Consider the following 72089-nt stretch of genomic DNA (forward strand, 5'->3'; position numbering starts at 1 on the left):
GGGTAACATAGCCTGGCTTTACAGCAAACGGTGCGGTCAGAGACAGGCTTGTCAAACGTAAACCCAGCTACCCAGCTACCGTTTTGGACCACGTTACTGGGTTATCTAGCAAATTATTTTTATATTTAAATTATTATTAGAGTCTTGCCATTTCTTCTTTCTTCCTTCATCATCCCAGGAATTGCGTTACTGTTGTAGGCTAGGCTATATGGCAGTAGAGGCTAATGCTAGAATCATAGAGCAAGTATACATTGGTTTGACGATCAGATGCAATTACAAACATTTGAACTCTTGTTTATAAAACATTCGAATTTGCTTATTAATTGTGTATAGCCTACGCCAACACAGAAAGTCCCACAGCTGTCCACCCCAATGTGTGTTTGACTTTTTCACGCTTGCTCACAACACTGAATAGGTAAATCTATTTTATTTAATCCAAAATTGATCTTTCCTTAATAATATTAAATACACAACAAACACTTATGTAAACAGCATCAATTCTGCCATTGTAACAATCATAAGAAATATTCAAATGTAGATATGTAAAAAGTAGGCTATAGACTGCCAAATAATTGTTAGGTGTTAGGCTAACTAATGTTCACAGCATAGTTTCCTGTTAACTGTCAGAAACATTGTTTTAATGAGTAGGGCTAATTACCCAGGCTATGTGCTTGTGTTTTAAAGTAGGCTAGTTAAAGTTTTAGAAAACTAGTAGCCTAATTGCAACGTTTATACATTTCTGCCCACAACGAAGAGACACACCTATTCCACAAGTTCTACATTTACATGTAAATGCCCATGCCTGGCGCACCAGCCGACCAATGAAACAGATGCACGGCGCTGAATAAAACCCCAATAATACTACAGTTACCTTCATATCGCTTTAATTGTCTGTTCATTCACTTGAAACTCTAGACTTTCTCTTGCGCGACTCAAACATTTTCCATTTCCAAAACTTTGAAAATGTCTTCTCGTCCATCTACTTCGGTAAGTTCGAACTAAACTATTTACTAGCCTATATCTTTGGCTAACATTTGAACTATTTAAAGACTTAAATATAAACTTGAGTGCACTACACGCCACCACAGGCTATTTTACTCAAACTAGTGTACTGAATTGATTATAACTGGGTAAGCTAACCTTTTTAGGCCTAAGCCATATGTGTAGCTATGATTCAATTCATTTAACCGCTAAATGCAAACATTGACCACCACATAATTTAGCCTAGAATCGTCTTTAGGACCTACCCTATACGTTCATCGTAACACGCACCATTATTCAAATTGAGACTGTTAAACTGCGATTTTCATGTTAAGGCCAGTTAACTTAGACCGACATGAGATTCCATATCGTCACCTTCCTAACTTGCCTTGTGTAGATGTTTGCTTAGGATGTAGCCTACCTAGATCCATCAATTCTAATAGCCTTTTAAACACTTCTTATAGCCTATGTGAGGTATAGCCTAGTTTTGTATTCAGCTGAACGTACACAATGTAATTACGATAACAATCTGTTTGGGCAACCTTTTTGTGTTATGCTACGGTAATGACCAAGCCCAAACTAAATCTCTGCGGACTCTTTCACATTTTCTGCGGTTATTCAGACTGAAAATATACCGTTCTGTTGTTATGATGACCGCAGATGTTTTACAACAGTTTGACGCAGAATATGTTCACTGAATGTTTAAAAAAAGTATTGATCCACCCTATTAAAGATCGCCTAAAAAGTCCCTGTCTATTGATGTAATTTTGGTTGTACGTATTTCCGTGTCCATTCTTCAGGCAGGCCTGAATCTCTGTATCTTTAGCAAACGTTTTAATATTTCCTACAGCGAAAGTGAATGTTACTTATCAGTTTCAGGGTTGACAAACTTCCTTCGATTGCTATCACAGACCTACACTGATAGCAACGGGCTCTGTTTACAGGTTAAATATTTTGCAAGAATAGACACGTAATATCAGTTGACATGTTTATTTAAAATTGGCCTCATACCAAAGCATTCTATTTTAAATTCCGCGGGTCTTCGTCAGAATTCTGTGCTGGCTAATTACGTTTCTGCTGTAATAGCGCCAAGCCTAGGCTACGACAGATCGTCTTCACAATCTTATCAAATTGGTGTTGTTATGCATGCTGTCATCTTGTTGCCTAAATTATTCTAACCTTTCCAATATTTGTGTCTGTTTTTATCTTCCCTGTCTACTTCAGATGCAGACACCCACCAAGAAATCCAAAACCGAAGTCACAGGCTTCATTCATAATGTTTCACCGATCAAGATGAGCCAGAAGCAAAAACCTTACTTCACGGCAACGATCCAAGAAGAGACGACATACAGGGACATCGTTGTGTTCAATAAGCAACAGCACTCTGCTTTTAATGATATTGCAACTAGCAAGTATGTTAATCCTTTCTCCATCCATTAATAGACATAGCACCAGCTTTTGACATACATTATTAACTATGTAGTTACCTACAAATTTCCATACCATATTCTGAATGCTGATCCATCCAATTTGTATTTTTATTTCAGAAGCCCAGTTGTGCTCACCAATCCAACCCTCCGCCCTGCGTTGCACAACCCCAAAGAGCTCTCTGTGTTGGTTGGAAGCAGTACATCAGTGGACATCATACCAACTCTACACTTCATTCACCAACAACCAAGCACCAGAATGGAAAACAAAACCATAACCATAGCTGAAATATTAGCTAAACCAAGAAATCGTCAACAGGTAAATGTTTACTCCAACTTTCCAATACAAAATCACACCTTTAATTGTATAGTCCTATACAACACATTCTCATAATTCAACCCCACATAGCCACTGTGTGAACATATCTAATCAATGCACATTTCAGCCACACACACATTTACATTTCTTTGATTAACTTTTGAAACAACACACAATAATATATTGCAGTTACCTACCATCTACCATAGCCTACATCTGTTCTCACAGTTTCTAAAATTATGCTCTCCTCTTGTATCAGGTTAATATCAAAGTCAAAATTCAAGACATCCGAGACAACACCACCCGTTGGCTTCAACACGAATGCCGGGAGATACAGATGTCTACCTACTCCGTCGCCGACAGCACTGCCAGTATCCTGCTAACTACGTGGAACAACATGGACCTCAGTATAAACAGCTGGTACACCCTCTCACCTGTCACTGTTAAGGACTATAACAACACCATCACTGTCAGCACATCACCATCCACCACAGCAGAGACCATCAATCGACCCCCCAGACATGGTGTAGCTGCACCAGTAATAGACAACTCAGAAGAAGTCACTGGACTCATCATTGGAGCCATGACTACATCAACCATCACCTGTCCCAAAAGGCACCCTCTTCCCAACTGTCCTCCTGGTGCACCTTTCCACATGTGCCCTACATGTAACCAACATTATATTACACCAAAGCTCCGGCACCAATGGAATGTTACCCTCACATTGGCGCTAAATGACACCACTACAAGAGAATTGAAGATGGATCATACAGTCGTCCTAAACACGGCACCGAAGCACATCTACCTGGACACAGACCCAATCACAGTCACTGCACATTTCCTGTCCATAGGCTTAGTAACTGTGCATGTCAAAGATGATGCTGTTTCAACACTACACCCCTGCACAGCTTCTGCATCTGTTCAAGAAGATACAGACATCGCTGATGAGACCCTCTTGACTTTTTTGGATGAAACGCCTTCTACCAGTGACGTGTAAATCAACACAACACACCACATAGTTCTGACAACTTATTGCATTACACTCACCAAAACATACATCTTCACATACAATACTTGTCATAAACATACCCTTAACATTTGATAATCCTATTGTTTCACAGTTGTTATCTTAATAATCTTCATAATTGTTATACTTGTAAATGTTTTTATTTGATTTTTGCCTTGTACATGTTTCTAACAGCACCCCTCCATTGCACAACCCCTACACAGTAAATCACATGATGTACATATTTTGCCTTCTTACTATTGTCAAACACATTTATTTTACTCTCGCTTTAAATGTGTTTTCGATTTAAAACTTGCAATGTGTAAAAACACTTATTCTTCAACATACGTTCTTTTACTTATCTTCATTTTACTTATCTTCGTTTTACTTATACATTTGTCTTTAACTTGTATTTTTGTTCATTTCTAGTAAATTCTTTGCTTATTGTAAAAAATTACAAAAGGTTAAAAACCACCTATTTTTAAACATACGTTCTTATTTTACTCATGTTCATTTTACACTTACATTTGTCTTAACTTATATTTTGTTCATTGCTAATAAAGTATTTGTTTATTCTAAAACTGCTGTCTATCTTAGCACCTCACAGAATATTTACCTTGCTTACATCTCACACAGATTATACAGTAACAAATAGTCAACCACCCAGCATTCACATACATTTCCAACACAACAATGACATGGACATATCACCACATGTTATTACACTGACTCCAATTGATTTAAAATTCAGTACGTATGTTTATGTAAAGCACATATGTATTTATTCTACTTTGACACCACAATAGCTATGAAAATAAGACTGAATGCAATTAGGAAGCAACTTTGTACATATACAATTTTTCTTGATGTTTGTTTATAATTGGAATATAATAGTATGCAAAACAATTTGTTTCAATCAAGTAGGTTTAATTTTATTGGACAAGAAGAATTCCATGAGTGGTGACATTTGACAACTTCAGACAGTCTGCCACTGGGCCAAATGAAAAGGCTCGTCTTCATTTGCAATGCACCTAGACCATAAGGGGCAAGCTGGGGCCACCTTTGATTAAATGCTGCAGCGTTTATTACACAATGATCATTTGTGGTGCAGTGTTTATTCGAGGGTGGCGTTCATTCAAGGGCAACGTTTAATTGATAAGAGAGATTCAGTGAATTGTAGCTGCAGTGCAGCCATAGACAAACACAGAATAGACAAGGAAGTCAAACAAAAGCCCAGTGTAAAATGTATGCCGCGCGTGTCTCTACTTTGTGTACAAATCTGACGCAGCATGCCGTAACATTCTTACACTTTAGCTTTCAAACAGAAACCTGTGCAGAAAGCACTCACCACCAGCAACAGATCTATAGCACGCAAACTTGGTGTTGATGAAAAGCACATTCAGGAATGGTTAAGTCAGCTACCTCGCCATATTGTATACAATATGTATAACTATCTATAGGCCTGAATGCAATTGTCGCAATTGCATTATAATAATGTATAATTTTTTTTCAAGCAATGTCTTAATTTAGAATTATATAATTGTATTCAGAATTATTACGTTACTTTATTTTGAAGGCCTTTTGGGACGCTCATGAGTGAGAGAGTCGACAACCTAACAGCAAGCGAAGCACAGACAATTTAAAGCTCTGATAAAAGTTTCAAGTTCAAGTTTATTATCATATACTCATAAACAGCATTTATAAGTAATGAAATTCTTTGTGCTCAATGTCCGTTCAACTTGCAGAATAAAAAAATTCAATACTAAAGGATGGAGAAAAAGGGTAGAAAAAATAAGAAAAATTGTAGTGCAAAAAGATATTTCAAGGACAGTTCAGCATCCTTATGGCATGTGTGAGAAAACTATCCCTGTATCTGATGGTACAGGACCTTATACTCTTGTATCGCCTTCCAGAAGGCAGGAGGGAGAAAAGACTGTGGCAGGGATGACTAGGGTCAGAAATGATCCACTTGGCCTTTCTCCTGCACCGCTGGCTGTAAAGGTCCTGAATGGATGGTAATGCAGTCCTTGTAATACGCTGTGCAGATTTGACCACTCTTTGTAGTGTCTTCCTGTCCTGGGCAGTGCTGTTGCCAAACCATGTTGTAATGCCACCAGTCAGTATGCTCACAATGGTGCACCGGTAAAAATTGGTCAGTATAGTGCAGTCCATGCCAAATTTCCACAGTCGCCGCTGAAAAAAGAGCCTCTGTTTCGCTGTCCTTGTAACCACACCAATATGGTGGTCCAGCTCAGATCCTCACTGATGTTGATACCAAAAAATCTGAAACTTTTGACTCTCCACAGCTGTGCCCGCGATGTGAATGGGTGCATGTTCTCCCTGCAGCCGCCTGTAGTCCACTATCAACTCCTTGGTTTTTGCTACATTAAGCAACAGGCTGTTATGCTGACACCAGGATGTCATTGTTGCCACCTCTGCTCTGTAGGCAGACTCATCACCATTCTTGATGCAGCCGATAATGGTGGTGTCATCAGCAAACATAATGATAGTGTTGGAGCTGTTTGTGGCTGCACAACCATAGGTGAACAGAGAGTACAACAGTGGGCTTAACACACAACTCTGTGGGGCACCAGTGCTGAGTGTTAGACTGGTGGGGTGATGTTACCTAGCCGTACTGCCTGTGTCCTATCCAGCTGCACATGGAAGGACTGATGTTCCGGTCCTGTAGTTTCATGATGAGCCTGGATGGTACTATGGTGTTGAAAACGGAGCTGAAGTCGATGAAGAGCATCCGCACGTATATGTTGTTCTGATCCAAGTGAAAGAGAGCAGTGTTCAAGGCCAAAGCTACAACATCATCTGTAGACCTGTTCGGCCTATATGCAAACTGGAGTGGGTCTAATGCAGGTGACAGGCAGAATGTAATGTGGTCTTTGACTAACGTCTCAAAGCATTTCATCACAACAGGGCAACAGGGCGGTAATCATTGAGACAGCTCACTGATGGTTTCTTAGAGACTGGGATGATGGTGGCTCCCTTGAACCTATTGGGGACGACAGACTGCGACAGGGAGAGGTTAAAGATGTCAGTGAACACCTCTGCCAGTTCAGGAGCACAGGCCTTGAGAACACAGCCAGGGATGTTGTCAGGTCCTGGAGCTTTATGCACATTCACTCTAAGTGATAAGTTTAAGGTTGTTATAGAGGTTGTTAGCAATCTAAGGAAACCTCTATTCCCTTGTGTAGGCTACAGCATGCAGCCAACAAAGTATGTTGTTTTGTGTCTGTATTTGACTTTGGTGAATGTTATTTACATGCTGCGCATGTCATTGCATGTTCATATTAAGCTAAAGTGGTCTTTATTTTCTCATTACAGCGTGAGTTTAGTTTTAACGGTGGATTTGGAGAAAAAGCTTCAAATAAATCTGTAGCAAGAAAGACACTTGTGCCTGCCAGTGTTTCATGGGATAATAGTATGCTACACTTGTAAATTACTTGTGTAATAAATACTGTGTTTTAATTTAACCAATTAAATAACCGTTTTCTGATTTTTGTGGGGAGGCGTTTAATCGAAGGTGCCATTTATTACACAATGTTCATTTTTGGTGCAGCGTTTATTCAAGGTCAACGTTTAATCAAAGAAAAACTGTAGTTTTCTTCCCAGCATGGGAAGGCCAAAGGATGTTTACAATTGTAGTAGGCCATTGATATGTTTTAAAAGTTCAGGGATGTAATTTGTTGGATAAGAAGCCCCCATCCCCCACTCCAGAGACAATTGATGACAGAGAGGTGCTGACATTAAGTTAAACATAGTCATGCGTTAAAGAGTAGAGTAAAAAATAGAGACAAAATGTGTACATGGATGTTGAAACTCAGTGCTCTGAGTTTGTGCATGTCAGTTTAGACAAACGTAGCCTTTTAAACCTCTAGGTTTAATTCTCTCTTTTATACATTTAAAGTTGGATTTGACATTTAACAGACATTTAATCATTTAGCAAGTTGTTTGACTCAAAAACCATAACGAAGTACATATGGTGTAAAAAATCTGCAGTCAAATTTGGCGAAATTGCTAGCTTGGATGTTATCTTTACATATAGATGGGTTGGTGGTTACAAACAATGAGGATGCGCATGCAGCTTCAAGGCAGAACAATGCCTACCATTTCACCTCTAGTTTATATGTTCCCACCCCCCCCCCCCTTCTGAATAAAGTTAGATAGATCTGATTTGTTGATATCTGTTGCTATGAAAACCATTTTAGCCAAGCTAACTAACATTGTTTTTAGCTAGCTGACATTACCATTCAATCACTAACAAAACACGAATAGAAATACTTTGCTAACAGTCCTCACGTGTAATCAAAAGCTTGTAGTGAGATCACATGCATGACCCCCCGAGACAAGCTTTCATGTTTTCATCGCTAGCATCTCGTCATATTACACAGCCGGAAGACAGCTAGATAATAAATATTGTAGCGTCACCGCCCTTGGGTACCCAGCATGCAGTGCACACCAAAAACGCAAATAGCTGTGGAAAATAGTTTGGTTACAACAGCTGTGCAAGGGATTTCAGTTGTTGTGTTCGTTCACTTAAATGTGTGTAATGTTATTGTTTTTTACTTAAGTTAATACTGTTGGTCACCCTGATTGTGCATGTTGTGTAGTTTAATGGGATCAGAGAGTCTGACCATGACAAAGTATTGTTAAGCTGCTGTACCATCACAAGGTACACTTGCTAACAGCTGGACATTAGCTATACCTTGGTCCAGTTCCCTACATGACTCTTGACAGTTGTTCGACTGAGACTCTAGAGAGAGCTCAATTCAGGTAGAGTTCTAATAGCCATGGTCTTGTAACCAGTTTCAGTTTTGAAAACAGTGTGACTGTGTATGGTATGTTTTTTGGGCTACTTCTAATACTCATACGGCTGCCGCATTTATGCCTTGGCATGACCTGCGCTGGGATAGAGGGAAACCGCATGGATGGGGAAAGTGTGTGGGCAGAGCAAGCAGTAGTAGTACATAACCTACACACTTCCTTTAGTGAAGTGTATCCTCACTTTCATAAAGTTATTTTTGTAATCAAAGCTTTTAAAGAATGGATCTCTGCATGATGGGCCTGACCAGAGCACAGGTGGCCTGACACAACACGCTTCAAAGTTGTCACTTTCAAAAGGGTGGCATTTTAACCCTGTCAGTCCAACATGTCTAAAAGTTGGTACGCATGCCTTATTGCCAATGGGGAACAAATAAGTCTCAAGAACCCATAATGTCGGCAGCATGGATATTTCTCTACAGTGACAATTTGTGAAGAATTTCAAAAAATGACTTCAAATCAGCCATTGATCCAATTGTCTTGAAATGTTGTGTACATGTATGAAATACATGTCTGTGTCATGTCAATTTTGTAATGGTTTGCAATGCTGAGGAGGAACCCGCCATTGCTGCCTGCAGCTATATTTATTATTATTATTCTAGTTCCATGGGAGTCAATGGCAGCCCCTAGAACCCTTGGATAACTTTTTGTTAAACTTGGCACACTCATTAAGGACAGTTCCGTCATTACCTACACCAAGTTTCATGTATCCCATTAGACCACTCTAGCGCCACCAACTGGTCAAAGTTGGACTTGTGTTTACACACGTAACTTTTGAACCGTATGACCGATTTTCAGAAATGAGGTACCGTTGGATTCCCTGGATCAAGACGAGTTCAACGCACCCTATGACGTCAATTTCCGGTTATATAGACTTTTCGCCATTTCCGGTTTTATCAAAAACCTTTGAAAGCCTACTCCTCCTACAATTTTTGTCATATCTTCTTCAAAATGACCAGAGATGATCTTCAGACCAAGCCTCACAAAAGTTATCCCATGGCGTTTTGATTTTCTAAACCGTTTGTCCGGCATAGCCAATCAAAATCAGCAAAAAAGCAACCAAACAGGAAGTTGGGTCAAATCTCAGCAAATCTTTGAGATATCAACACCAAACTTGGTATGATGACTCGGAACCCTCTTCTGAGGATGTCTACACAATTTGGTGTCATGTGATCACTGGGCGTGGCCGCAGGAAGCAAAAATGTGTTTTGGCCAATAACTATTGATTTGTTTGCCTTTATTAAGTGATTCCTTTGTCTCATGATATCTTGGGACATCCCGTGTGTGACACATGATAACTTGTGATAAAAGCCGAATTGATGCGGCCGCCATTTTGAATTAATTGAAAAACGTTTTTTCTCTACTCCTCCTACAATTTTTGTCATATCTTCTTCAAAATTACCAGAGATGATCTTCAGACCAAGCCTCACAAAACTTATCCCATGGCGTTTTGACTTTCTAAACCGTTTGGCCGGTACAGCCCATCAAAATCAGCAACAAAGCAACCAAACAGGAAGTTGGGTCAAATCTCAGCAAATCTTTGAGATATCAACACCAAACTTGGTATGTCACAAGGAATACACTACATGATGTTACCATGTGCAAAGGCAACTTCATATCTCAAAAAATGGTTGATATAAAGCAAATCGAATTTATCGCTAACGCTAAAATAATACTTTACAAATCCGCCAGTCAAAAACTGATACTCTGATTCAATCACAAGTTCATATGAAGACTCTTGAGAATGTTTAGTACACAAATCTGAGAAAAAAGTTGACTGTGAGATGAAAAGTCGATTTGTGGTGAATATTTGAAACATGCATGCTTGGCTAATTGCTAATGAAATTTCCAATGTAATGTCTCCCTCTGCTCCTCAGCGCGCGCGCGCTCCACATTCTCACACACTCAGCCTTTCCCTTGACACACGCAGAAGCTTGGCGAGACGCATACACAACATTTCAGGCAATTGTGGGCTGACTAAGCCCCCACTCATTCCTTGGCTTGAAGTGAAGGCCCTTGTGGATCTTGATGGTATTGCATTTCCGATTTTGTGTGCAATGGTAAAAAGTTCTCAAAATCCTGAAACATTGATAGTATAGGCCAAGAGTAACTACCACACCACAAATGACCCACCATTACCCATAGGAGGCGCTACGGCCACGCCCCAATTGTCAATTTTCAAAGTGATGGCATTTCCACCCCATCATTCTAAAATGCCAGAAACTATACATGCCTTATTTATCATGGGAAACTATACAGTGGTGACCCATACAGTCCACCATGTACGGTGAACATTTTGAAAATGCTTGTTTGAGACCACAATAGCTATGGGAATAAGAGTGAGTGCAATAAGGAGGATGTGAAACTCAATGCTCTGAGTTGGTGCATGTCAGTCTAGTCAGAGGAAGCCTTTTAAACCTCTACAGCCACGCCCCAATTTGCCCATTTTCAAAGTGATGCCAGTTGCATCCCATTTGTCCCAAAATTCTGAAATTCATTAGATATGCCTTATTTCTCATGAGGAACAAACCACAAGCCTCAAGAACCTATAACGGCCGCCATATTGGATTTTTCTGTATAATTAAGATTAAGAAAACACGTTTTTTTGCTACTCCTCATTCAATTCTGGTCCAAACTTCCCCATAATTGGCCCACATCATCGTCAGAGCAACCCTCACTCATGTATTCAACAGATTTTGGATTTCCACAACCGTTTGTCTGGTACAGCTCCTCAGCGCGCGCGCTCCACATTCTCACACACTCAGCCTTTCCCTTGACACACGCGCAAGCTTGGCGAGACGCAAACACAACATTTCAGGAGAGTGTGGGCTGACCAAGCCCCCACTCATTGCTTGGTCTTTAGCAAAGGCCCATGTGGATCTTGATGGTATTGCATTTCCGATTTTTTATGCAATGGTAAAAATTTCTCAAAACCCTAAAACATTGATAGTATAGGCCAAGAGTAATTACCACACCACAAATGGCCCGATATGACCCATAGTTGACGCTACAGGCCACGCCCTGATGCACAAAGATACAAGGCTTTCTGGAATGGGTAGGCTCACCATAGACCCCGAAACCGACGCCAAGTGCCGCCAAGCGGTGCCATTTGAGTTTCAGCCAAAGCCAGCTAATATTTTGTAAGCCAAATTGAGCCACCATCTGATATTTTTTGGCTGAGCCAGCTGAAATTATTTGCATCAGACAATAATTATATCTATCACATAGAGACATACACACACGAAAAATAAATGATAAACTAAATCAATTTTGCACACCGGATTCGCCACAGTCTCGTGCTCGTTGCTATGATACACAGGACTCACAGTGAATTGATGACCAATTAAAACTGCGCGTTTTCCGATAGTGATGATCATAGACATAGACACTAAAAGAAGCAATGCATTTTTCTCTCACGCTGAAGGCCGATATATGCTTCTGCGTTTTTCAAAAAACAGACACATGGGAACGCCCTCGTCTCCGTGGAACGCCCTCTACGAGCTCTCCGTCAGCCCTCGGACAGCCTCGGACACCTTGACGTGCACCTCCTGATTTTTCTAACTGTCCGTTGTAATTTCGGAGAGCTACGGAGACCCCCTTGGCTGTGATTGGTCAGTATTAACCCTTTGAGGAGTACGATCACACCTGTGTGATCAGTTCTGGGTGGGCCCTGGGGAGTACGATCACACAGGTGTGATTAGAACGCGTCCTTAGAATGTCCAGTTTGGCTTATTACGTAACAATAAAGCCTTCAGCAGTAGCCTACGTGTATATTATAAACATAAGTCTCAATGTACTGTATATTTTGCAAAAGTATACCTTTATTATCCATATGTAAACGTTCAGACATTTTAGTTAGCTAATGTTAGCTAACAGTTAACCAAAAAAAACTCACGCTTTACTCACGTCACCTAGTAAACCATAATATTATACGTTTTCTTTGACTTGGCTATCTCTTTCAACACATTTTACCTATTGTATAACCAACCAGAGATCTAAATAATAGATATACATTCACAAATATGCGTCTAAAACATCCGACAATCGTCTTGTCTTTCGTCTCGTTTACATGCGGCCATCTTGGATTTGTTTGTGTTCCGGCAACAAAGATGAACTTTGATGTCCCACTTGACCCCGTACGCCTCAGTATTTTCTCGTGAGAAGAGTAGGTTATCTCGTTGACCCTTTGACACCCACAATGCATTGAGTACTGATCAAAACAAAAAACATGGCAGCCTACATTATCGGTATTAGCCAAGTTAGCTTCTCGACAGCTACACTACGATAACATAACATATCCATTCACTGGGGATTCACTTGTGTGAATATTTGAAAATCGGAACAGTAATTACAGTACTATGTTATTTTAATAAATATTTTAATAAGTTAAAAAACCCACACCAACACGTCTCAATTTTGACCACAGTATCCTTTTACTCATTTCATGTACATGTCCAGGAAAGGGTACAATCTTGTCATTGTCACGTTACATATCAAGGAATATCATTAGCACACAGCTATAAAAAATATCACATCAAAATTATTTAAAACCTTGATGCTGTGTAGGGGTAGGCAAAGCTTCCGTCAACATATCAATAAAAAGGTACAGCATGTTTGAGTTGTGTGATGTACTGGCTATATTTAGGACATGATCCTTTACACAGGATCCACCATGGACATCCAGGATCATGAAGGGCTTGGGATTTCTGGATCTGTTGTCATGACAAGTCAACTGGCATTTATTGTCTTCAGATACTTACAGTACACAATGAAAAGAAACAACGTTCTTCCAGGACCTAGACATAACCTAGACAACTACAACAACTGCGTGGAATTAGGTCAATAAATATGGTCCAATGAGACAAGATGAAATTGGTGACAAATGCCTTAAGACACCAAGAAGTGGGGATACTGTGAATGTAAACAAGTAGGCTAGTGCAAGGGAAACTGAATGTAAACATAACATACTAATACCATAATATGTGGACATCAGTTATTGAGGTAGCAGCCATATGCAAAAATACTGAGTGGAGTCTGATGATGTACAGGAGCGTGTGGGGTGCATGGGTTTGTCCACAATGCGTGTGGCTTTGCGGAGGCAGCGTTAGGTATAGATGTTTGTGAGGGATGGAAGAGAGACCCCGACTATCTTCTCGGCTGTCCTCACTATCCTCTGCAGAGTTGCGGTTCGAAGCGGTGCAGTTTCCAAACCAGGCCGTGATGCAGCTCTTCGGGATGCTCTCTATAGTCCCTCTATGCAATGTGGTGAGGATGTGGGATGGGCTTTCAGCCGCTGCTGGTACACCAAGGAATTAAGTGCTCGACGGTCTGATGTTCAGCAGGGAACAGTCGCTTTGTGCTGACCTTACTTGCTCAACACCTGAGAGAAGGCCATGTACTATACATGGACAATTTGTACAGCAGTGCAACCATATTTCAACATTTTCTGTCTCTTGCTCTCCTGTGCGGGCCAACATTCACATTCACCTGTAAAATTAGAAAGGGAGATGTTTAATATATTGAAAACGGTCAACAGCAGGCAGTCAAGTGGTATGACGAGGTGTGTTCAATACCCTATGAAACATTACAGTCATACATTACTGTCTTGTCATTTCAATAGGTTGTTATATGGAATAAGCATAACGTCTGGTTTATTCTACATGTCGTCCATCAAGTAGCCCCTAGATTTTCCAAACAAATTACACTTGCCTCTCATTTTTGCAGTACTTGAACTGTGGCCTGACAATAAATGAGGAATAATAAATGTTCTATCAACACGGAAATGAATGGCAGTAGATGGTAGCAAGAGATCACAAAACCTAGCCATCAATTTAGAATGGATGTCTGCATTATTGTGTTTGCTCTAATTAGACTAAACATAGCAAGTTACGAGCTAGCTAGCAAAAACATCAGATCGTGGAAAACAACAAGTAATGCTTTCATCTCAATATCATGCCACAGGTATGTGTATAATTTGTGGTTATAAATAATCTACTCACCAGAAAGGTTTTCCCAGAAAAGTAGAAGCCAACCAAAAAGGTTTGAAGGTATCCAAGCTGCATGAGCTTGCTTGATCGCCTTTGTCAAGGGGTCTTGGAGTCATTCTCCAGTCTCGCCTATGGCTCACATGGTTGACAATCAGCAGTTGTTGCTAATTTACTAGGCTATGTTACGTTGTTTGTGTGGTCGGATTATAATGAGTACAAAATAATGCAGGTGCATCCAGTCAGACTAATGTGCTAGGATTGTAATGCATCGTTTAATTTTTGTTTTGCTGGTTTCCAGTAACTTATTTTGAGAACACGGTCTGGTTGCCAACTCCGTAGGTTTACGAGATGGAAGAGAGAACACAACGATGTATAGCAATCAAGTTAGACTGACTGGGTGTATCTGAATTATTTTGTATTCGTTATAATCCGACCACACAAACAACGTAACAGTAAATTAGCAACAGCTAACTTGTTGATTGACACTTTACTACACTACGAGCTAGCTAGTTTGGCAAAAACATCACCTTGTGAAATACAACAGTTGCTTTCATCTCAGTATTGCGCAAAATATATGAGTGGTATAATTAGAACTAGAGAGAGTACAATTTCTGGGGAAATTGTAGGGTGTGCTTGCTTGCGTCGGTTGCACAGGGGTCAGTTTTTTAATTAAATTTTTACAACTGATATTCCTGTGTATTTTATATAAAAATGCATACTTATTATTTATAAAGATTACATAGATTTAAAAGCATCTTTTTTTTGCTGCTCATTTACAACTCAAAATACGAGTGAAGCGTAGAATGAAATAGATGTCTTCTCATTTCCCCTGCAAGAGGCAGCCTCATAGCTGAATCAAAACAAATACATTTGGCAGTAAAAATGGACCTAATCTCTATGACTTTAACGTCCTTAAGTTTTTCCCTTCTCGTGATATTTTCAGGCATTTAGCCTACTCATATTGCATTCATTCATTAATAAAGAACCCCCTTTGAAGACTATTCAACAACGTTACCGGCAGTAGAAGATGGAATCGCGATTCAAACAGTACCATCTGCTAACTGAAAATATGCCCCCCGAAACGTAAATAAGCTTGACATTTATTTAGTGGAAAATCGTTCATTCATAAAAAGCTCACTGGTAGCGATCATTGTCAGTAACAACGCAAAATGCAATATAGCCCTGTGTGGAGAAGCTGCCCCGGTAAATTGTACTACTACGGTACAGTACTAGACTACTGCTGTGTTCGTCTTGGTAGCGATTGCGTTGGTTGAATTTGATTGAACGTTCCGTTGTACTGTTTAGGCTGAAATTTATAATTTTCATGAACATTTTGACAAAGTTTAGGCTGTGGCAATGAAGTTCAGGTTAGTAGTCAGATAGTTTCACCTATTGAAAGACTTTTGATTTAAGTAAGGGGAGTGCCGAACATGTTCTGTCGCCGTTTGACTTCCTAAACAGCTGTGGAGATGTTTTTGTTAGCTACTCACTAGTGTCTCGGGAAGGCTACAGCGTTGCAGTGAGCTACACTGGTTTGAAACCACAGGTAATGGTAATTTCACCAACAAATCGTTTACCAATGTCATAATAAATCCTACAACGAAAATGTATTTGTGAGGAATGTTTATTTTAACGATTGAAAACAGATACGTCATAGACCACTGTAGTATGTGTTGCCCGGACAACACAGGCTAATGTCATGATGCTAATACTTCAGTGAAATAGTAGACTACTGTTTCCGAAAGTAGAGGTACTTCCTTAATAATATCAGCTTATATTGTACATTACACATCACAATTGTGTGTCATATCACAAAGTGAAATTAGTAAATAGTTATCACCCTGGCCTCTTTGCTTGTGGCGTTTCTGCAGCTGCCTTGCAGTAAAGCAGTTAGCTTAGCTATCTCCCAGAAGTTAACAAGCTGCTAAACTAATGTTCTGCTAGAGGTAGTCACGCGAGTTTTCGTGACGTTAGTAACGTCAGTGACTGGCTAGCAAATTAGCCACCGTTAGCTTCACATTTCGCCACAAAAACTTAACTTGAGCCTAAACCATGCAACGGAACGTAAATCCCAATAGAAGCAACTCAATCGCTACCAAGACGAAACTTTTGACACCTAGGTTGTCTATGTAGGCCAAATATTGACTGAGTTTTAGGGGGGCAAAAAGAATAATAAAAAGAATAATAATAATATATATGTGAGAGAACAAAGGTTGTGCCCTTGCGGAAGGCAAAGCACACCCAATTATACAAGTACTTCTGGCATCAGAATAATAGCCAAAACTTTGAAGGTCTCGCCAGTCCCCTGAAGCGGAAGAAATACGTAACGAGAAGGTGGGATAAACAAAATAACCAATGTAGTCGTCACTAATACGGGGTGCAAACTAGGTCACTTTCAAATGCGAATCGAGAAATGGTGAAATTGTATAGAAATTTGATTTTAATGCGTCATAATCAGTTTCTGGAACGTTGAGATGGATCCAAACTCACGCGCACAAAGAACTCACTCTGGGGGGACAGTCGAGAAATTTAGAACGTACTCCTCAAAGGGTTAAGAACCGCTTGCGTCAGGGGCGGGGTTGCCGTGATAAACAGGACGAACAGAATCCTAATCAGCTAAACACTACATGTAAATCAGCATCTGAATTAAAATGTGACGAGAAATGGGCAGTGTAGTTGCTGAAAATGTGCGTATTTTATTGATGAAACGGCTAATTTGTAAATTTGCTCCGACTTCTCGATAACCTAGGTAAATAAACAATCGACGAAACCATTGCGCCACTTACTCTTCTGGCGGTGAATTGTTTTCAGCACCCACAGCCTACGGAGAACCATAAACGAAGTCTATCCGTCCGTATCAGTGCGTATCCGTGTGCCCGCTCATCCATAAACGGAGACGCAGAAGCATATTTCGGCCTTGAGCTGAAATGTCGGAAACAACTAGAAAAGGTAATTGTGTTGTTCTCACATACTTTCCTAATTTCTACGTTGGATACTCAGACTTTTGTTAGATCTTCAGTTTTTGGAAGTAAGAATGCCGTTTTGTCAGGACTAGAATGCCGTTTGTCGTTGTGTCAGGACTAGTGTTTTAGCGATATTTTTGTACTATTTCAGAACTTGGAAATATTGACATCTAGTAAATCAGTATAACATACACATCTGTAGAAATGAAGTGGCAGCTTCAGCCATTTGTAGCTATTAACATTTTGGCGGCTGCAGCAGCCATTTAGGTTTTGGCTGAGCTAGCTAGCCAGCCAATAACTTTATCAGCCAGCCATTATTCTCAAAACAAATGGCTTCGGGGTCTAGCTCACCAAGCCCCCTCCCTTCACTCCTTGGCTTGAAATAAAAGCCCTTGTGGATCTTGATGGTATTGCATTTCAGATTTGTTATCCCATTGGTAAGTCTACAGCATGGATTTTTCTATACAGTGACAATTTGTGAAGAATATAAATTTTTCAATGATTCGCAATGTTTGGAGGAACCCGCAATTGCTGCTTGCAGCTATATTTATTAGTGTGTTTGCTGCAAGCAAAAACACAATTGTTATTACTGTGTTTGCTGCAAGCAAAAACACAATTGTTATTCTGCATACTTATTATTATTATTATTAGTGTGTTTGCTGCAAGCAAAAACACTATTGTTATTCTGCATACTTCTTTTTTTTCTTTTTTTTCTTCCCACTTTTTTCCGTCGCCTACTCCTTTCACACCGTTTAAGGTAGAAACACCGTTCAAACTTCATTTGATAAAGTCTGAACTGCTCTAGAGTGCTATTACTTTTCTCATTGATAACTTTTAAAGTGTTTAAGATATTAAAGTTTAAAGTGTTAAAAAAAAAAAAAGAATGTGTTTCAATGGTTCAGAATGTTCAAGTCAAATTCCATTGTGACGTCATGCACTGACAGAACTGTTTCTCACTGCGTCAATTTTTGACACTGTTTAACACTTTCCTGCCTGAATATGCATAGTTTTTCAAATAATAGACCTGAACTGTTTATAGCATTTTGAACACAAGAAGTAGGGCTTTCTAATGATATAAATATTTGTATGATTATGTTAAGCAAATCATCCTTTATCAAGACGATTTCACAGAGCCATTCTGACAAAAATCTTCTCCGTCGTCAATACTTTTTAAGAAACCTAATTTTTAACCACTTTAAATACAAGCTAGAGGCAGACATCCCGAGTCTCCCGGAAGGTCCGGGAGGCTCCCGCATTTCAATAGCGGCTCCCTGACGTCCGCAAATGCTGTACAATCTCCCGGAAATCGGGGATTTTGTATTTCGAGCGAGCGAAATGAGTCTCTGCAGGTTGGGATGTCTGTAGAGGAAAGTGAATGAAATGTGTGTAATTTTGTCGTGAATTCAGAACAGCAGACAGATTTAAAGGTGACATGACATGAAAACTTCACTTTAGGAGGTTATTTAACATTAATATGAGTTCCCCTAGCCTGCCTTTGGTCCCCCAGTGGATCTTTTTACAGTTCCTTCATCCGAGCCTCTGAAGACCCAGTATCTTAATGTTATTTTCTCTGGAAATGCGCCTACACAACTTCTGTTGTAGGCGCATTTGTTTTGTATGTCTGCGTTTTGTAACACTTCAGCCACGACTGTTTCCTCAACTTGAGCTAATACAAAACTGGCCTTACTGAAATTAAATTCAGGATCAGTACTAACTCTCCTTCGTCCAGCTACTAACCTCGGACAAGTAAGTTAACTAACGCTATATCATTTTGTAGCTTTACTGTATATGGTTACCTAGCTTGCTACCCTTAGAATGTGGCTGTAACATTAGCTCTGCAGCTAACAGCTGAGTTACTGTCGCTAATGGAAAGGTATATAGCATCAAGTATGTGTGTGAATACACATGCTGTAACGTGAGTGTTGTACACTTCTTTGTTATTTGGATAACCGTTCTGCTGTTGGTGTTATGGCGCGCGCGATATCCGCCTTTCCCCTCATTGAAATGACTGACTGTGTACCTCTGCAAACCAGGGTTATCAGATGAGAATGGGCAAATTCGAGGCATCTTACAGCAACGGGGCTACAGCCATTGCGATACATCCATTGTAATCATTAGCGCATGGTGCCGCCCCTCCGCTCCTCATTAGCATTTAAAGCTACAGACACCAAAACAGCGCGTTCTGAGGAAAGCTCCTTGTGGGACTGCTAGTAGTGGCTGTAATTCTGCACCAAGGCTGAATTTCGGGAAAGAGACTTCTGATACAGTATTAGGGGACCACTAAGGCCTATATAAAAGCATCCAAAAACAGCATGTCATGTCTCCTTTAAAATAACGCGAATAAACTATATTAACAACGTTTCATTTATGTGTGACAACCATTTGCTAAACTTGCTACAACAGGGCAGGCAACTAAAGCCATTTCTTTCAGCTCCAGGTAAATCGGCTATCGGCCAATGTGAACTTTTGTGCTCGTGCCCTGTTAGTATCCGCAAGCACATTTGCAGGCAACTTTTATTGACGTAAGCAAATAAATGGGGTGCTAGTTTACCCATTTCGGATTGGTTTCAAACTTAACAAAAATCAGGAAAAATGATTCTATGAAAAAGCTAGTAGTATGAGCCAGGTTCAAGAATCGAACAAAAATTATTGAGGGAGATAGTTTTGTAAATGTTGACTGGAGTTAATAGAATAAAAACGACCGGAAGTCTAACAAGAAATGCAATACCACCTACATCCACCGGGGCCGTTGCTTCAAGCCGAGGGGCGAGGGGTGGGGGCTTGGTGCAGGCACACATGATTAGTTTCTCCTCCATCTTGATACTGAAACCTAGATTCTAGGTTAGAAATGTTGACAATGACCAACGGTTGCTATGTTACAAGAAACAAGGAATCAATCCGATTGGCCAACGCTCTTTAGTGTTCCAACTTTTTTCTGTTTCTACGTCTTTCAATTATTGATACTTTTCAGAATGGGTTTTATTCGCAAATAAACTTCTCACAGACAAGGAATTTACGGTGGCAGGATCTTAAATAAGAAGTGTACAAGTCTAACTCATACTAAGGGGATAAAAATGTAAAAGATTTAGAATGAAATAAAATGGCTATAGTACAAATAGGGCAACATAGTGCAATATGGCAAGGTGTCTTGTGCAGATAAAGTGATTAGTGGTCAAGTCAGTGTGAGTCCTTTGCCTTGTTGAAGAGGCCAGCAGCGGATGGGAAGAAACTGTTTTTGTGGCGTGAGGTTTTGGTCCTGATGGACCGCAGCCTTCTGCCGGAGGGGAGTGGCTGAAACAGTGTGTCCAGGCTGGGAGGAGTCGGCCACAATCTTCCTTGCTCGCCTCAGGGTCCTCGAGGTGTGCAGGTCCTCGAGGGTAGGCAAATTGCAGCCTATCACCTTCTCAGCAGTGCGGATGATCTGCTCTTGTCCTTGGCAGTGGCAAAATTGTACCACATGGTGATAGAGGTGAGGATGGACTCAATGATGGCTGTGTAGAAGTGCACCATCATTGTCTTTGGCAGGTTGAATTTCTTCAGCTGCCGTAGGAAGTACATCCTCTGTTGTGCTTTCTTGGTGAGGGAGCTGATGTTCAGTTCCCACTTGAGGTCCTGGGAGAGGATAGTACCCAGGAAGCAGAAGGACTCACTCATCACACAGGGTGATGGGGGTGACTGTCTTAAGAGCATTGAGCTCTAACATAACGCTTTAACATTTATGAAATTAAAAAAGATACCCTTTTCATCACTCTTTTTACTTTTTCAACCGTGAGAAAATATTGCAATGCATAACAATGACAGATATACTTTTAACACTGTCTCACCATTTTGGTTTCAAAGCAACACTTTTTTCACCTTCATACTGCTGACATACTTTTGTCCGCTATGATATTGATAACTGTTATGCAATATACTCTTCATCACTATATTTGCTCATTTTTCTAACTTCAAACTTTTTTCTGTTTCTCAGTCTTTCATTCTTTCATACTTTTAACGCATAAAAATGTATGAAAGTCAATAAGATACTCTTTTCATCACAGTTTTTTCTCCATTTTCAACAGTAAGAAAATAGCGCAATGCATAACAATGACAGATATACTTTTAACACATTTTTTCTCACCATTTTGTTTTTAAAGCACATACCTATTTTAAAAATGTTGTAAAACCTTCACTATTCAAGCCATCTAAACAATCGTTTCAACTGCTTTCAGAAAACACACACATTTTCTTCAAGAAATGTACCTTTATAGTTTTTATTTGAAATGGTAGACTGGGACCTTTTAAAAGAATGGCTCAAGATACCGCAAAGACTGCGGCTTATTTGTTTTGATTCCCGCAAAGACTGGTGCTTGTATTTTGTTGAGTTACATTTTTCTTTTTTCTTTATTTTATTACTTGTATCACTTGTATTATTGTTTTTATTGATTTTATGTAAAGCACATTGAGCTGCAATTATTGTATGAAATGTGCTGTATAAATAAAGTCTTATTATTATTTTATTTTTTTTGTTAATTTAAATTATGCCCAAAACCGAGGCATGAGGGGCGCTACATGTGTTTCGATTTTTTTTGTCTCTTCGGAAGGGCCACAGTCATGTCACTGACCTTGGCAATGGCAGCCCTGAAGCATCTATGAGCCCCAGCATGCTGTGTAAACATGCTACAGAGTGGCCATTGTGGCATACTGGTTGTAAGGATGGATTGCTTAGCACAGGTACAATGGAGTAAAATGTCACATGAAGAAAAAAATCCATAATATCAACCGACAGTGGCATTCTGAAAGAAAACACGCTGAAACATACTGAATTTCAATTCCAAACAGCCCTACATCGGGATGTTCCTTACTTTATGAATACAAATCAACCACTCTGTCTCTTCTGTTAACCTGCTGGTGTGTGGATTAATGTGAGCATGCTGCAGGCTCTATGATAAGCTCAGTATCACAGTCAGAAGATCATTGTGGCTGGTATGTCACAGTGAGGGTGAGAGACAAGCGTTACAGTGACATGGAAAGCTGGGATGTATTAGCATGTACCCAGATGTATAGCATTATAGCTACAACAATGACAAGCTGCCATCATGATTGGGTGCTGGCTATGCGTGATAATGCAGAGGACATTAACAGGACCGTTTGAAAATGCCTCTGTGTACTGTACACAGAGACTGCTTTGATACTGTACCAGAAGTGCCCTCAGCTCAAACAGTTTACTGTTGACTGTGGTTGAGCTCAAAAACAACCATAGCATCCCCCACATGTATACACTCAAACCACAAACGCACACACCATCTCCACAGTACCCACAAAGTGGGAGGGTTGGTGGAGGAATGTTGAACACAACAAACATGTCTGCTGTCACGGGGCCTCCACTGTATGGCTTTGGGCTATACTGTAAGTCTACATGCAGGTGTCAAATTCTGCAAGACCCCGCAGTGGAGGGATGGGCCAGCCAGGTCAAGCCACTGTCAAATGGGTGGAATGATTTGGCAGACAAAAATCTTTGGATTGGGATAGAGTGTGTGATAAGGTAGGGAGTCAGGTGGCTGAGCGGTGAGGGAATCGGGCTAGTAATCCGAAGGTTGCCAGTTCGATTCCCGGTCATGCAAACTGACGTTGTGTCGGAATGTCCCTGTCCCTGTACTGTAAGTCGCTCTGGATAAGAGTGTCTGCTAAATGACTAAATGTAAATGTAAATAAGGTTGTGAACTAAACACAGTATTTCAGTTTCAGTAAACACCACATTTGTTATAGTGACAATTACATTTGGACATAAAATACTGTTGAATATAGTTGGGAAACTATTGAGAAAGTAAACAGTGATAAAGTGCAGCACTATTATGGGATCAGACATGACCATAAAAAGAAATGCAAGCACGGGAACCTTCTCAGCTGAAATAACATTAATCACTGTATTTACCATACTAAAAACAATTCACCATTTTTGGTATTTGTACATTTGCTCCGACTTCTCGATAACCTAGGTAAATAAACACTCGACGACGACTTACAAAAAACCGTTGCGCCACCTACTCTTCTGGCGGTGAATTGTTTTCAGCACCCACAGCCTTCGGAGCACTATAAATTCAACCAATCCGTCTCCGTCCGTCCGTCTGTCCGTAACAGAGTCGGAGAAGTATAATTCGGCCTTAACGCCATCTCCAGTCAAAGTAGTAGAACCGTGATCCCAAGCTAGCATCGACATCTCTGTGTTTACACCGACAGACGTTGTGCACACTTCCGGCGGAAATGAAGTGCATTTGTGTAGAGTTATGGCGGCCCCCTGGGATTTGGCGAGTTAACTTGTGTATTGGCTAACAGTAATACCAAATGTATAATGTTTTTTGAAAAATGAAAACAATATGGTTTGGATATTTGAATTTTGTAAATGTCGACAATGCAGCTGCTTGCACTTGACGCCTCAGGTACTGCAGCATCTTCGGGCTGCAGACTCTGTCCCTAGGCTTTTGCCAGTCTAAACATTTGTTTTTACATTTTGCAGCATTTTGCAGGAGTGCCCGTTGTTTTTTGTCTCTTGCTTTTTCCGCAGCAACCTTTTCTCCTTTTCTTTTCCTTTCCATTTCATTGCAAAATACACAACAATGCTTTGAGCAATAGCTAAATATGTCTCGGTTGCAAACGACTTTTAAAACTGCACGCAAACTCATTGCTTCCACCCACTCCAACGAACTGTCCGTACCTGGAAAACGATTTATTTTTGACCAATCGCGATCTGTAAACCGGACGGACAAGTGCAATGTTCAAATTTACACAGGGGGAATCCCCACCCTTTGGATTTTGGATCAGTCCAGTTAAGCAGTTGCTTGGTATTCAGGCCGTCCTCAAAGTTAGTTGTTTTTTTGCATAGTGCCGTGGCCATAGCAGCCGTTAGTTGGACCGGCCATTCGGGGAAATCCGACACTGGTTGAGCCTATCCTGGAGAGAGAGAAATATAGGGAGACAGACAGAGGGAGAGAGGGGAGGGAGAAAAATAGAAAACAGAAAGAGACACGTAGAGTAACGTCAGGGATTGTGTGTGTGTGTGTTTGTGTCTTCCCCAGGATGGTTGGGATTCCAAGGGGCCTGAGTCAGAGCAGACTTTTCCCAGCTGTGGAGAGCTGTTCTTCCCTCCTCTCTGGGGATGTTCCAACATGTTCTGGTGGGGCTCCAAAAGGCTTGCCATCCTTCTGAAGAACGCCCACTACTCCTCTAACATCTACACACACACAAACACACACATACAGGCAGACATTCAGTACTGTGCAAAAGTCTTGGGCACACAAAAAAACTTGAAGAAATAAAAATTAAAAGACTAACAGAAATGTTCTCAACATTGCACTTTTATACTGCTGCACAAATACATCTATTCTGAATATACTTTTGCACCGTACAGCAACATTCGTAAATGCACACACATTATACACAAAAATTGTGTACACACACAAACACAGTCACAGGGAATTACTATTTAATCAACTGATACTAGTTGAAGTAATAACTTTTCTTGAGTATTATGTGAGTTCAAGTGAAGTTGTATCAATGGACAAGAACCTGGTGGAGAAGGGGGGGATCAGACAATCAAGCTTATTGGAATTCAGCCATGCACAGGGGCTTTTACAAAGGTACCATTCTCTTCACATATTAAGACTTCCTTTAAACCGATTTAGATCTGTGTGGGACTATCCAACAACACAATCTTCACATGTCTAAGAGGAAAACAGGGCTCAGCTCTGTTGACTAAATTCATCGGGTGGTGTAAAGAGTGGGAGTCAGGTGGCTGAGCGGTTAGGGAATCGGGCTAGTAATCTGAAGGTTGCCAGTTCGATTCCCGGCTGTGGAAAATGACGTTGTGTCCCTGGGCAAGGCACTTCACCCTACTTGCCTCGGGAGGAATGTCCCTGTACTTACTGTAAGTCGCTCTGGATAAGAGCGTCTGCTAAATGACTAAATGTAGATGTAACTAAATGTAAAGAAAATGGAGGCCTGTTTTGGAAAAGTCCAACTTTCTCTGTTCGCAGGTTAGCCATTTCCCCAAGCTAAGGTTTTACATGTTACTTTGTGTAAATATTATTAATGAAAACCTTTTAGAAGTGTTCTGTGGCGTTAGTCAGGTAAATCCAGGATGACTTTAAGAAGACAGCATAGTCTATTGAAATAGGAAAAGCACTTATTTATAGCATTAAAACTTTCTTCATGACATGGACATATAAGAATTAAATGGATTAGAGGGTCTGGTGAGAAAAGTTAGTGTGAAAATACTCTTAGATAAATGCGATACCTCCAACATTTACATTTACATTTAGTCATTTAGCAGATGCTCTTATCCAGAGCGACTTACAGTAGGTACAGGGACATTCTCCCGAGGCAAGTAGGGTGAAGTGCCTTGCCCAAGGACACAACGTCATTGGCAGAGCCGGGGATCGAACCAGCAACCTTCTGATTACTAGCCTGATTCTTTAACCGCTCAGCCACCTGACTCCCCCAACATCCTCTGTGAAATGTCACAACGCCTTCTTACTAGGCTGTCTACTCATCCCAGTTATGACTTCTGTCTGTCCGTGCCTTTCCCTGTCTAAGCATGTGCAGAAGATTGATCCAGTAGGTATGTATGGATGGGCGTCTGACATGGGTGCACATTGGTGTGTGTTCTGTCAGTGAATCGGAGTTCTCTATTAAATTCTGAGTCCATCTACACAAACACACTCACTATGCCCTGTGGTACAGTAGCACCAGATTAATATCTCCTCTTGTCTACTGAGCTTCAGCTATCTACAAATCATTCTCTTCCAAGGACCTCTCTCACACACAGCAGAAGATTTCTCGGTTGCTATGGTGCTCTTTCTCATCTATGGCGCATGCACGTCACAAGTCTGATATGCTCCTCTGGAAATTAGATGTTGGTCGGGGTGGGGGGAGGGCAGGGCAGGGCAGGGTGTGTTTGTTTTTGGTAAGCAGCTCCTCCTGCAGATAAGCAGCAGCTGTGGCTTAGGGGATGGGTGAGTGGGTGTCTGTGAGGGATATGTACAGTGTACCCAACCCAACCGGGACTACTCCCACAAACCACGGCCTCAAATAGGGCTGGTTGCTCTATGTGTGTCCAATGGTAGTTTCCCAATATCTGATATCGAAAGAATCTAATTTAATGTCAATATGTTTTAAAGATGCAGAGGAACGGGAAAGACCATTGACAGTTTTGCTGAAATGGGTGATATCTACGGTGTTCCACGGGTGCACAACACAACAACATTAGCGAAGCAAACAAAAGTTGAAAACACAACAACATTAACACACAACACAACGACATTAACAAAAACGAAACATTTATGAAAACGCTGCATTTCAAAAAACAATAAACTACTTACAACACCACAACATTAAGTGACAACACAACAGCATTGGTTCACACCACCAACATTAGCCGAGAACACAACAGCATTAGCCGAGAACACAGCAGCATTAGCCGAGAACACCGCAGCATTAGCCGAGAACACAGCAGCATATAACGCCATATCTGCTGCCTTTACAAGTTAGCTCCACCTGTTTTTATGACAAGCCTCAACCCTGGCTCCAGCACACAGGACAATTATGCTGCAATCTCCCTTCCTCTCTCCCATCCTTATCCATCTCTGTCTACCTATCAGTTTACTTCCCTCTATCCCTCTCTCCTGTCGCCATTGCTCTTTCGAGCACGCTATCTTTCCTCCTTCTCTGTTTCATTCCCCATTATGTCCCTTCTTCTCCATACCTCTTTAGGCATGACTCACATTTTATTCTGTCCTTCACTGTCTCCATCCTTCTCCCCCCTCCCTCCCATCTCTTTTTACATCAGAGGCAAGGGAGTCTCCTGAAATTCCAACCCAGGTCAAGACACCACAGGCAGTCTAGAGTGGAAAGGAAGAACGGACAGATCAGTTTAGAGGACAGAGAAGGGATAATCTTTCAAAGGCATCCCCTGAACGGCTCATTCCCAACACACACACACACATCCTTATTCAACATACACATTCACGGTAGGAAGAAGGAAAACACACACATGTCCTGTAAACAGTAAGTATACATACCTACTTTCGTGTGTCATGCCTACACTAGTACACAAAGCAAGACACTCAACCTACCAGCTGGCTATCCACTCTGTCACCTATCCAACACCATGATTAACCGGCTGGTGTTCTATTTCCAGAAAGGCCACAATCTGCAAGACCACTCTCCATTCACATTCCTCTCCTTTCATGCAGACACCACAACCTTAGCAGATGACTACTTCCTCTCTGTAATCTGCCCTTGCATAACAGCCTCCAAGTTATCCATTGATGTGGATAACTCCACAGGACACTGGGGCAAATGTGATTGGATAAGCACTCACCTAACCCGCATGTAAAAAGGCAGGGAAAAACCCTGTGTCCAACCCTATTCATCCTTCTGTTACCCCAGGAGGGGTCTGCTATGGCTTCCTTCCCTTGTCCTAGTTCAGTCTCAAATGACCAGCCAAAGAGAAAGTAACATTAAAGCTGTTCAGTGTCTGACAGTCTCCCAGATGACTATATGACAGTCAAGAGACAGAAGACAAATAAACAAGTTTCAACACGCTTTTCTCCCAGTCTGTCCACATTTATAAAGGGAGTCAGGTGGCTGAGCGGTTAAGGAATCGGGCTAGTAATCTGAAGGTTGCCAGTTCGATTCCCGGCCGTGCATTGTAGAGATGGATTTAAAAACAATGTAGCATTGACACCCCTTTGGCTCAGGGTAAGTGTCAGTGGACTGAGAGATTCATCTGTGCTGTGTTAAGATTAGTGAAGGAGAAGGTTATGAGGATTCCCCTCACCATACCCCCATCCATCCATGTGCCTAGTGTCAAGAGCAAAGGAACCATACTTGGGTTTCAGATAACATGCAAATGCCAGACTGAAGCATATTCCATCATGCTGAGGGCTATATATGCTGCTGATTGCCCCAGCAGAGAAGATGTAAGATCTCTTACACCAATAATTTTTTTAAATAACAGCCCTGCATTTCAGACCATCCAGATCTGGAGGAATACCTCTCGTCCTGGAGTTAAGACCAACTGACTGTAGGGTGTGATACTGTTGACCTGATCACCTGCAGGGTTTAACCCATCTGCTCAGTGAAAGGGTTTATGTAACTATGGTATAACCAGCCCAGGAAGTGTTTACTGTACAGCTAATGTATTTATTTTAGGATGTAGGACACCTGGAGTACACCTTGGTTGTGGCAGTTATACTTAGCTGATGGAAAAATATGGAAACTTTCAATTTGATAGTTTGTCAAAAGAACAAGAGGTACAGTACACAGAATATTTTCAAGCTTTTAATACAAACTTAATAAACCATCAGTTTCTCTTAACATGTAAGACACTGACTCCAAATACTTTGTTATACCGTTTTGTAGTATTGAAGTATTGCACAATGTAGGTACAAAATTAATATACGATAACATTTTGTCCATAATATAGCAAAAATCTTTAAACTCTTAACAAAAAATACAACTCTTGTTTTGAAAAAAGCAAATATTATTTTAATCCCACCACTACGCAATACTCTGTACACAATCTTTAGAATAGTCAATGTTTCTTTTAAAGATGGATTCATTTCAATAAAAAAAGAAGGAACATAAAGTCGCTGCAGCCATCACGGATCACTGGAGTAGTAAAAAGATATAAATGCAATACCATGTCGTAGAAACAATATATACTCTGATATCTTACAAACTCTGTACTAAATTAAATTATACAATTAGAAAAAAGACCAGGAAATACCTCTTATTTATGCCAATTCCTTGGACAATTGGCAGTGTCCAGTTATGTCTTAAATACTGAAAGAGGCCATGAATTGTGTTCTCTTCTTTTGTAGATATATATCTTAAAACAGTCAAAAATAATTATGTGCTTGGTTGGCAAAGAAATAACGATGATGCATGTCGAAGTTTAGGTAACCAAGCTTGGACATCTTGTCTTACAAGCTTTATCGTAAAAAAACAAAAATATGATTTCACTCAAGGGGGCTGAATGAATCACCCTTGGGCTCATGCTCTTGGACTCATCACAAAAGATCTGACAGTTTGACTAGTCATTTTTCCTTGAAATTCCTTTCAAGTTTCCTTTTTTCCCCAAATGTGCGTCTGTTTAACTTTTTCCCCATCACATATCACTGGTCATGTAGTAGTAGTAATAGTAGATCAACATCTTTGTGTACTAGTTGGCCATGACTGGCTGGAATTGCTGGTTAGAATACTGCATGTTGTTCAAGCTGAAATTCAAGCCGTCCATGAGGGACTTGTCATTGAGGCCTCCGTAGGCCGCAAACACGTCAAAGGCATTGCTATACTGCAGAGGGCTGAGGCTGATGGTGCTGTCCCCGGGGAAGAGGGCGCTCTGGCTCCCATGGCCATGGAGGCTGGGGAACACAAACTCCTTGGCATTGGGGGAAAGGTCAGAGGCCTTCTGGTGCTGCTGTGCGCCCAGGCCCAGCCCATACAGAGAGTGCATGGAGGTGGAGATGGCTTTCTGCTTCAGGAGGGTGTTAACATTCAGGCCCAGGTTGGTGGGAGAGGTGCGGGACGCCTTGCTGGCATTGGTTCCACTACTGCCACTGCCGTTGTTGTTGCCACCACGGCCACTGCTCTTCATCTTGGTGGAGCCAAACTTGGTTGCAGCAAAGGTGGCAGTGGTAAAGGTCAGCGGTTGGGTGGAGCGGGGAATGAAGGTGGGGCTGACGGTTGCAGAGTGACCAAAGGGGGGCGAGGGCGAGCTGGACGTGGGAGATGGCCCCACAGGCTCACTGATGGGCATGAAAACTTGTGCCTCTGGGTTGAAACTGTTCTTGATCTCCTTGTCCAGCTGCTCCAGCCCGCTGCTGCTCTCGTTGCTGTCGTCTACATAGAGCAGCTTGACAGGGCCCTTCTCCCCGATCTGGTAGGACACCTCGAAGGGGTCGATCCACACGCTGAGGTCCTGGGGAAGGTTGTGACGGACGTCCTCGATGTCCAGGCCACTCTGTTTGGCCGCCTTCTCCACCACAGGGTCCACCTTCTCCCCTACATGGATGCACCTGAATCCTGAGCCCTTGTATGGCTTATCTGGGTACCAGTGTCCCTCGTATTTCTGCTTGAGCTGGCGCTCCAGCTCCTCGCCGAATATATTCACTCGTCGCCGTGGTAACTTGTTGTACAGATACGAGATGATGAAGTTGAGAGCTACTTGGATTTCAAGCTGCATAGCTGGCTGCTGAGATGGCCCTGGTTTGAGTGGAGAGTGTCACTGGCCTTGGTGGGGTGTGTTTGCTTATCCGTGGTGGTTGACACAGATGTAGCTGTCCAGGGTTGTTTTTTTTTTTTTTAAGTGCGGGTTGTAGAAGTGGCGTCCTTCCACAGACAAGTAATATTTTTTCCCTGGAAGAACGAGAGGAAGATACAAGATATTAGTACAATTCAGGCAGGATTCAAAAATTGTCATTCAATGCTTGGTCATGTTCAAAATGAATACTCATGTTTCCTTTCTGCCTTATGCCATTTAATGTAAATTTGGAAAATACAAATCACTGTTAGAGGAAATGGTCCAGCTACATCTTCTCCTGTCTGGCCCCCCAGTGGTGGAGTCAACTCCCCACCTCCATCAGAGACACTGACTGTCTCTCCACCTTCAAGAAAAGGCTCAAGACGCACTTGTTCCGGGAGTACAACGGTACTTAGGAATGGTTCGCTTGACCCGATGTTAGTTTCCTCAAGGATCACAATGACTCTTGCTTAGAGACTTGTTGCTCTTGTGGTTAGTGGTAACTGATTTAAATTTTTGTACTCGCTGTGATATGTTTTTATTATTGTTGCTTGCTTTTTCCACAGGTACACTTGCACTTATAGCGGTTCATGTTGTTTAATTGTAACTTGTTTAACTACATGCTCTTATGGTTCTTCCCTTTGGCACTTTGGTTGTTCACAATGTGTGCTTCATGTTTTGGCTACTCGCAATGTTTTTGTAGCTATCTTGTTGTTATGATCAGTGACCTATGCACTTTGTAAAGCTCTCTCTTGGAAGTCGCTTTGGATAAAAGCGTCTGCTAAATGAATAAATGTAAATGTATACTTGGCTGGGTGGATACGCCTACTACAGCAAACTGTTGGAGTGCAATGCCATTTAAATGTTAACTTAATGGGCTTTGGAAGCTAAAGAGGCACTACTATAGATCGTAGAAAACTGAAATTGTATTATGTAGTTAACCCAACTCACCAAGAACTAAACAATATATTTGAGAGTAAAGCAACATCACAGCACGTGTTGAAACTATGGAGGCTGAAATCGATGACGTTGTATTCAAAGCTGGTACAACATACGGTATAATTGTCCTGTGACCTGGTAACCTACGGAATCGTGTTACATAATGAGATGTTACAGCCTACTAGAGCGCTGATATAGAAACTTGTTACGATGTGGCCGGTGGCTAGTGACCAACATAGACCAACAATTCGTTACATAGAGGAAACGTAGGCTTAACCTGCAACAAACAGTCGAGTGGAACATACACTTGAACGTTCGCCTTCCTTCCGTTTTGTTCATGAAACATAGGCTAAACGTCACTGCGGATACAGTGCCTGTAGCTTACTGTTGAGTTCAAACGAAATGAGACCTGTATACGAAATGAGACCTGTATACATTTTTTTAAGGTTTACAAACCTTCGTTGGTCTTTTGGAAATGTTGAGAATTCAACGACAAAACCTACATTGCCCATTAGTCTGTGGGGCTACAAATGGGCCTACACGTTCACTGGTTGTGAAGGCTTCTAAAATGTTTCTCTGTCCCTATGGCTGAATATGGATTCATCCATTATTTGCGGAGCGAAAAAAAGACACTGAATGTATGACAAGTATCCCTATACATGTAAGAAATTATATTCCTTACCACCTCTCCATCGGCAATTGTGTTAATCCGAATGGTTTTGCACAAACACATTGGGTAAACAGAAAGAACAAGTAGCCTACATTTCGCCTTTAGCTGTAGTTGGTTACCCCTCCCAAAGTTCTGGACTGACGCAGTAAATCATTTTAATAAAAAATGTTACGGCAAAATAATCTGGAAAACTACGTGACAGGAACCCAACATACTCACTAACAACAGGAACAGAGTGGACATAGGGCTAGGTAATAGCAATTACAAATACAATACTTACGTTTTCGTACAAAATAAAGATTCTCAGTAGTTTTGAAGTACCGTTAGTTAGTGCAAATAGAAAAGTGTAGGCTATATATAAATACTTTCTTCACATATAATATATTTAACATTTTTTTTTAAAAGTATTCCAGTACGTGTTGATATCAGAGGATTATTGTATACTATTTATAGCTTTTCTTTCTCTCGTTTTCCCCTTTCAACAGGCTTGCAGTTTTGCTCCCTGTTACCTGGGAGTTTCTACAACTTAGTACCCGTCTGCTGTCACCTCCATGTATTTATAGCTTTCCTCCGCCATGGACACGATGTAGGCGGTGATACGGTTTCAGAGGTCAAAACAATGCGAATGCACTATCTGAGTATGTGATTGGTCAAACTGAAGAATCCAACCCTCTGGAAAACTACCAACTCGTCGGTTTATTGGTTACCTTCCTCTGTCTAACATGGCATATGATTTCATGGAACGATGAGACGATTTACGTCACAGTTTCGCTAGGCGTGCATTGACAGCCAAGCCAAAGTAATTGTTTTAAGTCTGAATACTAGCTCACCATAACTTATTTGCATGTAACCTGTCTGGATTTTCTGCAAGGTTATGCTTATTGTTGATCGGAAAATCAGGTTCCTATTGTCTCTTTAATTATACGTCGAATTCCCTTGCACATATTGAAGAATTCCTCGTGATTACGCGTACGTTCCCAAAATAGCGTATTAGATTTAACCACTCAGCTGAAAAGTTAAGCAGAGAAACTCAGCAAAAATCACGTTCGATAAAGACAAAGGAATTTCACCTGCGGGCAAGTGCAAGATACTTAAATAAATAGGCTACATTTTATAATTTGCATAGGCTACTCAATTACTTAAAATATAAATAATTTACGTATACTGGAATAGGTGTAGTAGGCTAACTGTATTACTACAATTATGCTGTCTTTGGCCGAAGACAGTAGAGGAGATTCCCAAAGCGAACGATACAGCTGGAGGAGAAAGGGGGTGGGTTTGAACTCTATAGAGAAAACATGAGCGCTGATTGGTTTAAAACGGGGCAGGAGCCCTCTGGTGAATGGTGTTCCCGTATCTTAGGTGCTGATGTAGCTTCGCACGTCATACCTGTGTTAATTGGCCGGACATTTACGAGTTTAAAGTTACATATACTCTTAATCTTCCCCGATCATTTAAAAACTAGATTTAGCTAGTAACATTTGTAACATAAATGTTTCATTTTGAAACTGGTGGTCCAGGCCACCATTTTATCTGCTTAACAATGATTGCCAGTACCATTTAAGCACAACACTGTATTTCATCCATATTATTTTATCTATTCTTTTCTATTAGGCTACTCTTCTCATATTCAAAGTTCAGTGGCAGACATTCTTCAAACGCTTTTAGATTAACCCAGCAACCAGCGCAGGGTCACATGCTACAGGGAAACCCTAAGCTAAACCCTAAATAAAGTGTAACACTATAGAGCAACATAAAGGGGGTAACCTAAGAAAGTATTAGTGGTCAATATGTTGGGCTCCTACAAGGCTTTTTATAATTGACACAAATAATTATAATGCAATAGAATGGATCCAGCTCAGTATATAATTAGCAGTATGAGCATTTGGGTTAAGTGGAGTGCGTTGACTTGGGTGATACTGGGAGCTTTGTGGTCCTGGCATGCCTGTCTTGTCACTACCTCAACAGCTCAGATGAACATTAAGTCACATGTTAACTGAGTCCAATGCCATAGACTTACTTACAGTTTGACAAACTGTCACTATGCAAGGCCTCAAACATTCTCTGGAAGTAGCACTTGCTTTCTGACTGACAGTTTATAATTGTGGATGTTTTTGAGACCCACTGTCATATCTGTGTGTGTCTGCATGTGTGTTTGCTTTTTATTGAGTTTGCAAGTCAGTTTGCAAGTGTGTGTGTCTGTATGTGTTCATGCGCCTTCATCTGATTGATTTTTCTCAGTGATGGGAATCACGTTAATCCTCAATATTGTCTTAAATGTAATCCCATAATACACCCTCCGCTATCTGGTGTTGGTGTCACTTGTTCCCATCAACAGCACTAACCCTTTAAGATCTTTGATCCCCCAATCTGTCTTCAAAGAGATTCTGCCTTCACCCCCAACCCCTTTCCTCTGAGAAAGAAGAGAACGAGAACACAAAAAGTTAGTTAAATCCTGAATTTTATTTCTCACAATTGTGACATTCTGAATGATTAAACATTAGCTTTCATTGTGGGTTCCTTCTAAACATAATGTATGTACAAGTCTGTCTAGAGTCTAAGCTGTAAATATCTAAACTTGGACTAACTTGCTACGGTCATTAAAATTAATAATATACTATACTTTCTAGTATATATATACACAAACAATATACTTCTATTGTCTTTCCGTTAGTCTGAGAATGCATGCAATGTGAAGTGGTCAGATGCTTTTAAAGCAAGCCTTTTTCCCAAACTGAAATTTCTGTATATCACAGCCTGTGCGAGAGTAATATCCACTAAACTGCACAGTGTTGCAGTGTGTAAGTATCAGTGCTTGTGTGTTGTTTGTGTGTGGGGGTGCATGACCGTATTTAATGGTCCGTTATGTCCCCCTTTCAACACAACTAGCTACAAGAAAATTGGCTTGTTTTCAGGGAAAATTGGATTTTGTGCATACAGACATACACAGACACACACATGCACACTTAATCTGTCACTTACACAAGACCATTTGTTTCCAAGCCCCCCTACACCACCCTACCACAAACACACACACACACAAACACATACTCCACCATCCCATCACCTCTCCCCTCCTTGCTTCTTTCTTAAGACAAACTGAGAGCCTTTGACATCACAGGTTGTTCTTACTTAACACTGGTCTGCATAGCTCCCTGGGCTTCACTTCACAGACTGATGCATGGCTGCTTTGAAGTACAAATGAAGAGAGAGTTTGAAAGATAGAAAGAGGAAATATCTGAAATAGATACTATGGCTGACAGATCTAGAGTTCAGAAGTCATCTTCACTCTCTCCCTCAATCTTCTCTTTCTTTCCTTCTTTTATTCATGTCATTGTGCTGACATTTTAGGAATATATCACTAAAATGTTTAAAAATTATTGGGGTATTATGTACATTTAGCAGAATTCACCATGGAAAACAGCTACCTAGTCCTACCCTACCTAGTATAGGCCCATTAAGTTAGGGGAAAACAGGCTGCCCTGAAATCCAGGAAAGCTAATGATCTTAGTGAGGATTTAGGTAGGGCTCTGTGGGGCAGAGGTAGGGAGGCTGTGGTGGTGGATGGGCTAACTCTATTAGCCTTCGTTAGCATCAGTTAGCATTAGCCAGTTCAAACATCAATAGGTAGTTCACACACTAACAAAGAAGTGGTCCCATTTTCTGCCTTGTAATTTGTCTGTTCCCTTGTACATTAGCATCAATATTTGTGTGTATGTGTGAAACCATTTTAACAAATGTAATGTCACACTAGCTCTATAGAGTATTATAACCACGTTGGCTAAGTCAGCATGCTTCGATTTACATTTAGTCATTTTCATTTCTTCTAGGACACACTGTTACTATTGCTTTGTTAAACATTACCGTTTTTCACAATTGCTAAAATACTAAACCCCATTCTCTGAATCAAATGTTCAGTGAACTAAACCAATTTGTCAAATCAGACACTCTTTTGGCAAAACTCTAAACACATTCTCATTCACTAAACACATTTTGCACTGTGATGCACTTGTGCTGCAAAATGGTAAACACAGGCGGCAAACAGTAAACACAACTACAACACAGTTGTCATCTGTAAAACACAATGACTCAAAATTGTTCACACTTTTTTCTAATGGTGGTTTGGGACAATGTCTGCTTTCACCATGGTGTCCGAATACAAGAATAGTTCAACATCAACCAGCATTTTTTACTGTAAATGTTTGCCTTCCACCATACAACCCTTTCGTCAATCCAATTGAAAAGTTTTTCTCTGTGCGGCAGTGGAAGGTCTATGACCGAAACCCATATACCAGGGTAAATCTCCTACAGACAATGGAATTGGCATGTGGTGACATGGGTGTGGAGTGTTTTCAAGGCTGGATCCAGCACACCAGAGGGTTTTTACCCCGTTTTTCTCTGTTCTTTGTTGACAGTACTAAGTTGTGATGGTTACTGTAATATTTTCCAATCAAATCAAATGTACAGTATTTGTATACAAGCAATGTCGCAGAGGGCTTCACATACGCCCATAGAACTGCCCCTCAGCCAACCTAAACCCTCAAGGAAGACAAGGAAAAACTCCCAGAAAAACTCATGAGAGGAGAAAAAATTGAAAGAATCTTGGGAGGAGCAATTCAGTGAGGGATCCCCTCCTCCAGAGACGGTTGGCAAAAGAGAGGTGCAGAACACAAGCTAAACATAGTCATACATCAGGAAAGTGTCAATGGGTGTTCAAACCCCCAAATCCAGTGTTTCAAAATAAATTTTCTTTATTGCTACGTAAATGCATTTACTGTGTATACATAAACAAATTTGTCTTTAAATGTAACTACATGGCCTGGATGCTGTGTTCTCCATTTTTTGGTGTTGTGTATGATTGCTCCATAGTGTTTATATATTGATTCGCTGTGTTTATGATCTGACAGCATTGTTTGATTTTGAGCACAAGTTACATGGTTTAGGGGTGAGTGTTTGATTTTGCCAGAAGAGTCAGAGGTTTAGGAGGGGTTTTTGAGTTTGAATATTTGGTTTTGTGTCTACAATTTTGAGAAAATGGTTGACTGTTTCAAGAAATGTGTTTTAGCAATCGTGCAAACAGCACACACACACACACACACACCGTGTGAGGCCTTCAATTGTACAGAACATGTAAACACAGATGTTTATGCTATCAGTTCCAACACCATCACCAGAAGTACTCCTTGAGTTGGTCTCTTACATAATTCCTCCCAACACCCAACCTGGTATCATGGACTGAGCCACACCGTCAATAGACTAGCCCTCTATCTGTGAAAGCGGGGATAAGGGGCCCAGTGAAGAGGCCAAATGGACCGTGGCTGAGTTCAAGGACACAACTACTAGATAACAGAGAGAGAATTACCTGATGATAGGTTTGTTTTTGGTCTCACATAAAACACAAAATGCTAAACCTGACACTCCCTTTGCAAGATGATTTGGTACACACAGCCATATTTTCAAATGACACACACATACCATTCATTACAGTACACACAACTAAGCATTTTCTGCACACAACCAAGCATTTACAGCACACTGAAGTGCAAAATTGAAAACACAATTATATAAATGGAACACACCATTTGAATGACAATGACTCTGGAGAATGAGCCATTTCTCCTTTTGTAAAATGTCTCAGTGTAGGCCTACTTCTTTCATAGTCAAACATAATTTTTTTTTGCTGCATATTTGTGTGCTGTTTTATTTCGGTACACACAGAGAACAGGCTGACGGTCTGGACGTTCCTAAATGTAACATGGTCAGCCAGGATCCTAGTTTGTATTTGTCGGAGTGTGATAGCGTTGTTCTCACGAACCATATTTACAATTTCAGTCTCCTGTTCGGCTGTGAAAGTGTGTGTTCTTCCTCCACGGTGTGGTTCTCTTTCAGTCCTGCAAAATACAAATACTGTGAGCACACTGTATTCTATTGCTATGCAGTATTACAGTACACAAGGCAAATAGATTTCGTACCTGTTCTCCATCCTGAAGGTTGTAATGATGGCAGCAACTGTGAAGCGGCTGAGATTTGGTTGGACCCTCTGGCCAAACAGTGGTTGAGCACATGGTCTACCACAGTGGCCCGAATCTCATTATAGATGACCGTTCTCCTTCTTTCTCCTCCTCCTTCTTCTTCTCCTTGTCCTTGTACTCCTCTTCCTCCTCCTCTTCCTTGTCCTCCTCTTCATCTTTGTCCTCCTAAGAAGATTGGTGATTCGGCCTTTGTCAATTACCCCCCAAAACTATGGAACAAATTACACATAAATATTAGGGAAGCAAACACGCTAGACATTTTTAAAAGACAGCTTAAAACCTACCTTTTTACCGAAGCATTTACAGTTTTTCACAATTGTTAACACACAAAAAGCAAAAATTTGGCACAATTTTCACAACCTTAACTTCATGTACCTATTGCTCGACCCAATTTGGCACTACTTCACACTCCCTTATCTGCATTAGACTCTGACTTTCATTGTTTACACACTGATGTCAATTACACATCACCTTGTTGTCAAAACACTACACACAATGTTCAGTTGTTGCACAGACTTCTCAAGTAAAGTCTCAAAGCATCAACCTACAACACACAAATATTCAAATCTCTAAACACTCAGGTCTGGTGAGCAATTTGCGATCAGGACTGCATCATAAAAAGGGCCTTGAGCCTCTGTTTTGTTTGGTGAACAATGGAGAACTTAGAACATATCAACAACCAGAGAAGGAGAGGGGTAAGAGTGAGAGAAGGAAGAGGAGGACAAGGAAGAGGACAAGGAAGAGGAGGGAGAGGATGACAAGGATGAGGATAAGGAGGAGGACAACAAGAAGAAGAAGGAGGAGGAGGAGGAGGAGGAGGAGGAGGAGGAGGAGGAAGAGGAGAAGAAGAAGGAGGAGGAGGAGAAAGAAGAAGGAGAACGGTGATCTCTAATGAAATTCGGGCCACCATGGTTGACCATGTGCTCAACCATGGTTTGAGCATGAGGGAGGCTGGCCAGAGGGTCCAACCAAATCTCAGCCGCTTCACTGTTGCTGCCATCATTAGAACCTTTAGAATGGAGAACAGGTATGAATTATATTTGCCTTGTGTACTGAAATACTGCATATCAATAGAATACAGTGTGCTCACTGTACTTGTATTTTGTAGGACTGAAAGGACTGAAAGAGAACCACACCGTGGAGGAAGAACATGCACTTTCACAGCCAAACAGGATACTGACATTGTGAAAATGGTTCGTGAAAACAACACTATCACACTCCGACAGATACAAACCAGGATCCTGGCTGACCATGCCACATTCAGAAACATGGGGGAATGGAATGCCCCAGGAATGCCATGCGGATGAAACAAGTGTACAGGGTCCTATTTGACTGAAACACAGACCACATCAAGGAGTTACGGCAAGAGTTTGTGCTTGTAAGTCCCATACATTCAGCACTGACACATGCATGTATTGTACCTGTAATCCAATAGTTCCTTTTCTACAGTGTCTCACTGTAGCCCACTGTGTTGACCCATCTGTGTCCATACTATAACTTGCATTTCCATGCTGTCTGTTCCAGCGGATCCAGGAGCATGACACAGCTAATGAGCTATATGAATACATATTCATTGATGAGGTTGGATTCAACCTGGTGAAGAGGAGGCTCCGGGGCAGAAATGTCATTGGCCAGCCCGCCATTGTTGAGGTCCCCGGCCAGCGTGATGGGAACATCACTTTGTGTGCTGCAATGGGTTGAGCAGGCCCGTTGACAGTACTGTACTGTTCAGAAAAAAATAAATAAAAAATTAGGCCAACACTGAGACATTTTACAAAAGTTGAAATGGCTCATTCCCCAGAGTCATTTGTATGGTGTGTTCAATTTCTAGAATTGTGTTTTCAATTTTGCACTACTGTGTGCTGTGAATGCTTGGTAGTGTGCAGTAAATGCTTATTGTGTGTACTGTTATGAATGGTATGTGTGTGTCATTTGAAAATATGGCTGTGTGTACCAAATGAGAACACAAGTTGCATTTTGTGAACAGGTAAGAGATTTGATGGCAAAGAGTCATCTTGCAAAGGGAGTGTCAGGTTTAGCATTTTGTGTGTGAGGTTTTCAGTTTTGTGTGTGCAGTTTTGAGAAAGCCGTTATTGTTTTGAGAAACGTGTGTTAACAATTGTGAAAAACTGTAAGTAATTTTATGTCAGAAGGGTTTTACTACTTTTATTAGTTTTATTATTGTTTTTATAGATTTGCTATTTTAATTATTACTTTTATCACTTGTATTATTGTTTTTATTGATTTCATGTGAAGCACCTTGAGCTACAATTCTTGTATGAAATGTGCTATATAAATAGACTTACTTACTTACTCCTCCTCCTACTCTTCCTCCTCCTCCTTCTCTCTGTCCTCCTACTCCTCTACCTGCTACTCCTCCTCCCCCTTGTCCCCCTCCTTCTTGTCCTCCTCTCACTCTTACAGTTTTTCACAATTGCTAAAACACATTCTTGAAACGGTCACCCATTTTCTCAAAACTGTAAACACAAAACCTCATCTTCAAGCACTATTTACAAAACCTCTGAATCCTCTTGCAAAATGAAACTTTCGCCTCAAAACAGTTTTACCTGACCTCAAAATCAAACTTTCGCCTCAAAACAGATTTACCTGTCCTCAAAATCAAACTTTCGCCTCAAAACAGATTTACCTGTGCTCAAAATCAAACACTGCTCTCAAATCATAAACAAAGTGATCAAAATGATATACACTATCAAGCAGTCAGTAAACAATACACCAAAAAATTGAAAACACATTGTTCAAAACATATAGTCCTCAAGGAGAAGTACATTTTGACGTAATCTCAAAACAAATTTCATATTTATCCGTCATTGTCTTTTGATGAACGAAAACATGTTCTATCATAGTAGCTCAACATTTATCAGAAATTACTACTCTGCTTTGCTCTTTGCAATTTTTCTTGTTCTTTCTCCTCCTCGTACCCCTATACAGTACTGTACCCTGCATCTCACTACTCACAACTCACTCTTGTTCTTTGTTGATATGAACCTGCAACCAGTCTAAATCTATTGAGCAGTCAGTACTGTTACTGTAACAAATGGAAAGTACAATGTTCAGGGCCATACCATTTGTTCATTGTACAGTATAGAGCCTACAATGCACTGTACTACAGTATACAATACTATACAGTAAACAAGTGACAAAAATCTAAGGAGTAAACATGTGATCAATGTGCTTCTTCTTGTCTTTGGGCTGGGTCAGGCCAGAGCACTTTGTCGACATCACAAGCAATATTTTCCCACCTTCAACAACCTGTTTGCTCTCTGAACTGGCTTATATTGGTTGTGTCACATCATTTGAAACAAGTTAAATCAATTTTGAGTGGTTGTGTTTTGTCAATGACATGTTTTCTCTATTTGTATTTGATTGTTGCCATTTGTGTTTACCAGTATGGATGACATGTGCATTAGAGTGCAGAATGTGTTTTGAGAATGAGAATGTGTTCAGAGTGTTGCTGAAAAGTCTAAGTGAGATCTGCAAATTGAGTTTTACCATGTGAAATGGTTTAAGGTATTGAAAACAGACTGCACAATTAGCTACATGAGTTCAGGCAACAGAGAACTTTGTTCAGCCAATGGGTTTTAGTGTTTTAGCAATTGAGAAAAACTGTACTACTCTCCTTCTCTGGTTGTCAATATATTCTAAGTTCTCCATTGTTCACCAAACAAAACAGAGGCCCAAGGCCCTTTTTATGCTGCAGTCCTGTTTGCAAATTGCTCACCACACTGAATGGTTAGAGATTTGAATAGTTGTGTGTTGTAGGTTGATGCTTTGAGATTTTACTTGAGAAGTGTGTGCAACAACTGTACATTGTGTGTAGTGTTTTGACAACAAGGTGATGTGTAATTGACATCAGAGTGTAAACAAGGAAAGTCAGAGTCTAATGCAGATAAGGGAGTGTGAAGTAGTGCCAAATTGGGTCGAGCAATTGGTACATGAAGTGAAGGTTGTGAAAATTGTGCCAAATTTTTGCTTTTTGTGTCTTAACAATTGTGAAAAACTGTAAGGCTCAGTTAATACAAGGCCTGTTGCTTTCGAAAGCTGTATGGAAAATCTCTGTATGATAAGGAGACTCGCTGGACCTACTCTAGCTTCATTAATAAGAGCAGAATTATTTCAGATCATTAATTTGCTAGGTCATGTATAACATACAGTAGGAAGCGTAAGAGCCTTTCTCACACGGTACTCAACAAACAGTTGATGTGGGCCTATATGCTTGTGCATTTTGTGTGTGTGTGTGTGTGTAAATTTCTGCCACAATTTAACATTACTATTACTGAACGCCCCTCACCAACACACATTCCCTACTTACTGAATCAGTCGCCACTTCAGGGCTCACTAGCATGAGCACTAATTCTTTTTAATTATTAAAAGGGTACTAGATTAGCACAGGTACTAGATTATTAGGTTAGTTAACCCCTCCAGGCTACTTCACCTGGTGCTTGTTCAATCAATATTGGACACTGCGGGTCTCCACCCCCTGCCCCCTCCTCTCAAGGACACTGGGAATCAATGTTACTGATTTATGTTTATTTGTGATGTGTTTCAGAAGTATGGTATTGTTTTGACCACGCATCGGTGCTTTTAGAGTTTCGGGTGTATGAGGTGTTTTATGTGTTTTGTGCTATTTAATGCTTCAGATACTAGTGTAAATGTTCTGTTCTTAGTATTATATATGCTGACAGGCTGAAGACTTCAGAGGGTGACTTTGTTGCTTAATCTTTCACTGTTTGGTGAAACAGTGACACACAGATGGTGAATTATTATACCAATTATGTTCACAGAATAAGGTGGAACTACACAAAGGATTGGCTTTTAAAGTAAAATATTCTAAAAGAGACTGTGTGGTGAGATCAAGAGGTGAAGGATGGGATAGAGAGTCTGTCTGTGATCAGTCAAGTCCTGTTGGGCTGTGTGGGTCACATGTTCCAGTGTCGCCTCAGGAGGTCACCTGTTGAGAAGTCTCTATGACTTGAGGACAGCTAAACATAGATTTGTCTCTGTGGATTGGTCAATTACGTGGTTAAAATGTTTGCAAAGGATTGTTTTGATTTGATAAAGTAGTTTAAAGTAGTTTTTTTTTTTTACTTAAAAAAGACTGTGTTCCTTTCGCTAATAAATACTGTATATTAAGAGTAATGTTACTGTGTTTGATGAAAATGTTCCTGCTTGTGTTCTGTCACATTGACAGTTTTAACAAGACCCATATCATTTAAGCGCCTCTTCTTCAAGTGAGCCAGAATAATGTAGTCCATTTAAGAAATGAAACAGAGCATTTGTCTTGTCTTGTGCCATGACTGAAGGAAGAGCTCTCTGATGACAAGGAGAGAAGATGTGAGAAGGGGCCATGTCTTACTTCACTTTGCTTTCAACTTTATTTGCCCACGGAGGGAAATTGGTTTTGCTGCGAGACAGATACAAAACAGAGATATAGTACATACAAGACTTTAACCCGTTAAGGAGTAGTGTCACAGGGACCACATTCAGTACCCTATTAAACCAACTAGCTACAGGTGTGTAGCAGGGAAGCACCCAGCTGTGTGTGCCTGTTATCAGTCTGTCTATTTAAGCAGTCTCCGGATATTCCCCCCCCCCCTGCTGGAGGAGGCAAGTACCGGTGGCCACCAGTTGAACCAGGTTACCCTACCTCCTGCCAGAGCCTCTTGAGGCGATCAACATCAAGGACTTCCCTTTTTTTAATACAAACAAAAATAATACCCTTTACATATTGATTCTCAGAGTACTGGTATCTTTGGAGGGGGAAATGCGGTTTGCTCCTCAGAGTAGGGAGTAGACTAAGTGGAGGCACCAGCGCCCCCACCTGTGACAGTAGCGTCACACATGTGATCGTTCGAAAGCGGGCCCCACAGAGTACCGTCACACATGTGTGATTCTGAACATTCCAAACGACTATTTTCCGATAGACAAAAACTATATGACAAACACTATAGTATGGCTTCAAAATTTACAATTGGGAGGCTAACAAGTAAAACTAGCAGGTAGTAGCATTGCTACGAGTATTATGCTAGGTTGCTAGGTAACAGAAGCTAACTAAAACTAGCTAGCTTCCGTTTTGGAAAAATAACTCACTCTGGTGGAAGCGTCGGTAATATTTAGAACTCACTCCTTAAAAGGTTAAATACAAAGATTTGGAGAGGACAAGGGTGGTCTTAAGTTGACTTTCCGAATCATGGAATTGCGTTTAAAAGCTAAAGTACTTACAAGAATAAGTGCTAACACTTTATAATAACTACACACAATTCATCAATTATTAAGCATTTGTTATCTATTAGTTAACGGTTTGTTCACCATTAGTTATTTATTGTTCATACAAAATGCATCATTAGTAAAGCATTTGTTCACACAGTTATAATAGTAAAGTAATTTGTTCATAGTAAATAAGCCTATCTAAAAAAAAATGTAAATACATGAATTATACTTAATAAATAATGAAACAACCATTTATAAATGAAATCATGTTCCCATTATAAACCAGTTGCAAACTATTACTAAATGCTTTATTCATCATTTGTAAAGTATTGCTCCTATCTTAATTCTCATCAATAAAGCATTTGTACACACACTCATAAATGGTTCGTTCATAGTAAATAAGGCTCTTCAAATTTATGTTTCTAAATAGAAGTTTGACACTTAATAAGTATTGCGAAAACCATTTGTAAATTCAATAACTTTACCTTTATAAACTATTTACAAACTATTAGTAATTTCTTTGTTCATAATTTGTAAAGCATAGTAAAGCATTCATTCTAATCGTTAAAGCATTTGTATGTCCATAGTTAGCAAGCACATGTAAAACGTTTATGAGTGTTTGTTTTTCCATCATTCATAAATGATGCATTAACTATTTGTAAATTAAGTCATTTTACCATTATTATCTAGGTACTTAGGAATGTATAAGGCCGGTTAAAACCTGGAAGTTAATGATTAACAGACTATCTAGACCTACATTTTTTCATGCCTTAAATAAAATGTTATGATTTAGAAATAGGCCTAAACTAATAGCTGGGGTGTTAATACATATGTTACAAATACTTACCAATTATGTAAACCATGATTAATTCAGGAGTTACTGCTGGTTAGTAAAGTATATTGTGTGAGCCCATCTAAAGTTTAATGTAAATTAACACTAACTATCATGCCTACAGATAGTTAGTGTTAATGTATCTTTAACAAGTACTTAACTTCATGATTAACTCATGAGTTACTACTGATTAGTTGACTACATGGCATGAGCCCATCTAAAGTGAGGACTTGCTATGCTTTACAAAGTATTTATAAATGAGTGGCAAAAGCTAGCAGATACCAAAGAGACAAGTAAAAAAAGTATTATTTTAAGAAAAGGGAAAGAAATGTCAAACTGCTGAAAACTTACAAATATTTATTTAAAACTAAATAAATTCTTCTTTTCAACACAAAATTTGTTTTTAAACAGTGACAAAGAACACACACCACGGGGGCAAAAAGACACTGAAACTAAACTATGATCAATGGTATTGAACAAACAATAAAAAAAATGCTTCATGGGAAAATGGGAGTCAGATGGCTGAGCGGTTAGGGAATCGGCTGTGTCAAATGACGTTGTGTCCTTGGGCAAGGCTCTTCACCCTACTTGCCCCGGGGGAATGTCCCTATACTTACTGTAAGTCGCTCTGGATAAGAGCGTCTGCGAAATGACTAAATGTAAATGTAAAATAGAAAATGTAAATAAAATGAATAACAAATAATGATTCTGACGCATCCGTATGCTGTCAGAAAACGAAACGAACAACAACAATATATACAAACTTATATAATAACATTATGTATATGTAAAATGTACAAATATTTATTTAAAGCTAAATAAATTCTTCTTTTCAACAAAGAACACACAACAAAAAAATAAAAATAAAATATGAACTGTGGTATTGTACATAAAATGTAAAAATTACTTTACAGGAAAACATGACATAAAAAAATAAAGCATAATACAAAATGCACACATATGGCTTATCACTTCTTTTACAATGGTAGCAGCTTACCACTGGCTTTTAACTTGTTCACTGCCTGAACAATCTCTTCATCAACCTACAATTGTAGACGCACAGTGTGCCGCAAATTCACTCAATTTTGTGGAATGGGTGTACATTTTTAAAACTTCTTTGTACTCGTCTGGCGCAGCAATGTAAAGCTCGGCATTTGGCACATTGACCACCACTGTATTTCGGTCAACACCAACCTTTCCAAATGCCCCCGACATGGTTCCAAGCTTCTTGAAGTATTTGAGAATTTTCTTGTTCCGGACCAAAACCTGCTCTGGCTTCCGGGCTGGAATTTAGAGAACATACAATTAGTGCTATCTACAGTAGGATTTTGACATTTATATTACTGTACTCATCTTTGACACACACACACACTACACTATGAATCTAGTGTGGCTTGTCAGCTACACACTCAAATGCAATTTCAATCTAGACTAGAGAGGGTACAATTTCTGGGGAAATTGTAGGGTGTGCTTGCTTGCATCGGTTGCAGATGGGTCCATTTATTAACTGTAATTTCTGTATATTTTATATAAAAATGCCTACTTATTATTTATGAAGATTTCATAGATTTAAAAGCATAGCCTAAATTTGTTAGCCTGGTCCTAACCAGACCCTCGTACATTTCATTTGTACAGAGGGTCTGGGATCGCTCCATTGACAAGCGTTAACTTCCTTGAAGGCGGGTACTCTGTTAAAGTTTAAAACTATTGGATCTGCCCAGAGCCACTCTGATCTGCCATAACCAATCGATAGCGTTCTCCTTAGCCAACTCCTTCACCACGGAGCTAGCTGCCGTAGCTGGAAAATCAAACTTTTCCCGAACCCCGTGGGGAGGAGGGCCACAACATCATGACCACCAACAAAACTCAGCAAGGATTGTTCTTGCTCCGGATTTAACTTATGGATATTCGGCAGCGTTGCCACAACTGCAGAATAGCTTCGCTCGCATCTTTCTCCACCGCCATTACTGAACTACAACTCAAACTAGTGCACAACATCAAGGTCATCATTCTCAGCCACTCCCTCTGTTCGCTGATTGGACCTACAAAAAAATTGTTTCTGAAAACCGACTGATGCACTGAAATCCCAGACCTAGTAGAAGCAAATTCCAAATTGAGCTGAACCCCCTTGAAACAAGCTTTTCTAAGTAACAATGTTCTCACCGGCAGTATTACTATTAGCTAGATGGAATCGCGATTGAAACAGTACCATCTGCTAACTGAAAATATGCCCACCAAAAACGTAACTAAGGTTCAGTGTTTCCTCTAGGATTTTTTTTTGCAGTGGGGGCAGGTCTGTCCGACCGCCCCCCCCGGCCGAAACAAAGTGCTAACCCCTAAGCCTATATTTCGGAGCAGGTTAATGTAATAGTCTAATAGCTAATGTAATATTGCATATTCACATATTTTATATCACATATTTTTGTCCTATTTCCCCTCAAGAAATAAAGTTAGGCTACTTATTGACACCTTAGTCATAAAGTATGTTCTAAATGCTGCCAATTAATAATTGAGCCTAGCCTATCGATTAAAGGGCCAATCGGAAGCATGTACGCTGTCTGCTTCATTTGATCTTGATAGGCTAAGCATTCTGTAGCTAATAATAACAATATACCCACTATTTATTAATTAAAACTACTTCAGCATAATAATGCACCTAAAATACAAACGTGAGCAAGGGCAGCAATCTCTATTGAATCGACATGTTCAATTTCGCTAGCAGGGGAAGAATAGCCTACAAATAGGGCTGCAACTAACGATTATTTTAATAAAATATTAATCTGTCGATTTTTTTCAGATTAATCGATGAATCGCATAAAAAAAACAAAAAAGCATTAATTTCCAACCCTTTATTCAAAAACAGAACCGACAGTGCAAATTCACAGTGCAAAAATCTTCTGAATGTGCACAAACAGGCACACAATTTTGAAAAAGTTATTAATATTAGCATGGATTTAATGCTATTTTCCAAGATGAGCAATTTATTTGAGTTTTGTTTAAAACTTTATGGAAAATTGAAAGGTTGTGGAAGTAGGCCAGACTTTATTAGAATAATCTGGTGTATATTTAAGATTTTTTGACACAATTTTGAAAAAAGTTAAGATTTGTGAGGATTAAGCTATTTTCAAAGATTAGTGATTTTGTATCATTTTATTTGAAACTTCATTGAAAAAGTAAAGGCTGTGGAAGTATACCAGACATTGTTAAGGTACTAAATAATTTTGTCTGTCCTAGACCTTAATAATTGTTAATTGTTAATTGACCTCGGTCAATTACATTTAGTGTGAAATGCTCCCACACCTTGGATGACTTGGGTCGTACTGATTTCTCTGCCTTCGCCATGTGTTTCAGAACAACGTTACTCAACAACGTCTCTCCAATGGCCTTTCCTCTACCTCCGCTCCGTGCTCAACTAAACTTTTATTTTATACTCAAACATCTCCGTGACATATTGAGTGGCGTAATAATCGCACGACACAACGAATCGATAATGAAATTCGTTGCCAACGCTTTTAATAATCGATTTTAATCGATTCGTTGTTGCAGCCCTACCTACAAACAACGAAAATCACCAGTTAACTTAATTTAAATTAGCAAGAACTATAGACTAATTGTAGCGGGGTTTGCTCGTTTAAGATTAGCAATACTATTATAAATATAATTTATAATTAAGTATGTAGTTCTTAGGGGCACCACCTCTTATTTGTTAAAGGGACAGAGGAAACCTTATTGAATAATAGCCTTCGTAATAATCAGTCTAATCTTAAGTAGTGAATTTCTATGAAAGTAGAGCAGATCAGATAACGTGAGGGATAACGCGAGTATTATAAACAATGATTTATTTGAGGAAATGTAATTATAATGAACAAATACCAGAGAAGTTATAGGTTAGTTGAAAGTGAGTTGAGTTGAACTGTATACAGTAGGTCCTAAACTATGATGAGGGTTGGTACAAGATGGTAGGTTGAGAGCGCGTGGGGAGGGGGAAGGGAGAGAGAGAGAGATAGGCTTCTGGAGAACAATGGGAGAGTATGTTAACTAATCCTAACGAAAGTTAGGTTAAATCATTTGCAAACTAAAATCACAATATGCCAATGTTCACAAGTAAGAAATGTAGCAATATCGCAGTTACTGTTGTCAGTTTGAAGAAGAAGAAGAAGAAGAAGAGTCAAAGTTCCGTTCGTCGTTGTCAAACAGTTAGAGCAAAGGAATCTTTCGTTCAAGGTCCCAGTGGTCCAGTGAGTTGCTGATTGAGAAGGATAGGTCAGATGTGTCGCGAACACTTCCGGTGAATCCTTGCGAAAAAGCCAGGATTGCTTGTGCGTCGAGGTTTTATAATCCTTGCGAAAGGGGGTATCCTTTTGGAGGTGAACTCTTTGATTGGTCAGTTACTCCCACCTGAGCGTCCATCCTGAGATTGACGTATGGGTGTGAAGTGGTTGATAACTTTTCAGAGTTCAGCTATTTCAAATGTCCATGTATTGCTTATACTTCAGAATATAACAATACAACATTAATAAATGACAAAATGGCAGCGTAAACAACAGGAGTGTCAGGTGTAGTCTGCTAAATGTCATAATTTCGGCCTTCATGCCCAAATTCTAAAGTTCCATTATCTCGCAACAAATCTGATACGAACTGAACTTTTGCACGTTGCAAAGAAACTCTGTTTGTTGCATAGAAACGTTATTTGTTGAAAAATTTCCTAACTGAGATCCGCGTGTCAAGAGTTCGCCATGGATCAGACACCGATTTCCAATCAATCAATTTGGAACGCTATACAGCAACTGAAATTGGATATGTTTTCCCATTTTGATGCGAAAATGGATACTATTCAATCGGGCTTACAAACAATACAAGGCTCGCTGTCCACACTCGGTGATCATGTGTCGCAACTTGAACAAAGAGTAAGCGCAAATGAAGACAATTTAACTGAACTACAAAAGCATGTTAAAACACTCATGAGCGAAAACTCTTACCTGCGTGACAAAATTGAGGATGCAGAGAATCGGAGTAGGGCATACAATCTGCGCTTTTTGCATGTTCCGGAAAAATCTGAGGGCCAGGACATCCTTGGTTTCATGAAAGACCTTATCCAGCTACTCCTGGGGGCAGAGAACTTTAAGCTGCCTCCAATCATCGAGAGAGCCCATCGTTATTCCACTACGGTACACACGAATGTGCAGAAACCTGGGTCAATCCTGGTGAAACTCCTCAGCCTCCAAAATAAACAACAAATACTACGTCTTTCACGTGAGAAAAAGGAACTAAAGTACAAAGGCAACCGTGTCCACATCTTCCCTGACTTCAGCGCTGGCTTGGTCATCAAACGTCGGCAGTTTGACAACATCAAGAAAAAGCTCAGAACTGAATATGGAATATTCTCTTCTCTATCCGGCCTCACTGAGGATCATCGCAGCGGGCAAAGCAGTCCTGTTCAAAAGCCCTGGAGATGCGGAGTCTTTCATTCAGGATCTTGACCTCATTACCCAAAATGACTGACTTTGTCTCATTTAACCCTTGTGTTATCTTCGGGTCATTCTGACCCATCAGTCATTATGACCCACCGTCGTATTGCGACAGATTTACCGCATACAAAGACAAAGTGAAGCATTTTCTTTTAACCGTTGGGCTGTCTCAGACCCCCCACATTGCAAAGGTTAAAAGAAAATTATTTTAATTTGTTTTTGTATTGGGTAAAATTGGGTAAACACAACGATGGTTCGTTATGAACCTTTGGGTCATGTGACCCGAAGGCAGCACGAGGGTTAATTGAGGTATAAGATTCAATTAGTTAAATATTATTTGTGGCAATGAAAGGCTTATATATGAATTTATTGAAGTGAACTCTGTTATTTACTGAGTAGCTTTGGCTACCTGTTTCTCAGGCCACTTAGACACATTTTGGCCATTCTCCTGTGTTCTTCTTTAAGGTCCTATGGTTGATGTATGGTAAACTTAAGTAGGCCTGCTAACCTACCTAGCTATTGAGCTTTTTCTTTTTGACTAGAATGATATTGGCCAATAGTATTTCCTCTTATTTCATACTATTAAAGGCTGGGATTTAACTTGACCCAAAATTATTATTTTCTGTATGAAAAATATGTAATAATAGTCCCTCACTTCATGTTATTTCAGTGAGAAATTTAGCAGATGGAATCTGCATTCTGTAATGCTTTGGCCTAGCCAGTTTGATGTGTGTGTGTGTGTGTTGCTCTCTCTCCCTCACTATACCCCTCATCCCCCGTCCACCTTTTCTCCTATGTCCCTGAATAGTAAATATGGGTAAAGGCTTATTTGTCATTCACCTGAACATAAGAAGCTTGCCACATAAAATTGATCTTTTAAGAGCCTGGCTTGTCTATAATAAACCCAGTGTTATTACACTATCTGAGACTTGGCTGAATACAAAAATATCAGATGATGAAATCAAACTGGATGGCTATGTTGTGTATAGAGCTGACAGGGGTGCTCGTGGTGGAGGAGTAGCCACTTATGTCTCCTCAAATTTATTTTACCGAACTTGTAATCCCGAAGGAAAACCCTGTACATTTTGAATGCCTTTTTGTTAAAATTTGTTTTCACGCAAATAAACAGCTGATCATAGGGAATATTTACCGACCTCCAAACTCCCCCTCAGATTTAAAAATTCTCTGTCTAATAACTTCAGAAGTCCTAAGAAGTTCTGGAAAAGTCTCAATTCTTTACTCAACAAATCGACTAAAAGCATTGCCACAAAAGTCAAAGTTCACAATGACATTATTAGTGATCCTTCTGCGGTTGCCAATGCTTTTAACCAACACTTCTCCACTATTTGTAGTTCACAATCGTTCAACCTCTCTTACTTTAATCCGATAGATGAGTTAAGCAGCTCCTTCTCATTCGCTACAATGAATCCTATTGACGTCCAACTGGCAATCTCTGATCTAAAGGCAGGTAATGGTACTGATCCTGATGGTCTGGAGATCAAGTTTATCAAACTCGCCTCTCATGTACTGGCATTTCCTTTATCGGATTTATTTAACTTATCGTTATCCACCTGTGTGGTTCCATCAATGTGGAAGTCTGCCAGAGTAACACCAATACACAAGGGTGGCGATGCACTTGACCTTAACAACTACAGACCCATTTCCATCATAAGTAGTATAGCAAAAGTGATTTCTCCATTCTGTCACCTAATCAATCTGGTTTCAGACCTAAGTTTTCTACAACTACTGCTCTTCTAAAATTTACCAATGATGTTTCATCCTCCTTAGGCAATAACATGTCGACTGGTGCAATATTTATAGATCTCACTAAGGCCTTCGATATGGTTGATCATTATATGCTTCTTGACAAACTACATGCGATAGGCCTCTCTAAACAATCTCTTCTTTGGTTTAACTCTTATCTCCATTCTAGACGTCAGCGTGTCTCTTTTCAGGGTTATCTATCAGAATCCTTAATAATGGAAAAAGGTGTCCCTCAAGGCTCTTCCTTAGGGCCTCTTTTATTCATCTATATTTATCAATATTCCTCTATATTTATCAATGATCTTCCTCAAATATGCTCAGACTGTCTTATTCATCTATATGCAGATGACACGGTGATCTATGCATCTAACGCGTCGATTTCTAGGATTCAATCCACACTGCAATCTAACTTTAATGCCATCCAACTTTGGTTCCATTCCAACCACCTACTACTCAATAAGAAAAAATCATATAGTATGCTGTTTCCCACCAGATCAGCTACACTGAATGAAGACAACAATCTCTTACTTAAATTCTTAGATGATACTCCGCTAGTTAAAGTTGATGAACTCAAATATTTGGGCCTTGTACTTGACTCACAACTCTCCTTTAGGCGTCACATTCATTTAGTAGTCAATAAAATAAATTGTAATTTACGAATATTGTATCGTTCTATTAACTGTTTCACTCAACTGATTAGGTTAAGAATTGTGACACAGCTAATATTTCCTATATTAGACTATGTAGATGTTGTCTATCAAAACACATCAGAATCCAATCTAAAAGCACTAAATGTTGTTTTCAATAGTATGTGCAGATTTGTGTTGAGATGTCCGTTCACTACTCACCATTGTATTATGTATAACACACTGAATTTATTATCACCAAAAGCCAGAAGACAGTTTCACTGGTACCAGATTATATTCCAATGTATCTACTCTGACTATCCTCCTTACCTGAAGGAATATTTAATTCCATATAGACCTATCTACAGACTGAGACACACCGAATACCCCTTCTTTACTGTACCAAACATCTCAAAAGAGAGTGGCAGGCGTACCTTTAAATTTAAAGCCCCTTCAGACTGGAATAGCCTACCAAGGTCTCTAAGATCTATCACCTCTTTGCACTCCTTTAAAATATCCCTTTATAATCACTTACAAGCAAATTGTTGCTGTAAATGTTTTGCTCATGTTTGACTGGACTTTTCTTTCTTTTTTCTTATTTATGAATAAATACTGTACGTGTGTATGGGTGAAGGTTTGTGTATATGTGTGCATATATATGTATGTATATATGTATGAATATGTGTATGTATATGTGTGTATATATGCCTCTCAATAATACGATATGTATTCAATAGGGAGTCGGTGGGGTGGGTGAGGTCTGGGGGTGGGGGAACTTGAGCGAGTTTGAATGTGCATGTATTTGTCTTTGTCTTGTGTCTTGAGGACCCCCTCGAAAACGAGATGCTGCATCTCAAGGGGTTATCCTCCAAACAATAAAATAAATAAAAAATACATAAAAAAAAAAATAATAAAAAAAAATGGTTTAGTTTGTAGATTAGAATCATTTTGATATCAAGATTGACTGATTTATCATAACAGGAAAGGAAGTTACATTAAAACATCAAATTATATCAACACAGCATTAAAGGGAAAGCATACATTATAACACATCAACTGTCATTGAAATAGTGTCCATGAGCCATGTAGTCCTTGAGAATATGTTTGTAAATCCAGAAAAGTTAGTTCTTCCTTAAAATCCTTTGTCTCCATACTGTAAGGCCATTTTGGTCTACCTTCTGACCCCATGCTGGGCCAGAAGCTTTGAAGCTCCTGCTCTGGAGATAAGGACAAAGGGGGAAAACCCCCTTTCTCCTTGTCGGGGGTAGAGGAAAGGTGTGATGGTATGTGGTTTGTCTGTTGGCTCTGCTACATAATACAATAACAGGCTTAAATTAACTGACAACATAAGTTATACGACCTAGCTCTACAGTTCTCAAAGACGCACACACGCAATCTCAACTGCGCGTGTCCGTGCAGTCCTCCGATACGCTTTCTAACAATCACTGCTGATAGATGGCCTAAAATTTTGTACAGCCCTATTTCTGATACCGTGGCGGCAGAAATTTAGCCGTGGCGGGCCGCCACGGAAAAATCAACATAGCGGAAACACTGCTGGTTGACATTTATTTAGGGGGAAATGGCTAATTCAAAAGAAGTTTGCTGGAAGCGATCATTGTCAGTAACAAGGCAAAATGCGATATAGCCCTGTGTGGAGAAGCTGCCCCGGTAAATTGTACTACTACGGTACAGTACTAGACTACTGCTGTGTTCGTCTTGGTAGCGATTGCGTTGGTTGAATTCGATTTAACGTTCCGTCAGCAGCGGCCGGCTCATAGAGGGCGCTAGGGCGCCGCCCCACCACTGCTGCATCACATTCCGACCTGAAACTTAATTTAATAAGACTTAAAAAGAAAAACATGTCTAATGAGTAAAGTCAATATTATATAGCTAATAGAATCTGCAATAAAATGTGGAAGAAAAAAAGGCTACGTATTTCCGGCTGGGCGCAAGTTACTAGTGCCCAAGGAGCCCCATTGACTGTCGTTATAAGTTGTACATGCGTAGTTCGCTCCTCTCAATGCAAGAGATAGGACCTCGCCGGGGCGCAGAACACCTGCGCCCCAAACTGCTGATTTACTAGAGGGCCTGTCAAATACATTATGATAGGGTCCGTTATGTCTGTCACATCCAATCACATCACTCAACACATTTAAGAAGCTGTTTATTTACGTTGTCATGGTGTTCTCTCAGAACTGAACTTGTAGCTACCGATCTAGCTGTAACGTTATAAAGCTAGCTAGCTAACATGGAAACTTGCAATTCAGTCAAGTCGCTAAAAAATACGCCCTTTGAAAAAAGAAATCTTCAAGAAAAGCTCAAAGTAAAGGAGCTTGGACCTGATCGGCCTGACATATTAATTCAGCAACAGTCGAATGACAGGGGAAGACAATACACTAGGTCGTTTTCAAGGACCTGCTATAGCAAGACAAGTTGGCTAACTGGTTGTGGGGTAATAAATGCTTTATTTTGTTTTCCCTACCTCCTTTTTCAAAAGACAGGATCAGACCCAGCATGGATCCAGACAGGATTGAGGGATTTGAAACACATTTCAGAAAAAAGTAAAAAACATGAGCAAACAAGGGTCCACATGCAATGAGACTAGCCATGTTTGGGAAAATAAACATATCTGCTCAACTTGATGAAGGCTACAGAATAGGGATCCGTAAGCACAATGAGGAAGTTGACAAAAACAGGCACGTCTTGTCTAAAATAATAGACTGTGTAAAGTTCTGTGGTGCCTTTGAAATAGCCCTGCGTGGCCATGATGAGAGTGAAAGCTCAGAAAATCCTGGTGTTTTTAGAGGATTGGTAGATTTAGTAGCTTCACTAGATGTAGTTCTGCAAGAGCATCTGCAGACTGCTACTGTGTTTAAGGGAACATCGAAGACCGAACAGAATGAACTCCTTGACTGTATGTTGTCAGTTTTGAGAGAAGAAATCATCGAAGAAATCAGGAGTGCTGACTTTCTCTCCATCCAGGCTGATGAAACTACGGACATTTCCACTCAGTGTCAACTGGTGCTTGTGATCCGTTACATTGACAAAGCCCATGATGTGCAAGAGAGGTTTTTTGAGTTCATACCTCTCCAGAGAGCCACAGCTGATTCCATTGCCACAGCCCTTCTGGATAGGTTGAGCCCCATTCTCCCTGATGACAAGAAGAGCAAGCTTATTGCTCAGGCTTATGATGGTGCAAGTGTGATGAGAGGAGCCACAGGTGGTGTGCAGAAGAAGGTGCAAGATGTGTATGTAAATGCACATTATGTCCACTGCTATGCTCACCAACTCAACCTCATCATGCAGCAGGTGACATCTCACATTTCTGGAGTTAGTCAGTTCTTCTCTGACCTGGCTGGATTTTCCACCTTTTTTTCAAGATCTCCAAAGAGAACCAGCTTGCTTAATAGAGTGGTGGCACACAGACTCCCGAGAGCAAGGACAGTAAGATGGAACTTCCACAGCCGTATTGTGAACACTGTGTTTGAGCACAAAGATGATCTCCTCGAGTGTTTTGAAGCTATCAGGGACTCTGGCGAGTTTGATCCTACCACTATGCGAGAAGCTGGAGGGTTTGTGAGGCTACTGGAGGATGATAGTTTTAGCTTTTTCCTGAAGCTCTTCCATTCCATCATGCCTCATGTGGACATTCTCTACAGTCAGCTTCAGAAGCGGACCATAGACTCAGTCTTTGTCCAGGAAATCATGCAGCAGTTCACAGACAACATACAAACAATCAGAAATTCCATCCCTACCCTGAGTGTATCTGAGCAGCAGCTGGCCAAGAAACGCCGCACACTGGGCCCAGGTGAAAGTTAGCTACAGAGGTTTGTGACACCATCTTGGGCCATGCAAAACCGCGGTTTGCGTTCACCAAACACCTGATCAGTGCTACACTGCTGCAGGGAGACAAATTCCAGCAGTACAACAAACAGTTCCCTGAGGCAGCACTGAACACCACCATGGAGGCTTACCCACTGCTGAACAAGAGCAAGCTGAAAACAGAACTGTCACGGATCTACAGCACTGATGAGTTCAAGAACTGCAGTGGTGCTGTGGCTCTGTACCAGCTCTTCATGGGGAACAACCTGCAGGACACCTTCTCAGAGACTGTGGCTCTGCTGAAGATCCTCATCACAACTTCCATGACTACAGCTGAATCGGAGAGGTGCTTCTCAACACTGAAGACAATAAAGACCTTCCTCAGGAACACAATGTCACAGGATAGTCTCAATGCCTTGGCCATGCTCTCTATGGAGAAGAAACTCATCAAAAACATCCCCAACTTTAACCACAGAGTCATTGAGAAATGTGCATCTGTCAAGGAGAGAAGGGCAACATTTCTGTACAAAAGTTAAGCCACAAGGTGGCTGTCATATGGGTCTGAGTCAGTTTACATAACATTTACATTTGTATATATTTAATTTCTAAAATTGTTTTTTATTATGCCTGACTGTGTTCATAATTGCAAGTTCATAGGTTTATTGTCTCAGGGTTTTGTGATGTCGGATTTCATTCACAATTATCTAGACACTTACATTGTTGTGTTTCACAACAGAATTATACAGAATAAAGCCCTTTTCACTTGATTTAAAACTGTTACATTGTGTATTATTCCTGTATGTGCAATTTCAGCACTACAATTTACAAATTAGTAAATACATTTAGGAATGCACCAAAATACTGCTTTCTGGTGTTGAGATATCTTTTTTTTTGAGTTCCTAAACAGCTGTGGAGATGTTTTTGTTAGCTACTAGTGTGTCTCGCGTAGGCAACAGCGTTGCAGTGAGCTACACTGGTTTGAAACCACAGGTAATGATAATTTCACCAACAAATCGTTTACTTGTAATGTAATGTCATAATTAATCCTACAACGAAAATGTATTTGTGAGGAATGTTTATTTTAACGATTGAAAACAGATGCATCATAGACCACTGTAGTATGTGTTGCCCGGGCAACAGAGGCTAATGTCATGACGCTAATGATTCAGTGAAATAGTAGACTACCGTTTCCGAAAGTGGATGTGGGCCTACTTCCTTAATAATATCAGCTAATATTGTACATTACATTTCACAATTGTGTTTCACATCACAAAGTAAAATGAGTAAATAGTTGTCACCCTGGCCTCTTTGCTTGTGGCTTTTCTGAAGCTCATAGACATAGTCTGCAGCTGCCTTGCAGTAAAGCTATAGTTAGCCTAGCTATCCCCCAAGTTAACAGATGCGAAACGAATGTTCTGCTACAGGTAGTCACGCGTGTTTTCGTGACGTTAGTGACGTAGTGACGTTAGTAGCATCAGTGACTGTGGCTAGCAAGTTAGCCACCGTTAGCTTCACTTTTTGCCACAAAAACGTAATTTGAACTTAAACCATCCAACGGAACGTAAATAAAAATACAACCAACGCAATCGCTACCAATACGAAACTTTTGACACCTACGTTATCTATGTAGTCCAAATATTGACTGAGGCTTCCCTTACAAAAAAGAAGTACATACAAGTATACTATAAGTATACTAAAATATGGATAATACACTTTTAGTTCACTTTTGATATACTTTTAAGAAGTATGCTTAGAAACAGAATATGGTATACATTTCTTCTGGAGTAGGATGTACGTTTTCTATTATTATACAGCAAAAACAGTCAAAATAATTTTAAAGTACATTACAGGTTACTTTTTTTAGATCCATCTCATTCTAATTATTCATGTCTATGAAAATCTATTATGCATTGCACATTTAATCTTTTTTGGTACTGAAGCTTTAACCTTAATTACTGCCAAAAAATTCTGAAGCCCTATAATCTTATACTAATAATTTGGTGTGCTTTGCCTTCGGCAAGGGCACAACCTTTGTTCTCTCACATATATATTATTGGGTGTGCTTTGCCTTCGGCAAGGGCACAACCTTTGTTCTCTCACATATATATTATTAGGGTTCCTCCGGTAGGAGAACCCTATTGTTATTGGTGGTATTATTATGTTTTACCCATGGGAGTCAATGGCAGCCCCTAGACCAGTACCGTAAAAAGTTTTGAAATTTGGCATGTTGAAACTGCAGACCATTAGTAACTACCATACCAAACATGGGCCATGTGAGACAATAGGTGGCGCTACAGGCCACGCCCCAATATGTCAATTTTCAAATTGATGCCATTTGCAGGCCATAAGTCCCAAAATTCTGAAATTCATTACATATGCCTTATTTCTCATGAGGAATAAAAAAGCCTCAAGAAGCTATAACGGCCGCCATATTGAATTTGTCTGTACAATAAAGATTAAGGAAACGCGTTTTTTCCCTACTCCTCCTACATTTTTGGTCGAATTTTCTTCAAAATTGCCATAGATGATATCCAGACTGAGCCTCACAAAAGTTATCGTAGGGATTTCTGATTTTCAAAACCGTTTGTCCGGTAGAGCCAATCAAAATCTGCAACAAAGCAACCAAACAGGACGTTTGGTCAAATCTCAGCAAATCTTTGAGATATCAACACCAAACTTGGTATGTCACGTGGAAGACACTACAACATGTTACCATGTGCAAAGGCAACTTCATACCTCTAAAAATGATTGATATAAAGCAAATTGAATTTATTGCTAATGCTAAAATAATGCTTTACACATCCGCCGGCCAAAAAACTATACTCTGATTCAATCACTAGTTCATATGAAGACTCTTGAGAATGTTGAGTACACAAATCTGAGAAAAAGTTGACTGTAACATGAAAACTCGATTTTTAGTGAATATTTGAAACATGCATGCTTGGCTAATTTCTAGGGCTGTTTCCCCAAATCCTCTCTCCCTTTGCTCCTGTGCGCGCGTGCTCCACATTCTCACACACAAAAGGGGCCAGAGCCCCTTGACACACGCGCGAGCTTGGTACGACGCACAAGAAGAAGGCCATTTTATAGTTGGAGAAGACTTGAAGACAACGACTGACGAGACTCCTGCAGCCCTCAGAGATTTTCATTGTTACATTTGACAGTGAGTAATAAGAGCCTACAACGGCAGTACAAAACATGTATTTTAGCGTTTGTATTCGTATGATAACTTGAAGACTTTTATACTGTTGTAAACAGGATAGCAGCTAATCTAGGCTAGCTGAGCTAAGGATTTCTCTTTGTACAGGCAGTATTACAGGCTAGCAAGCCGTACAATATTTAACATTATACTTGCTTCTGTGAGACGCGTTTGAAATTTGTATACTGTGCGTAACTATGCGGTTGGGTTGTTCTATTTCTACGGTCTTCACATCGTAAGTTATTCTTTTCCAAACTGTAGCTAGGTAGCCTAGTTTGCTGCACAGATAGAGCTACCTAGCATTAAACAAGTAGCAATGGTACCATGGTTGTTTTGCTTGCTAGCTTTGTTTGGGTTCATGGTTTGATCGTTTAGGAGTTCCATTGAAAGCCTATAGAGCTACAATACGTTTGTAATCGGCATGTTGTACTATGCTGCACGATTTCCCATCTCTTGATAACATTTTATATTTGTATCAATTTTATACACTAAATTGCCAAAGTATTCGCTCGGTTGCCTTTACACGCTCATGAACGTGAGTGACATCTCATTCTTAAACCATAGGATATGATGTCGGACCACCCTTTGTAGCTATAATAGTTTCAACTCGTCTAGGAAGGCTTTCCACAAGGTTTAAGAGGTTTATGGAAATGTTTTACCATTCTTCCAGAAGTGCATTTGTGAGGTCCAACATTGATGTGGAACAAGAAGGTTTGGATCGCAGTCCCTGCTCTAATTCATCCCAAAGGTGTTGTATTGGGTTGAGGTCAGGACTGTGTGCAGGCCACTCAAGTTCGTCCACACCAATCTCGCTCATCCATGTGTTTATGGGCCTTGCTTTGTGCACTGTTGCATAGTCATGTTAGAACAGGAAGGGGCCATCTCCAAACTGTTCCCACAATGTTTGGAGCATGAAATTGTCAAAATGTTGGTGAATTATTGCATTTCAGGAAATTAACTTATGGGTAGGAAATATTTAATGGATTGGGCTCGGCGGGGTATTTTGTCATCCATCCATTCCTACTCCATGCTCTTGATTATGTAATTGACCTACAGGTACATCTTCTAGGCTATGTTTATTTGTTTTAATTTTCTAATGTGAGTCAGTGGCTTGGCAGTATTTTAACAGTAAGGTTTGGTTATTTGTGTTAAACTGTGATGATTCTTTTGGTGAAACATGAATTTAAAGTAAAAACCATTTGCAAGATAAATTGTTCTCAATTGGTCTTAATTTGTATTTATAGTCGAGTCCGTTTCTCTGTTTACATTTTACAGACTTAAATTTGAATGTAGACAGTGTAAATTGAATAAAGGTAAATAATGGATGTCTAAATATTTTTTTTAAGTACAGAGATTGGTGTTTTGAGAATCCTAACCCTTTCAATATTTTCTTAACGGTCTGTATACTAGAACTGTTGAGTATGAAGTTATGATAATGTAAGACTATGAAATTGTTAAGCAGTAGTGTGGTATGTTACATTTCATAGTTTTTGATGGTTTTTCTATGTGTTTTTTAGATGCCATGTTCCAGCAAGAGATCCAGGGACCAAGGATCCACTGTTGAGGTTAGACTTCCTTGTGGGAAAAAATGCTAAACCAGTGTGTTTAAGTGATAAGATTAATTGAGAAAAATGAATGTGAATGAGCATTTTTAACAACGTCTTTGTTACGGACCCATGTTTAAAATGTCCTAATTCAGTCTGTATAGTTGTGGTTGTGTGTTTTTTCTTTTCTCCCCTCTTTCTTTCTATTCGCTGCATGCAGGTATGGTCTAGTCAGCGTTTGTTGTCGGTTGGCTATCAGTCTCCCTATCTCGTGATTGGCAATCAGCCGCGCACTTCCAATCAGCGGTTTAGTTGTCAACATAAAATTACCACACTGGTCAGCTGTTTCAGAGATTGCTTTGGAAAGTTGCTTGTTTAGAGAGTTGTCAAGTCAGAGAGACTTCTTGTTGAAATCATTGTAAATGTTTTTATTATTTTGTTAGAATGGTTTGCTTCATAGTGAACCCTTTTAATAGAGCAGTTAGTGGTGCAGCGTTTATTCGAGGGTGGCGTTCATTCAAGGGCAACGTTTAATTGGTAAGAGAGATTCAGTGAATTGTAGCTGCAGTGCAGCCATAGACAAACACAGAATAGACAAGGAAGTCAAACAAAAGCCCAGTGTAAAATGTATGCCGCGCGTGTCTCTACTTTGTGTACAAATCTGACGCAGCATGCTGTAACATTCTTACACTTTAGCTTTCAAACAGAAACCTGTGCAGAAAGCACTCACCACCAGCAACAGATCTATAGCACGCAAACTTGGTGTTGATGAAAAGCACATTCAGGAATGGTTAAGTCAGCTACCTCGCCATATTGTATACAATATGTGTAACTATCTATAGGCCTGAATGCAATTGTCGCAATTGCATTATAATAATGTATAATTTTTTTTTCAAGCAATGTCTTAATTTTGAATTATATAATTGTATTCAGAATTATTACGTGACTTTATTTTGAAGGCCTTTTGGGACGCTCATGAGTGAGATTCGACAACCTAACAGCAAGCGAAGCACAGACAATTTAAAGCTCTGATAAAAGTTTCAAGTTCAAGTTTATTATCATATACTCATAAACAGCATTTATAAGTAATGAAATTCTTTGTGCTCAATGTCCGTTCAACTTGCAGAATAAAAAAATTAAATACTAAAGAATGGAGAAAAAGGGTAGAAAAAATAAGAAAAATTGTAGTGCAAAAAGATATTTCAAGGACAGTTCAGCATCCTGATGGCATGTGTGAGAAAACTATCCCTGTATCTGCTGGTACAGGACCTTATACTCTTGTATCGCCTTCCAGAAGGCAGGAGGGAGAAAAGACTGTGGCAGGGATGACTACGGTCAGAAATGATCCACTTGGCCTTTCTCCTGCACCGCTGGCTGTAAAGGTCCTGAATGGATGGTAATGCAGTCCTTGTAATACGCTGTGCAGATTTGACCACTCTTTGTAGTGTCTTCCTGTCCTGGGCAGTGCTGTTGCCAAACCATGTTGTAATGCCACCAGTCAGTATGCTCTCAATGGTGCACCGGTAAAAATTGGTCAGTATAGTGCAGTCCATGCCAAATTTCCACAGTCGCCGCTGAAAAAAGAGCCTCTGTTTCGCTGTCCTTGTAACCCCACCAATATGGTGGTCCAGCTCAGATCCTCACTGATGTTGATACCAAAAAATCTGAAACTTTTGACTCTCCACAGCTGTGCCCGCGATGTGAATGGGTGCATGTTCTCCCTGCAGCCGCCTGTAGTCCACTATCAACTCCTTGGTTTTTGCTACATTAAGCAACAGGCTGTTATGCTGACACCAGGATGTCATTGTTGCCACCTCTGCTCTGTAGGCAGACTCATCACCATTCTTGATGCAGCCGATAATGGTGGTGTCATCAGCAAACATAATGATAGTGTTGGACCTTTTTGTGGCTGCACAACCATAGGTGAACAGAGAGTACAACAGTGGGCTTAACACACAACTCTGTGGGGCACCAGTGCTGAGTGTTAGACTGGTGGGGTGATGTTACCTAGCCGTACTGCCTGTGTCCTGTCCAGCTGCACATGGAAGGACTGATGTTCCGGTCCTGTAGTTTTATGATGAGCCTGGATGGTACTATGGTGTTGAAAACGGAGCTGAAGTCGATGAAGAGCATCCGCACGTATATGTTGTTCTGATCCAAGTGAAAGAGAGCAGTGTTCAAGGCCAAAGCTACAACATCATCTGTAGACCTGTTCGGCCTATATGCAAACTGGAGTGGGTCTAATGCAGGTGACAGGCAGCATGTAATGTGGTCTTTGACTAACGTCTCAAAGCATTTCATCACAACAGGGCAACAGGGCGGTAATCATTGAGACAGCTCACTGATGGTTTCTTAGAGACTGGGATGATGGTGGCCCCCTTGAACCTATTGGGGACGACAGACTGCGACAGGGAGAGGTTAAAGATGTCAGTGAACACCTCTGCCAGTTCAGGAGCACAGGCCTTGAGAACACAGCCAGGGATGTTGTCAGGTCCTGGAGCTTTATGTACATTCACTCTAAGTGATAAGTTTAAGGTTGTTATAGAGGTTGTTAGCAATCTAAGGAAACCTCTATTCCCTTGTGTAGGCTACAGCATGCAGCCAACAAAGTATGTTGTTTTGTGTCTGTATTTGACTTTGGTGAATGTTATTTACATGCTGCGCATGTCATTGCATGTTCATATTAAGCTAATGTGGTCTTTATTTTCTCATTACAGCGTGAGTTTAGTTTTAACGGTGGATTTGGAGAAAAAGCTTCAAATAAATCTGTAGCAAGAAAGACACTTGTGCCTGCCAGTGTTTCATGGGATAATAGTATGCTACACTTGTAAATTACTTGTGTAATAAATACTGTGTTTTAATTTAACCAATTAAATAACCATTTTCTGATTTTTGTGGGGAGGCGTTTAATCGAAGGTGCCATTTATTACACAATGTTCATTTTTGGTGCAGCGTTTATTCAAGGTCAACGTTTAATCAAAGAAAAACTGTAGTTTTCTTCCCAGCATGGGAAGGCCAAAGGATGTTTACAATTGTAGTAGGCCATTGATATGTTTTAAAAGTTCAGGGATGTAATTTGTTGGATAAGAAGCCCCCATCCCCCACTCCAGAGACAATTGATGACAGAGAGGTGCTGACATTAAGTTAAACATAGTCATGCGTTAAAGAGTAGAGTAAAAAATAGAGACAAAATGTGTACATGGATGTTGAAACTCAGTGCTCTGAGTTTGTGCATGTCAGTTTAGACAAACGTAGCCTTTTCAACCTCTAGGTTTAATTCTCTCTTTTATACATTTAAAGTTGGATTTGACATTTAACAGACATTTAATCATTTAGCAAGTTGTTTGACTCAAAAACCATAACGAAGTACATATGGTGTAAAAAATCTGCAGTCAAATTTGGCGAAATTGCTAGCTTGGATGTTATCTTTACATATAGATGGGTTGGTGGTTACAAACAATGAGGATGCGCACGCAGCTTCAAGGCAGAACAATGCCTACCATTTCACCTCTAGTTTATATGTTCCCACCCCCCCCCCCCTTCTGAATAAAGTTAGATTGATCTGATTTGTTGATATCTGTTGCTATGAAAACCATTTTAGCCAAGCTAACTAACATTGTTTTTAGCTAGCTGACATTACCATTCAATCACTAACAAAACACGAATAGAAATACTTTGCTAACAGTCCTCACGTGTAATCAAAAGCTTGTAGTGAGATCACATGCATGACCCCCCGAGACAAGCTTTCATGTTTGCATCGCTAGCATCTCGTCATATTACACAGCCGGAAGACAGCTAGATAATAAATATTGTAGCGTCAGCGCCCTTGGGTACCCAGCATGCAGTGCACACCAAAAACGCAAATAGCTGTGGAAAATAGTTTGGTTACAACAGCTGTGCAAGGGATTTCAGTTGTTGTGTTCGTTCACTTAAATGTGTGTAATGTTATTGTTTTTTACTTAAGATAATACTGTTGGTCACCCTGATTGTGCATGTTGTGTAGTTTAATGGGATCAGAGAGTCTGACCATGACAAAGTATTGTTAAGCTGCTGTACCATCACAAGGTACACTTGCTAACAGCTGGACATTAGCTATACCTTGGTCCAGTTCCCTACATGACTCTTGACAGTTGTTTGACTGAGACTCTAGAGAGAGCTCAATTCAGGTAGAGTTCTAATAGCCATGGTCTTCTAACCAGTTTCAGTTTTGAAAACAGTGTGACTGTGTATGGTATGTTTTTGGGCTACTTCTAATACTCATACGGCTGCCGCATTTATGCCTTGGCATGACCTGCGCTGGGATAGAGGGAAACCGCATGGATGGGGAAAGTGTGTGGGCAGAGCAAGCAGTAGTAGTACATAACCTACACACTTCCTTTAGTGAAGTGTATCCTCACTTTCATAAAGTTATTGTAATCAAAGCTTTTAAAGAATGGATCTCTGCATGATGGGCCTGACCAGAGCACAGGTGGCCTGACACAACACGCTTCAAAGTTGTCACTTTCAAAAGGGTGGCATTTTAACCCTGTCAGTCCAACATGTCTAAAAGTTGGTACGCATGCCTTATTGCCAATGGGGAACAAATAAGTCTCAAGAACCCATAATGTCGGCAGCATGGATATTTCTCTACAGTGACAATTTGTGAAGAATTTCAAAAAATGACTTCAAATCAGCCATTCATCCAATTGTCTTGAAATGTTGTGTACATGTATGAAATACATGTCTGTGTCATGTCAATTTTGTAATGGTTTGCAATGCTGAGGAGGAACCCGCCATTGCTGCCTGCAGCTATATTTAGGGTTCCTCCGGTAGGAGAACCCTATTGTTATTGGTGGTATTATTATGTTTTACCCATGGGAGTCAATGGCAGCCCCTAGACCAGTACCGTAAAAAGTTGTGAAATTTGGCATGTTGAAACTGCAGACCATTAGTAACTACCATACCAAACATGGGCCATGTGAGACAATAGGTGGCGCTACAGGCCACGCCCCAATATGTCAATTTTCAAATTGATGCCATTTGCAGGCCATAAGTCCCAAAATTCTGAAATTCATTACATATGCCTTATTTCTCATGAGGAATAAAAAAGCCTCAAGAAGCTATAACGGCCGCCATATTGAATTTGTCTGTACAATAAAGATTAAGGAAACACGTTTTTTCCCTACTCCTCCTACATTTTTGGTCGAATTTTCTTCAAAATTGCCATAGATGATATCCAGACTGAGCCTCACAAAAGTTATCGTAGGGATTTCTGATTTTCAAAACCGTTTGTCCGGTAGAGCCAATCAAAATCTGCAACAAAGCAACCAAACAGGACGTTTGGTCAAATCTCAGCAAATCTTTGAGATATCAACACCAAACTTGGTATGTCACGTGGAAGACACTACAACATGTTACCATGTGCAAAGGCAACTTCATACCTCTAAAAATGATTGATATAAAGCAAATTGAATTTATTGCTAATGCTAAAATAATGCTTTACACATCCGCCGGCCAAAAACTGATACTCTGATTCAATTACTAGTTCATATGAAGACTCTTGAGAATGTTGAGTACACAAATCTGAGAAAAAGTTGACTGTAACATGAAAACTCGATTTTTAGTAAATATTTGAAACATGCATGCTTGGCTAATTTCTAGGGCTGTTTCCCCAAATCCTCTCTCCCTTTGCTCCTGTGCGCGCGTGCTCCACATTCTCTCACACACAAGGGGCCAGAGCCCCTTGACACACGCGCGAGCTTGGTACACGCACAAGAAGACGACCATTTTATTTTATCGTTGGAGAACTCCTGCAGCCCTCAGAGATTTTCATTGTTACATTTGACAGTGAGTAATAAGATCCTACAATGGCAGTACAAAACATGTATTTTAGCGTTTGTATTCGTATGATAACTTGAAGACTTTTATACTGTCGTAAACAGGATAGCAGCTAATCTATCTAGGCTAGCTGAGCTAAGGATATCTCTTTGTACAGACAGTATTACAGGCTAGCAAGTCGTAAAATCTTTAACATTATACTTGCTTCTGTGAGACGCGTTTGAAATTTGTATACTGTGCGTAACTATGCGGTTGGGTTGTTCTATTTTTACATGTCATTGTTGATGTAATTTAAATTAGTACGGTGAGTTCCAAATGTGTCTTTCGATTAAACACTGCAGCGTGTATTACACAATGATCATTTGTGGTGCGGCGTTTATTCGAAGGCAACGTTTAATTAGTAAGACAGATTCAGTGAATTGTAGTTGCAGTGCGGCCATACACAAACAAATAGACAAGGAGGTCAAACAAATGCCGAGCAAGCTATAACCCTTAAGGCTAGTTTTTGCTTTTGTGGACGGCGTTTCAAATTTATGTACTGTACGTACCTACGGTTGGGTTATTCTATCTTTAGCTACATGTCATTGTTGATGTAATTTTGTTTGTTCGTTCCAAGTTTTTCTGACGGTCTGCACATCGTAAGTTATTCTTTTTGAAACTGTAGCTAGGTAGCCTAGTTTGCTGCACAGTTAGAGCTACCTAGCATAAGCAAGTAGCAATGGTACCATGGTTGTTTTGCTTGCTAGCTTTGTTTGGGTTCATGGTTTGATCGTTTAGGAGTTCCATTGAAAGCCTATAGACCTACAATACGTTTGTAATCGGCATTTTGTACCATGCTGCACGATTTCCTATCTCTTGATAACATTTTATATTTGTATCAATTGTATACACTAAATTGCCAAAGTATTTGCTCGGTTGCCTTTACACGCTCATGAACGTGAGTGACATCTCATTCTTAAACCATAGGATATGATGTCGGACCACCCTTTGTAGCTATAATAGTTTCAACTCGTCTAGGAAGGCTTTCCACAAGGTTTAAGAGGTTTATGGAAATGTTTTACCATTCTTCCAGAAGTGCATTTGTGAGGTCCAACATTGATGTGGAACAAGAAGGTTTGGCTCGCAGTCCCTGCTCTAATTCATCCCAAAGGTGTTGTATTGGGTTGAGGTCAGGACTGTGTGCAGGCCACTCAAGTTCGTCCACACCAATCTCGCTCATCCATGTGTTTATGGGCCTTGCTTTGTGCACTGTTGCAAAGTCATGTTAGAACAGGAAGGGGCCATCTCCAAACTGTTCCCACAAAGTTTGGAGCATGAAATTGTCAAAATGTTGGTGAATTATTGCATTTCAGGAAATTAACTTATGGGTAGGAAATATTTAATGGATTGGGCTCGGCGGGGTATTTTGTCATCCATCCATTCCTACTCCATGCTCTTGATTATGTAATTGACCTACAGGTACATCTTCTAGGCTATGTTTATTTGTTTTAATTTTCTAATGTGAGTCAGTGGCTTGGCAGTATTTTAACAGTAAGGTTTGGTTATTTGTGTTAAACTGTGATGATTCTTTTGGTGAAACATGAATTTAAAGTAAAAACCATTTGCAAGATAAATTGTTCTCAATTGGTCTTAATTTGTATTTATAGTCGAGTCCGTTTCTCTATGTTTACATTTTACAGACTTAAATTTGAATGTAGACAGTGTAAATTGAATAAAGGTAAATAATGGATGTCTAAATATTTTTTTTAAGTACAGAGATTGGTGTTTTGAGAATCCTAACCATTTCAATATTTTCTTAAAGGTCTGTATACTAGAACTGTTGAGTATGAAGTTATGATAATGTAAGACTATGAAATTGTTAAGCAGTAGTGTGGTATGTTACATTTCATAGTTTTTGATGGTTTTTCTATGTGTTTTTTAGATGCCATGTTCCAGCAAGAGATCCAGGGACCAAGGATCCACTGTTGAGGTTAGACTTCCTTGTGGGAAAAAATGCTAAACCAGTGTGTTTAAGTGATAAGATTAATTGAGAAAAATGAATGTGAATGAGCATTTTTAACAACGTCTTTGTTACGGACCCATGTTTAAAATGTCCTAATTCAGTCTGTATAGTTGTGGTTGTGTGTTTTTTCTTTTCTCCCCTCTTTCTTTCTATTCGCTGCATGCAGGTATGGTCTAGTCAGCGTTTGTTGGCGGTTGGCTATCAGTCTCCCTATCTCGTGATTGGCAATCAGCCGCGCACTTCCAATCAGCGGTTTAGTTGTCAACATAAAATTACCACACTGGTCAGCTGTTTCAGAGATTGCTTTGGAAAGTTGCTTGTTTAGAGAGTTGTCAAGTCAGAGAGACTTCTTGTTGAAATCATTGTAAATGTTGTTATTATTTTGTTAGAATGGTTTGCTTCATAGTGAACCCTTTTAATAGAGCAGTTAGTGGTGCAGCGTTTATTCGAGGGTGGCGTTCATTCAAGGGCAACGTTTAATTGGTAAGAGAGATTCAGTGAATTGTAGCTGCAGTGCAGCCATAGACAAACACAGAATAGACAAGGAAGTCAAACAAAAGCCCAGTGTAAAATGTATGCCGCGCGTGTCTCTACTTTGTGTACAAATCTGACGCAGCATGCCGTAACATTCTTACACTTTAGCTTTCAAACAGAAACCTGTGCAGAAAGCACTCACCACCAGCAACAGATCTATAGCACGCAAACTTGGTGTTGATGAAAAGCACATTCAGGAATGGTTAAGTCAGCTACCTCGCCATATTGTATACAATATGTATAACTATCTATAGGCCTGAATGCAATTGTCGCAATTGCATTATAGTAATGTATAATTTTTTTTCAAGCAATGTCTTAATTTTGAATTATATAATTGTATTCAGAATTATTACGTGACTTTATTTTGAAGGCCTTTTGGGACGCTCATGAGTGAGAGTCGACAACCTAACAGCAAGCGAAGCACAGACAATTTAAAGCTCTGATAAAAGTTTCAAGTTCAAGTTTATTATCATATACTCATAAACAGCATTTATAAGTAATGAAATTCTTTGTGCTCAATGTCCGTTCAACTTGCAGAATAAAAAAATTAAATACTAAAGAATGGGGAAAAAGGGTAGAAAAAATAAGAAAAATTGTAGTGCAAAAAGATATTTCAAGGACAGTTCAGCATCCTGATGGCATGTGTGAGAAAACTATCCCTGTATCTGCTGGTACAGGACCTTATACTCTTGTATCGCCTTCCAGAAGGCAGGAGGGAGAAAAGACTGTGGCAGGGATGACTAGGGTCAGAAATGATCCACTTGGCCTTTCTCCTGCACCGCTGGCTGTAAAGGTCCTGAATGGATGGTAATGCAGTCCTTGTAATACGCTGTGCAGATTTGACCACTCTTTGTAGTGTCTTCCTGTCCTGGGCAGTGCTGTTGCCAAACCATGTTGTAATGCCACCAGTCAGTATGCTCTCAATGGTGCACCGGTAAAAATTGGTCAGTATAGTGCAGTCCATGCCAAATTTCCACAGTCGCCGCTGAAAAAAGAGCCTCTGTTTCGCTGTCCTTGTAACCACACCAATATGGTGGTCCAGCTCAGATCCTCACTGATGTTGATACCAAAAAATCTGAAACTTTTGACTCTCCACAGCTGTGCCCGCGATGTGAATGGGTGCATGTTCTCCCTGCAGCCGCCTGTAGTCCACTATCAACTCCTTGGTTTTTGCTACATTAAGCAACAGGCTGTTATGCTGACACCAGGATGTCATTGTTGCCACCTCTGCTCTGTAGGCAGACTCATCACCATTCTTGATGCAGCCGATAATAGTGGTGTCATCAGCAAACATAATGATAGTGTTGGACCTTTTTGTGGCTGCACAACCATAGGTGAACAGAGTACAACAGTGGGCTTAACACACAACTCTGTGGGGCACCAGTGCTGAGTGTTAGACTGGTGGGGTGATGTTACCTAGCCGTACTGCCTGTGTCCTGTCCAGCTGCACATGGAAGGACTGATGTTCCGGTCCTGTAGTTTTATGATGAGCCTGGATGGTACTATGGTGTTGAAAACGGAGCTGAAGTCGATGAAGAGCATCCGCACGTATATGTTGTTCTGATCCAAGTGAAAGAGAGCAGTGTTCAAGGCCAAAGCTACAACATCATCTGTAGACCTGTTCGGCCTATATGCAAACTGGAGTGGGTCTAATGCAGGTGACAGGCAGGATGTAATGTGGTCTTTGACTAACGTCTCAAAGCATTTCATAACAGGGCAACAGGGCGGTAATCATTGAGACAGCTCACTGATGGTTTCTTAGAGACTGGGATGATGGTGGCCCCCTTGAACCTATTGGGGACGACAGACTGCGA

The 72089-nt window shown here is 40.2% G+C and overlaps 2 protein-coding genes and 2 long non-coding RNA genes across 4 annotated transcripts; 2 read left to right on the forward strand and 2 right to left on the reverse strand.

Annotated features, from left to right (window-relative positions):
- The first annotated feature begins 2161 nt into the window (after nt 1–2161).
- Nucleotides 2162–3724, forward strand: LOC134037037 (uncharacterized). Its single transcript, XM_062482326.1, has 3 exons — nt 2162–2393; nt 2529–2727; nt 2987–3724. Exons 1-3 carry the CDS (start codon nt 2206–2208, stop codon nt 3722–3724), a joined length of 1125 nt encoding a protein of 374 aa, XP_062338310.1. The 5' UTR covers nt 2162–2205.
- Nucleotides 3725–24439: 20715 nt separating this feature from the next.
- LOC134037892 (uncharacterized) lies at nt 24440–27870 on the reverse strand. The gene is made up of 3 exons (XR_009932599.1): nt 27626–27870; nt 27335–27391; nt 24440–24726 (listed from the first exon to the last, which is right to left on the reverse strand). It is a non-coding gene; the product is annotated as an uncharacterized LOC134037892 (long non-coding RNA).
- A 952-nt stretch (nt 27871–28822) lies between these two features.
- On the reverse strand, nt 28823–32945 carry tob1a (transducer of ERBB2, 1a). Its single transcript, XM_062453052.1, has 2 exons — nt 32688–32945; nt 28823–30914 (listed from the first exon to the last, which is right to left on the reverse strand). Exon 2 carries the CDS (start codon nt 30739–30741, stop codon nt 29719–29721), a length of 1023 nt encoding a protein of 340 aa, XP_062309036.1. The 5' UTR covers nt 30742–30914; nt 32688–32945; the 3' UTR covers nt 28823–29718.
- Nucleotides 32946–39229: 6284 nt separating this feature from the next.
- Nucleotides 39230–40119, forward strand: LOC134037900 (uncharacterized). Its single transcript, XR_009932600.1, has 3 exons — nt 39230–39466; nt 39557–39817; nt 39964–40119. It is a non-coding gene; the product is annotated as an uncharacterized LOC134037900 (long non-coding RNA).
- Nucleotides 40120–72089: the final 31970 nt, after the last annotated feature.

The sequence above is a fragment of the Osmerus eperlanus genome, chromosome 2 (assembly GCF_963692335.1).
Source record: "Osmerus eperlanus chromosome 2, fOsmEpe2.1, whole genome shotgun sequence".
Lineage (NCBI taxonomy): Eukaryota > Metazoa > Chordata > Actinopteri > Osmeriformes > Osmeridae > Osmerus > Osmerus eperlanus.

Bases quoted from the DNA above. Each gene is read 5' to 3' on its own strand.
- tob1a (XM_062453052.1), bottom strand. From the start codon at position 30,741: ATGCAGCTTGAAATCCAAGTAGCTCTCAACTTCATCATCTCGTATCTG.
- LOC134037037 (XM_062482326.1), top strand. From the start codon at position 2,206: ATGCAGACACCCACCAAGAAATCCAAAACCGAAGTCACAGGCTTCATT. The intron at 2,394-2,528 runs GTATGTTAATCC...TTTTTATTTCAG, and splicing joins AATGATATTGCAACTAGCAA to AAGCCCAGTTGTGCTCACCA. The intron at 2,728-2,986 runs GTAAATGTTTAC...CTCTTGTATCAG, and splicing joins AACCAAGAAATCGTCAACAG to GTTAATATCAAAGTCAAAAT.